Source organism: Carcharhinus amblyrhynchos, unplaced genomic scaffold (genome assembly GCF_965287045.1).
Source record: "Carcharhinus amblyrhynchos unplaced genomic scaffold, sCarAmb.v2.hapA scaffold_47, whole genome shotgun sequence".
NCBI lineage: Eukaryota > Metazoa > Chordata > Chondrichthyes > Carcharhiniformes > Carcharhinidae > Carcharhinus > Carcharhinus amblyrhynchos.
In genome coordinates this window covers 3545263-3617351 of record NW_027649788.1, presented here as the reverse complement: position 1 = coordinate 3617351, position 72089 = coordinate 3545263, and the positions used below count along the sequence as shown (strand labels likewise).

General features: G+C 44.5%; 1 protein-coding gene across 1 annotated transcript; it reads left to right on the top strand.

Moving 5' to 3' along the window:
* Positions 1-24797: 24797 nt before the first annotated feature.
* On the top strand, positions 24798-51354 carry LOC145337372 (cytolytic toxin-beta-like). Its single transcript, XM_080182163.1, has 4 exons — positions 24798-25191; positions 25942-26007; positions 36516-36632; positions 48362-51354. Exons 3-4 carry the CDS (start codon positions 36533-36535, stop codon positions 51352-51354), a joined length of 3093 nt encoding a protein of 1030 aa, XP_080038289.1. The 5' UTR covers positions 24798-25191; positions 25942-26007; positions 36516-36532.
* Positions 51355-72089: the final 20735 nt, after the last annotated feature.

The window sequence follows — 72089 nt, the reverse complement described above, 5'->3', positions numbered from 1 at the left end:
GGTCCCTGAGGAAGCAGGGGCAAAACATTAACCAACCGGGCAAAACATCAACCAGTGGGATTGGGGCTCTGGATGGATGGGCAAAACATAAACCAACCGTGGGGAAAACATGAATCAACTGGGGAAAACATTAACCAGTGGGCCTTGGGCTCTGGCTGAATGGGAACACATTAACCAACCGTGGGGAAAACATTAACCAGTCGGGCAAAACATTAACCAACTGGGGAAAACATTAACCAGGGGGCCTTAGTCTCCGGCTGGATGGGCAAAACATTAAGCAACCGTGGGGAAAACATTAACCAACTGGGGAAAACATTATCCAGTGGGAGTTGGAACCTGGAGAAGCAGGGGGGAAAACATTAACCAGTCGGGGAAAACTTTCACCTCTCCCTCTGTATCTCTGTGTCATAGAACATAGAACATAGAACATTACAGCGCAGAACAGGCCCTTCGGCCCACGATGTTGCGCCGACCAGTTACAAAAACAATGACCCACTAGCCTATACCAATCCCTTTTCGTCCATAAACCTATCCAGAGATCTCTTAAACGCCCCCAAACTAGACGCATTTACAACTGCAGCAGGCAGGGCATTCCAATCCCTCACCACCCGCTGGGTAAAGAACCTACCCCTGACATCCGTCCTGTAGCTACCCCCCCTTAATTTAAAGCCATGCCCCCTCGTGCTAGCTTTCTCCATCCGAGGAAAAAGGCTATCACTATCCACCCTATCTAAACCTCTAATCATCTTATATGTTTCAATAAGATCCCCTCTTAGCCGCCTTCTTTCCAACGAAAACAACCCTAAATCCCTCAGTCTCTCCTCATAGGAGAGTGTCCTAGTAAGCTGATTCAGTGTGAATGTAGGCCTTGCTTGTCAGTACGAACCATTCAAGGTGACACCTTTAAATATCGATCCCCCCTCTGTCTGTCTGTCTCTCTCTCACTGTCTCTCTCTCTCTCTCTCAGTAACTTCACTGCAGTGTTAATGTCAGCCTGACTTCGGACACTTAATAAACTTTAAAAACTCACTCTCTGCCTCTCTCAGTTCAGGCACAGGTTGAGTGTTCGAGTGAGAGCGGGGGAGAGGTGAGTATTGAAGCCGGTGCAGGCAGCTGTCAACAAAGCTTTGAAGAAATGGCAGGCAGTGTTTGTAAACATGCTGAGGGAATGGGAAAGTCAGTGTGTCAGCCAGATGGGGGAAGGGAGGCTTCCACTTGCCAGGGGAAAACATTAACCAGCTGCTGCTGCTGCGGTGTGGGCAATGGCAGTCCCCCTTTTATTGTACCCTCTGGACAAGCAGGGGCAAAACATGAACCAGGTGTACTGAATCCCTGGAGAAGCGAGGGGAAAACATTAACCAGTTGGACTTCGTCCCTGTAGAAGCAGAGGCAAAACATTATCCAGTCGGGCAAAACATTAACCAGTCGGGGAAAACATTAATCAGAAAGCCAAAGCCACTGGAGCATTGTGGAAGTCATTAACCAGTTGGACAAAGTCCCTGGAGAAGCGAGGGGAAAACATTAACCAGTTGGATCTGCTCCCTGGAGTAGAAGGGAAAACATTAACCAGTTGCACTTAGTCTCCAGAGAAGCAGGGGCAAAGCATTAACCAGTCGGGGAAAACATTAACCAGCTGGACTTCGTGCCTGGAGAAGTGAGGGGAAAACATTAACCAGTCGGGCACAGTCCCTGGAGAAGCAGGGGCACAACATTAACCAACCGAGGGGAAAACATTGACCAGTCGGGGAAAACATTAACCAGTCAAAGAACAAAGAACAAAATCAGGCTGGGAAACAGGTCCTTCGGCCCAACGAGCCCACGCTGCCACCTCAACTCCACCTTTCTACCCATGACCCCTATCTAATGTTTTATGGCCATCCAGATTGAGGAAAAACTGATTTCGGGACAATTTATTCCTGCCAATCAGCCTAACACCACATCTTTGGGGTGTGGGAGGAAACCGGAGCACCCGGAGAAAACCCACGCAAGCACGGGGAGAATGCGCCAACTCCCACAGACACTGGCCCAAATCCATGTGTCTGCACAGCAATCAGCGATAGTCATTGAGCTGTCGTCTTGCCCAGTATCTTGTCCAGTTTAGGCACACACTAACGACATGAAGCACTAGGCCAATCTCGAACAACCAAGAGCAGCCCCAGTACGACCCATCGCATGTATGCCCCTCGTTGGACACGAGGTGGACCGACTTCAAACCTGTGAATGAAAACAGAGAAAAACATTATTATCATACTATACCCATTTACATTTCTAGGGACACCCCAATGCTAATGACCCTTAATTAAAGGTTCTCCTATATCCACCCATCTCCAGCTCAGTCATGTGCATGTCTAAGTTACTCTTAAAGGACTGTAGCGTGTTTGCCTCCACCACCTTACTTGGCAGAGCATTCCATACCCCCACTACCCTCTGAGTGAAAAACCTCCCTCTAATATCTGTGTTGTATCTCTCCCCCCTCACCTTAAGTCCATGGCCCCTTGTCCTACATGACTCTATTATAGGAAATAGCCTACCTCTGTTTACTCTATCTATACCCTTCATAATCTTATATACCTCTATTAGATCCCCCCCTCAGTCGGCGTCGTTCATGGGAAAAGCGCCCCAATTTCTTCAATCTTTCCTCATACCCCAGTCCTTCCATACCAGGCAACATCCTGGTAAATCTCCTCTGCACTCTCTCCAGAGTCTCCACGTCCTTCTGGTAGTAAGGCGACCAGAACTGTACGCAGTACTCCAAATGCAGCCTAACCAACGTTCTATACATCTGCAACATTAGACTCCAGCTCTTATATTCTATACCCCTTCCTATAAACGCTAACATACCATAGGCTTTCTTCACCACACTCTCCACTTGCACTGCCACCTTCAAAGGCTTGTGCACTTGCACCCCCAGGTCTCGCTTCGACTCTATACTCCTTACAGCCTTACCCTTTTTCATATAACTTCCCCCTACATTATTCCGGCCAAAATGCATCGCCTCACATTTATCCGGATTAAACTCCATTTGCCACGTATCTGCCCAATCAACCAGCCTATCAATATCCCGCTGTGTTGCCAGACACTGCTCCTCACTGCCCGCCAATCCAGCCATCTTGGTGTCATCAGGAAATTTGCTGATCACACCACCAACTCCCCCTTCCAAATCATTTATATACACTACAAAGAGAAGGGGTCCCAGTAGCGAGCCCTACGGCACACCATTAGTGACAGACCTCCACCTAGAAAAAGACCCCTCCACAATTCCTCTCTGACTCCTCTTTGCAAGCCAGTTCTCTACCCATCTAGATACCTGACCACATATCCCATGAGCTTTAATCTTCTGTACCAACCTACCATGAGGGACTTTGTCAAACGCCTTACTGAAATCCATATAGACGACATCAACAGCTCGTTCTTCGTCAACCGTTTTTGTCATCTCCTCAAAGAATTCTACCAGATTTGTAAGGCAAGACTTCCCCTTGACAAAGCCATGCTGCGTATCCTTAATCAGATCGCAATGCTCCAAGTGCGCATACATCCTATCCCTAAGAATCCTCTCCATCAACTTACCTACCACTGATGTTAAGCTCACTGGCCTATAGTTACCTGGGTATCCCTCCTACCCTTTTTAAACAACAGTACCACGTTCGCTATCCTCCAGTCCTCTGGGACCTCACCTGTGTCCAAAGAAGAGACAAAGATTTGCGCCAGAGGCCCAGCAATCTCATCCCTCGCCTCTCTAAGCAGCCTAGGATAAATGCAATCAGGCCCCGGAGATTTATTGGTTTTAATGCCCTCTAAAAGCCCTAACACTTCTCCCCTTGTTTGAAGGAACGAATGAGTGAAATGCTAGATTCCTTTCTGGGCGCCAACGAATGAAGACATTATTTTGGGAAATGCAGCAAAACGGCATAATTTTTTCAAACTATAGTGCGGGTAGTCAACTTCTGAAGTTGAGAAAACAATGTCAGATGCTCAGATGTTGCATCATCCAAACAAATACACAGGTTAAGGGAACATTATTCAAAGGCTCAGAGGAAGTACGGTCAATCTCACTCTGGAATTCTGGTTTATTGTAAGTGTTCATCCGTGTCTATTCGCTGATATTCAGATGGAGAATTCCAGAAAAGGAAGGGAAGTGTCACACATGAAAAGTGCAAATGTAGCTGGGGAAAATCAATTTGATGAAAAATAAATGACTAAAAATGGAGTTGGGGGTAAGGTGTTAGTGTGGATAGAAGATTGGTTGTCCAATAGGAGGCAGAGAGTTGGTATTGATGGGTGCTATTCTGATTGGCGGTTGGTGACTTGTGGAGTGCCACAGGGATCAGTGCTGGGGCCTCAGCTATTTACCATTTATACAGATGATCTGGAGGAGGGGGCTGAGTTTAGGCTGACGACATTTGCTGGTGACACGAAGATGAGTGGAAAAGCAAATTGTGTGGAGGGTGTGGAAAGTCTGCAGAGGGATCTGGATAGGCTGAGCGAGTGGGCGAGGACCTGGCAGATGGAGTACAATGTTAGCAAGTGTGAGGTTATCCACTTTGGCAGAAATAATAGTAGGAGGGATTACTATTTAAAGGGCGAAAAGCTGCACCATGCTACGGTGCAGAGGGACCTGGAGGTCCTTGTGCATGAGTCGCTAAAACCCAGTCTGCAGGTGCAGCAGGTGATCAAGAAGGCGAATGGGATGCTGGCCTTTATAGCGAGGGGGATAGAATATAAAAGTAGGGAGGTCTTGCTGCAACTGTACAGGGCATTGGTGAGGCTGCAGCTGGAGTACTGTGTGAAGTTTTGGTTGCCGTACTTGCGCAAGGATATTTTGGCCTTGGAGGGAGTGCAGAGGAGGTTCACTGCTGATACTGGAGATGAGGGGGTTAGACTATGAAGGGAGACTAAATAGACTGGGTCTGTACTCGTTGGAGTTTAGAACGATGAGGGGGGATCTTATAGAGATGTACAAGATAATGAAAGGGATGGATAGGGTAAGAAGTAGAGAGATTCTTCCTGCTCAGAAAGGACAGCAGGACTAGAGGGCACAGCCTCAACATGGGGGGGGTGGTTTAGTATGGAGTTGAGGAGGAACTTCTTCACTCAAAGGGTGGTGAATCTCTGGAATTCTCTGCCCGTTGAAGTGGTTGAGTCTACCTCGCTAAATACTTTTAAAACACGGGTAGATAGATTTCTGATAGACAAGGGAATTAAGTGTTATGGGGAGAAAGCGGGAAAGTGGAACTGAGCCACTTCAGATCAGCCATGATCTTATTGAATGGCGGGGCAGGCTGGAAGGGCTAGATGGCCTACTCCTGCTCCTATTTCTTATGTTCTTATGGCCTACCCGTTAGCATCACCCTCCATCCTCCCCAGGCTACACACTGCGGCCATCCCTTCCGGGTTACACACCGTCTGATCTCACTGGCTCCATGCCCCCGAACTCAGTTTCCATCCTTCGTGGGTTACGCACTGTCTGAACTCGCTGCCTCCGTTTTCTCCAGTTTACACACTGTCTGATCGCCAAGTCTCCATCCTGCCTGGATTGGACACTGTCTGTTCATATTGGTACCATCCTCTTGAGTTTACAGACAGATCTCACTGCCTCCATTGCCACCCTCCCCCCATTACACATTATCTGATCTCACTATCTCTATCTCCCTGGGATTACACTGTCTGATTTCGCTAGCTCTATCTCCCTGGGATTACGCTGTCTGATTTCGCTAGCTCTATCTCCCTGGGATTACGCTGTCTGATTTCGCTATCTCTATCTCCCTGGGATTACACTGTCGGATCTCACTATCTCTATCTCCCTGGGATTACACTGTCGGATCTCACTATCTCTATCTCCCTGGGATTACACTGTCGGATCTCACTATCTCTATCTCCCTGGGATTACACTGTCTGATTTCACTGCTCCATCTCCCTGGGATTACACTGTCGGATCTCACTATCTCTATCTCCCTGGGATTACACTGTCTGATCTCACTATCTCTATCTCCCTGGGATTACTCTCTCTGATCTCACTATCTCTATCTCCCTGGGATTACTCTCTCTGATTTCACTATCTCTATCTCCCTGGGATTACACTCTCTGATTTCACTATCTCTATCTCCCTGGGATTACACTCTCTGATTTCACTATCTCTATCTCCCTGGGATTACACTCTCTGATTTCACTATCTCTATCTCCCTGGGATTACACTCTCTGATCTCACTATCTCTATCTCCCTGGGATTACTCTCTCTGATTTCACTATCTCTATCTCCCTGGGATTGCTCTCTCTGATTTCACTATCTCTATCTCCCTGGGATTACTCTCTCTGATCTCACTATCTCTATCTCCCTGGGATTACTCTCTCTGATTTCACTATCTCTATCTCCCTGGGATTACTCTCTCTGATTTCACTATCTCTATCTCCCTGGGATTACTCTCTCTGATTTCACTATTGTGAGAAACACAGCTCACAGTTAAACAATTTAGTCAAGTCAAGTTCTGAAGGAGCAAGATTTTATTTGTCGTTCTTGCAAGACCGGGTGTCTAGTCAAAATAGGCACACCTTACATAGATTTGCAGCACATTTTATACTGTTTTTCAAACATTGTGATGGCTTGTATTGTGTTATTCCCCCTTATTTGGCTGTTAACCTTGTTAACTTTAAACACTGTAAATGGCTTGTATTGTGTCATTCCTTCAATTAACACTCTCTCAACTCCCATTTTGCGCTTAATCTCATCACTGTGGTTATCTGTTTCGTGTAACCTAGTTAACTGTCTGTCATGTGCCTCCCCCTTTCTGTATGCTGCTGAACTCGTCCATCACTGTTGATTGTACTGTTGGCTCTTGCAGCCTTAAAAATTACACTACTTCTCACAATCCCCCCTTTTCTTTTTTTACTGTCTGTAATTTTTCACTAGCATCCCTTTTTCCAGGTTTAGTCCAGATATGCGCGAGTAGGTTGTTCCAGTTTGGCTAACATACTATTCACTTGCTCGTCCCAATCTTATATAATTTATCCAATCTACGTTCTTATTTATTGTTACCCACCAAAACAAGGATTCAAACCCAGCTGTAATCTGATTTCGAGCTTTAAATTCATCTGGAACTCCCCGAGGCACTCCTATGGGATCTAGATATATCTTTTCATCAAAAGAAATTCCTATCACTGATCTCTTGTTTTTCCTGATCCTTTTGATTTTTCAAATGCCAGGGTAAATGGTATAGCCAATTGGACAATTGCACATGTACCTTTCCACTGAGGGGGTAGAGTTGGCCTCAGTACCCTTCCTCCACAATACCACCATATATCTGCTCTGGGGATTTTCAATGATGAATAGTTCCCTCCCATTCCGTTCTCTGTAATGCTCCTGACCTCTGAGCATGATTCTAACTCCCCCATTTTATGAGTTAACTCTGCCCTTTGTCGGTTCACACATGAAGTGTGATTCCCAACGGCAGTGAGAAACTGAGGGGGAGTTTTTAAGTTCTTTGCTTCCACAGGAGGGAACATCAGGGATAGGGATGTGCAGTTCGGGTTGCCCCATGCTTCCTTTTCTTGATACAGGGCTAACATGCACTCCATACCTCTTCTGTCGCGTTTCCATCCCAGAGGGAAGGGTACTATTTGGGCCACTGGCTTCCCAGACGCACAGGCATAGCAATTGCTTTTATTTAAGCTTTTTACAGTGTATTTGACCCATTCTACCCAGGCATTAGTCTCCTCATACCCAGTCTCTATTTCAAGGATTTGTTTTAGGTTGTTTACTTCGACCACTCTTACTGCCCTTGGGTCGTTTTGGGGAACCTTATCATTCTAGTCAGGTGTTTTCAAATTTTTATCTACATAGATTCGGAAACAACATTTCAATTTGCTATCTTTTCCTCCCTCCTTTACCCTAATTCCAAATACTGCCTGGTGCAATTGTTGGTCCCTGGTCCAGTTACCTGTAAAGAAGGGCCCACCAGCTATGGAGTACCGGGAGAGGTTCTTAGGATCTAAGACTGGACTGCTTATTTTTTTTTTTCAGTCCATTTGGTCCCTATAAGATTGTATTCCTTATCTAGGCATTCTGATCTTGGCTGCATATGTTTCTGATGAAGGGATATTATGGAAGGGAGTTTACCCCAAGGATACTTTCCGTCGGCATAAAATTGTAAGGATTCTACCGAATATTTTTGCTGGCTCACCAGATCCCCACATATTACCAAAGAACACAGGTCTGTCTCTACTACCTGTGTTGTAGTGAGATCCAGAACCGTAACTGAGCTCATAGTGTTTCCCTTGTCCTCTTCTAACTTATCTGAATTATATCCCATACTTGTAAGTACTCTCTTGGACAAGAGGAAGGAAAGCATTATCCAGGTTACCCCTTCCATTCTATCCCTTTCTCGTTACCTTTTAGGAGAGAACTTAATTCAAAACAGTTCCTTTCCCGCGCTCACGCCGCAACTAAAAATTGATTATTTAGAGTCTTTTAAATTTCAGCTTCAAAGGTTCTTCAGTCAGTTTGACCATCCACGTGTTGGAATTATCTGGAGGTTTTACCAGTCCCTTGATTATAGTATGATGTGTCCACCCCTTTTCAGCAGTCCTGATTACTGTCTCAGTTGTTAGGAGTGCTTGATATGGTTCCTCCCATTCCGGTTGCAGCTTAGTTTCTTTCCATGACTTTACCAGGACCCAATCTCCTGGTTGAATTGTATGTACCGTGAAGTCGAGGGCTGGAGTCTGCGACAATAATCCTTGTTTCCTAAGGGAAGATATCGAGGAGGACAGGCCCAGTATATATTTCTTTACAAATTGATCATTCATTTCAGGAACCGGTAACTCCCCGACTGCTCCCATATAAGGTAGTCCAAATAGCATTTCATAGGGGGATAAACCCAAATCCTTTCGAGGAGCTGTACAAATACGCAAAAGTGCTTTTGGTAAGCACTTAGTCCAAGGGAGTTTTGTTTCTATTATCAGCTTAGATCCTCTGTCCACTTTAAAACATTAGGTTCTTCTTCTAACAGTTTCAAATATAGTTGTTTAGTTTTCTGTGCGTACCCTTTGATCCACAATCTACAGTATCCTACTAATCCCAAGAACCTAAGTTCCTTTTTAGTCCATAGTATATTTAGATCTAGGATTCCTTGTATTCTTTCTGGATCTATTCTTCTCCTTCCCTCACTGATTAGGTGTCCAAGGTATTTAACTTCCTTCTCTACGTACTGCAGCTTTTTCTTTGGCACCCTGAATCCCTGTTGTCCCAGATAATTCAATAAGCTATTTGTGGCTTCTATTACCTTTTCCTTTCCTCCTCCTGTTACTAGTAGGTCATCTACATATTGTAGTAACGTGATTTCATCAGGCTTTTTAAATCTTTCTAACACCTGCTCTAAGACTTGACCGAAAAGATTTGGGGACTCTGTGAACCCCTGTGGGAGCACTGTCCACCTGAACTGCTGTTTCCGTCCTGTGATAGGATTTTCCCACTCAAAAGCAAATAAGTCTCGACTTTCTTCCACCAGTGGGCATGTCCAAAATGCATCTTTTAGGTCCACTACACTGAACCATCCGTGATCAGGAGGAATCTTGCTTAATAAAATATAAGGATTAGGGTCAACGGGGTGTCGCATCGTCACTATCTGGTTCAGGGCCCTTAGGTCCTGTACCAGGCGGTACGTTCCCTCAGGCTTCTTTACAGGCAATATAGGGGTATTATAAGGGGACATGCAGGGTTCTAACAGTCCATCTCTAACCAATCCTTCAATTACTGGCTGTAATCCTTTTTTTCCTTGCAAAGGTATAGGGTATTGCTTAACACACACCGTCTCTCCTTTTTTTAAATTTATTTGCAGAGGAGGAGCGTCTAATCCCCCTCGGTTTCCTTCCCCTGCCCAGACTATCGGGTCTATTTGCTGTTCCTGTCCGTCTGTTAATACTGCCGGGGTAGGGAGGTGATGTCCCTCTGCAGTAGTCTTCTAACACTTGGTTTTGTTTCTCCAGTTCCCTTACTCTGAATTCTAATTCCTTAATCTTTTTTATCCCCACTCCACTTCTTAGTGGAAGTGACTACTTGTTCAATTAGTCCAGCTAACTGATGTATTAACAATACTGCTATTTTCTTTGTTTGGTTTCTCTTTTCTAACTCTCTAATCTGTGATTCTGACGTTTTAATTTTCTCCTTGTCGTCAGCCCAATATTTTTTTACCCAAGACTGAGATGTGTTCAATTAATCTGGTTTAAACCTGTTCAATTAATTCGAACTAAGAGAATTCCAATTTTCTTAGTTCTGTCCTTTTTTTTTTCAATCATTTCCATTGTTGATCTAGTGGGTGAAATGGATCCCACCCCTAGGTCGCTCTTATCACAGTCCGGTGATACCTATCAGGGGTGATCAGTCCCCTCCGTACCACCGCTTACACTCGTGAGCTTACACCTTTAAGCTCACACTATTAAGCCGGCTTTCTTTCTTACTCACGTCTGAACACCACATCCCAGGCATCCTTCTCTAGCCTTTACACCCACTTCAAACTCCTGAGCTTTGCGTAGGGGGCTACCCCTCTTAACAACTGGTCTAGGGCTAGGTGTAAAGACAGATGCCTCCTTGTCTGTACGTGCTCAGCTCAGACCTCTCACACACACTCACACTTTTTCATCACAGATGAGCACCTACTGTACTTTGATTCACTCCCTTAAATTTGGTAATCTGTTCCGGAGCTCCAGTTGTGGCCATTCAACCGGACCCGTAAACAGATCCCAGGTTTCGGCACCAATCCTTGTAGGTAAAGATACCTCTGAGACTAATTGTGAGTCAAAGTACAGCAGTTTAATTAACTAAAGCCTGATTCAGAAAATCCAAAATAAGATTTATTTTTATCACCATTAAATATCCTCACTAAATCAAGACCCTTGCACCTTCTTACAATTCTGGTACAATAAAACAAAACATCACTTGGAGCACAGATGCACGAAGAAATACTGAAAGCATTCTAATGTGCAATCTACATGTTTAATTATTTCTACAGCTCTGCCTTTGTAACCAACACAGGCAAGTACAAAATCAAATCTACTGTGTGCCTAAATGGTTATCTCTCCTCACAACTTTAAGATGCAATATAATGCCACCTTTCCCACTTGGCAGAATTCAAATTTCTGTCCGATCCCTACATAATTTAGTAAACTTAAAAACTTAAAGCAATTCACTTTGATTGGCTATATTTATTACATCACATGAGGGTCTCAATTACACAGTTACACCCTCTCTCTCTCTCTCTCTCTCTGTACCATACAGAGTCAGCCTGCTTGTCTCTTTTTAACCCTTTACTGATGGGAGCTCACTGGCCTCTAATAAATTTGACCATGTTTGATTCGGGTGCCTCATGTCGTGACAAATCCCTTTCTCTCTCAAACAGTCATATAGTCATGCACAATTCCAAATACATAACCACTATTAGCGTTCTCCCCGCACCTCAGTAAAAGCCCATGTCAGGGTTCCCAGTTCCACTGACATACTTCTCTCTACCTCTTTCTGCTCAGACCAATTGTAGGTCCATCCCATTCATGCTGATCCATCTATATACTTCGTGACCCATCCACAAACTCCAGTGCCTCTAGGGGCACCTCCCTTATTCGACTTTCCTCTGCTCCCTCATCACATAACCTCCCCCGCAGCCCCTAAATTAACATTATCCAGCAACTTGCATGATCAATTCCTTCCTGGGACGCCGGCTGCTTCTGTCTCACATATTTATTAAGAATCTGACAAACCCAATCCTCAACCGAACCGTACTTTGGCCAGAAGACGGACGGACTCCTGATTGGTTCCTTCACCCAAACAAAGCACAATATTTCATCATTGTCGTCTTGTTTTTATCCCTAGTACTAGTGCCCAAACCTTCCAACATCCTTCCCAACGGACTTTCTGGAGGGATGTTCCCTGGGGCCCCACCCTTCTTCCAACATCCGTCCCAAAGGACTTTCTGGAGGGATGTTCCCTGGGGCCCCACCCTTTCTCCGCGGATTCCCAGCACCTTTCCCGGGGGACTTTGTCCTACTACCCCCACTTCCCATGGTTTACCTACCACGACCCGGTCGCCAAGGCAATACTTAAAAGTCACTTTTCTTACCTTGGTCTGTGCACAGCGTTGCCCGACCACACGACGGTGCCTATCGTTTCCCACTTACTCGTTCAGAACAACTTTCCTAGGATTCTCAACAGTCAGTGGCAGAGAAGTCCACCGATGAACACCTGGGACCATTCAATTTGGAACGGGACGCGTCTTCCCAGTTGTCACCGGCAACCTCCCTACCAGGGATGTTAGGATCCCGGACGAGCCCCCAATTGTGAGAAACACAGCTCACAGTTAAACAATTTCGTCAAGTCAAGTTCTGAAGGAGCAAGATTTTATTTGTCGTTCTTGCAAGACCGGGTGTCTAGTCAAAATAGGCACACCTTACATAGATTTGCAGCACATTTTATACTGTTTTTCAAACATTGTGATGGCTTGTATTGTGTTATTCCCCCTTATTTGGCTGTTAACCTTGTTAACTTTAAACACTGTAAATGGCTTGTATTGTGTCATTCCTTCAATTAACACTCTCTCAACTCCCATTTTGCGCTTAATCTCATCACTGTGGTTATCTGTTTCGTGTAACCTAGTTAACTGTCTGTCATGTGCCTCCCCCTTTCTGTATGCTGCTGAACTCGTCCATCACTGTTGATTGTACTGTTGGCTCTTGCAGCCTTAAAAATTACACTACTTCTCACACTATCTCTATCTCCCTGGGATTACTCTCTCTGATCTCACTATCTCTATCTCCCTGGGATTACTCTCTCTGATCTCACTATCTCTATCTCCCTGGGATTACTCTCTCTGATTTCACTATCTCTATCTCCCTGGGATTACACTCTCTGATTTCACTATCTCTATCTCCCTGGGATTACTCTCTCTGATTTCACTATCTCTATCTCCCTGGGATTACTCTCTCTGATTTCACTATCTCTATCTCCCTGGGATTACTCTCTCTGATCTCACTATCTCTATCTCCCTGGGATTACTCTCTCTGATTTCACTATCTCTATCTCCCTGGGATTACTCTCTCTGATCTCACTATCTCTATCTCCCTGGGATTACTCTCTCTGATTTCACTATCTCTATCTCCCTGGGATTACACTCTCTGATCTCACTATCTCTATCTCCCTGGGATTACTCTCTCTGATTTCACTATCTCTATCTCCCTGGGATTACTCTCTCTGATTTCACTATCTCTATCTCCCTGGGATTACACTCTCTGATTTCACTATCTCTATCTCCCTGGGATTACTCTCTCTGATTTCACTATCTCTATCTCCCGGGATTACTCTCTCTGATTTCACTATCTCTATCTCCCTGGGATTACTCTCTCTGATCTCACTATCTCTATCTCCCTGGGATTACTCTCTCTGATTTCACTATCTCTATCTCCCTGGGATTACTCTCTCTGATCTCACTATCTCTATCTCCCTGGGATTACTCTCTCTGATTTCACTATCTCTATCTCCCTGGGATTACTCTCTCTGATTTCACTATCTCTATCTCCCTGGGATTACTCTCTCTGATTTCACTATCTCTATCTCCCTGGGATTACTCTCTCTGATCTCACTATCTCTATCTCCCTGGGATTACTCTCTCTGATCTCACTATCTCTATCTCCCTGGGATTACTCTCTCTGATTTCACTATCTCTATCTCCCTGGGATTACACTCTCTGATTTCACTATCTCTATCTCCCTGGGATTACTCTCTCTGATCTCACTATCTCTATCTCCCTGGGATTACTCTCTCTGATTTCACTATCTCTATCTCCCTGGGATTACTCTCTCTGATCTCACTATCTCTATCTCCCTGGGATTACTCTCTCTGATTTCACTATCTCTATCTCCCTGGGATTACTCTCTCTGATCTCACTATCTCTATCTCCCTGGGATTACTCTCTCTGATTTCACTATCTCTATCTCCCTGGGATTACTCTCTCTGATCTCACTATCTCTATCTCCCTGGGATTACTCTCTCTGATTTCACTATCTCTATCTCCCTGGGATTACTCTCTCTGATTTCACTATCTCTATCTCCCTGGGATTACTCTCTCTGATTTCACTATCTCTATCTCCCTGGGATTACTCTCTCTGATCTCACTATCTCTATCTCCCTGGGATTACTCTCTCTGATCTCACTATCTCTATCTCCCTGGGATTACTCTCTCTGATTTCACTATCTCTATCTCCCTGGGATTACACTCTCTGATTTCACTATCTCTATCTCCCTGGGATTACTCTCTCTGATTTCACTATCTCTATCTCCCTGGGATTACTCTCTCTGATTTCACTATCTCTATCTCCCTGGGATTACTCTCTCTGATCTCACTATCTCTATCTCCCTGGGATTACTCTCTCTGATTTCACTATCTCTATCTCCCTGGGATTACTCTCTCTGATCTCACTATCTCTATCTCCCTGGGATTACTCTCTCTGATTTCACTATCTCTATCTCCCTGGGATTACACTCTCTGATCTCACTATCTCTATCTCCCTGGGATTACTCTCTCTGATTTCACTATCTCTATCTCCCTGGGATTACTCTCTCTGATTTCACTATCTCTATCTCCCTGGGATTACACTCTCTGATTTCACTATCTCTATCTCCCTGGGATTACTCTCTCTGATCTCACTATCTCTATCTCCCTGGGATTACTCTCTCTGATTTCACTATCTCTATCTCCCTGGGATTACACTCTCTGATCTCACTATCTCTATCTCCCTGGGATTACTCTCTCTGATCTCACTATCTCTATCTCCCTGGGATTACTCTCTCTGATTTCACTATCTCTATCTCTCTGGGATTACTCTCTCTGATTTCACTATCTCTATCTCCCTGGGATTACTCTCTCTGATTTCACTATCTCTATCTCCCTGGGATTACTCTCTCTGATCTCACTATCTCTATCTCCCTGGGATTACTCTCTCTGATCTCACTATCTCTATCTCCCTGGGATTACTCTCTCTGATCTCACTATCTCTATCTCCCTGGGATTACTCTCTCTGATCTCACTATCTCTATCTCCCTGGGATTACTCTCTCTGATCTCACTATCTCTATCTCCCTGGGATTACTCTCTCTGATCTCACTATCTCTATCTCCCTGGGATTACTCTCTCTGATCTCACTATCTCTATCTCCCTGGGATTACTCTCTCTGATCTCACTATCTCTATCTCCCTGGGATTACTCTCTCTGATCTCACTATCTCTATCTCCCTGGGATTACTCTCTCTGATTTCACTATCTCTATCTCCCTGGGATTACTCTCTCTGATCTCACTATCTCTATCTCCCTGGGATTACTCTCTCTGATCTCACTATCTCTATCTCCCTGGGATTACACTCTCTGATTTCACTATCTCTATCTCCCTGGGATTACTCTCTCTGATTTCACTATCTCTATCTCCCTGGGATTACTCTCTCTGATTTCACTATCTCTATCTCCCTGGGATTACTCTCTCTGATTTCACTATCTCCACCTTCACTCTCTTTGCTTTCTGGGAAAGTCGGAATTCGCCATTTTCTCCCCAGAATTGGTCCAGGAACCAGGCCGCTTCTTAAACACGATTAAAAAAGCTGAAAATCCTCCCTGCTCAGAACCGAGTATAAATATTTGCATCGCTTTCTCACCCGGACTTTCTACCGCCGAAACTTCTGGAAAGAAGCAACTCTGCGACTGCGCGTCGTTGTTTGTGAAGTCAAACTGCACGCGCTCAAAGTGCCCGGCGCATGCGCATACGGAGAACTGCGTCTTCCTTCCCCCTCTCCCCCCTTCCCCAGATCACAACTCACAAAGGGCCTGCGCAGTGCGCGAGTCTTGGAGTTCCTTCCGTGCTGTCCGTCTCGCGCATAGACGGTTACAACCCGAGCGCGCCGCTGCCTGGAGAATGAAGAGGGCGGGGCTGCAATCTACACCCTCTCCCCATTTGTTGTAGCGGCTATCAATCACCTGCTCCCAGCCAATAGGAAGGTCCTTCTCATCAGTGTGCTGTCTTGACCCCAGTGAAAGGTTCTCATCAGTGTGGATGGAGCAGACTTTAAACAAGGAAGAATTAGCAATTGGTGCTCAGCTCCTAATAACACTCACATTGGCTGAAAAATGGCTTTCAAAAGAACTGGGGATACAATTCCTTTCCTTTACTGAACGCTGCTGTACATCCTGGCAGGTTAAATCTGTTTGTCACAGTCAAGAGTTTTTTTCTTTCCTCAACCATTGAATTGCTGTCCAGATGTTTCACGGTACTTCTGGGTGACAAAACCAGATCCTTCACAGAATATTTACCTTGGATTTACCCCACACATCTTCACTTGTACATCACATTACGACTTTCAACTTGGTCCTGGTAGATTGATCAACACAGATGTCATCATCTACATTAGCATGCAGGCTTAGATATTGAAGAGCTGCCTGCCAGTCACGAGACATGTCTTCACATATAGGAACCCAGGAAAGCAGTCAACAATATATTTCACCTTCACGCTACCAGCGCCAAGATGGAATTGGATATCACCCTGGTGGTCACAACAGCGTCAAGGCCCCAAACTTGTTCACCCAGATGTATTTCTTGATAGAACCCTCGGCTAAAAGCATCACCTCCTCAGGACTGCAGAGGAAACCTCCAAAACACTCCTCTGTAAACTCGTTCCTTCCTCATTGGGATCACATGCCAACATCCTCAGGTCCTCTGTTTTTGCAAGCACATGTAATTGTTGGAGGTCAGCCATCTCCGTTCCATGCCACTACTGCTGGAGTTTCTCATGTGTGTTTCTGAGGCCTACCTGCCTTTAGCTATTCTTCCAAAATACTGTCAGAAGTGGGGACATTCACTAATAATTGAACAATGCACAACACCATTCGCAAACCCACAGATACTGAAGTCGACCATGTTCAAATGTAGTAAGAAATAGACAATATCCACTTTTGGGTTGACAAATGACAAGTAGTGTTAGCGCCACACAAGTGTCAGGCAATGACCATCTCCAATAAGAGAAAATCTGATCATTCCTCCTTTGATATTCAATTGCATTACCATCGCCGAATTGTCCGTTACCGACACCCTGTGGTTTACTGTTGGCCTGAAACTGAACTGGATTACTCATATGCATACTATTGCTCCAACAGCAAGTCAGATGGGAGGGGAGGTAGTATACAGTCGTATCGTCATCAGTGCAATAATCCAAAGACATAGGGCCAGGCTGTTGAACTGAAGACCTGTGTTCAAACCCTATGAAACCGTTGTCAATTGTTGTGAAAACCCATCTGGTTCACTGATGTCCTTTACTCAAGTAAATCTATGATCCTTGCCTGGGCTGGCCTTTATGTAACCTCAGACTAAAAACAATATTGTTGTCTCTGAAAATGCCTTCTGAAATAACCTAACAAGCCATTCAGTTCAATGGAAATGGGAGAGGAACAATAAATGCTGGCCCAGCCAACGATGCTCAGATCCCATGATTAGAAATAATTGATGGCAAAATCTCATCTCCTGACTTTCGAAAGCCAAGGAATCGGGCATTTGATGGAGTACTCTGTTATTTATTTTGGGATGAGTACAGCTTCAACAATGCTCACGTTATGCCGTCCAGGACATAGTAACCCATTTGATTGGCATCTCATCAAAAAATATCCACTCCCTCCATCATCATTGCGCATTGGTAGCTGAGGACACTGGTACGAGACCGCAGGAGACCGGACCGCCCTACGGTCAACGAGTCTTTAAACCTCGCACCAATCAAGCCTTCTGAAGTAGCAAATTCCAAACCCACAACCACTGTCATCTAGAAAGAAAAAGGCAGTTGACACATGGGAAAATCACCGCCTGGAAATTTTCCTTGAAGCCACTCAACATACTGATCGGGAAATACATTGCCATTCCTTCATTGCCATTAGAGAGGAATCCTGGAACTGTTTCCCAAACAACACAGTGTGTTTACATATATTACATGGACTGCAGCAGTTCAAAAAGGAAGATCACCACCGCCATCTCATGGAATTGGACAATAAATGCTGGCTAAGGCAGCAAGCACTACATCTTATGAATTAATAATAAAAAAAAGTGGATGGTGCCCAGCTGCCCAAATCAAATGGATCAACATGCAACTCAATTGAACAATGTCGATCTTCACAGGGTTCCTGGCCATTCAGCACCAACCAGAACCCCACCCAGGCCTATCCCCATATCCCTACATATTTACCCTCCGGGTTACACACCATCTGATCTCACTGGCTCCATGCCCCCGAATTACACACTCTCCGAACTCAGTCTCTCTAACCTATGCATCACAGGGCACACTAAGGGACAATTTAGAATGGCCAACCAACCTAGCCCATACATCTCTGGACTGTGGGAGGAAACTGGAGAACCCTGAGGAAACCCACGCAGACACAGGGAGAATGTGCAATCTCCACACAGACAGTGTCCCAAGCCAGGATTCGAACCCAGGTCCCTAGAGCTGTGCAGCAGCAGTGCTAACCACTGTGCTACCGTGCTGCCCAATTTGAATCCAGTGACAGGCTGTGAAGAAAAAGATTGCATAATAGTGGGAGAAACGTTAACAGACTGAAAATGAACAAACTGGGAACAAAAACATGCCCCTTATTCGCATAACCTATTTTCTAGTTCAGTTCCAGGAAGTGGAACCAAGAAACAACACAATTGCAAAATGCTGCAGACGTTGCAAATTGCTGACTTGAATATTTCCAGCATTTTCTAATTCCATTAGATTTCTATACTTTTTCAACTAGTTCATTGATGCGAACATTCTAGTTCAGCCCAGGCAGCTAAACACTAACTAAGGATTAATCAAGGAGACTATAATCAGTGATCTCCTGCCAATTGGAAAATAACCAATGATGGAAGTTATCCAAATTCAAGGCACAGGAATCTGGCTCCTGAGATGAATAAACAAATGTTCAAAACTATTATGTTAGCACAGAGTTAATATTAAGAAAGGTGAGAACAGGTAGTGATCCAAGTTCAAAGACATCTCTCTCTGAACTCAGAACTCACTACTGTTTCTGATTATGTCTGAACCCAACAAACAAACATTGATCTTTGCAATCAAAAAAAAGTGCTGAGTAGGTCAAGCAGCTTCTTTGGAGAGTGGAGTTAATGCTTCGGGTGGATGATTTTTCATCAAAATTCATTGTGTTCCCTCTTTACAGATGCTGCCTGACCTGTTGTCAGTATTTACAATATTCTCCGTTTCTATTTCAGGTTTCCATTATCTGCATTATTTTTGCTTTTGATTGGTAATCGTTACCTCCTGGTGTCTTTTTTTATTTTGATATAAATCAGATTACTTTAAAACTAAACTGAGGTTACACAACCACACTTGCCCACTAGACTTGATTTCTCTATTGGGTCCTCTGAACTGCAAATTGAAGGGAAAGATGTAATATCACTGGTACCACATACAGGACTAATGTGTTTTTTTTCTGAAAATATCATTAATGTATCCAAACAGTTCAGAATAAACAATACTTGCAATACAGATCGAGCTTTACACCAGAGAACAAGGTGAAAACGATTGTACTCCACAATTGAAAGTTATCTGTATGATTATGACGTTTAGTTGATTTTTCCCAGGGTACTACAGAATCCATAACACTACCCATTTTCTCAGAATCAGAAGAAACAGCGTAACGTAGGGAGCTAGAAAATTGTGACCAGTATTACCATTTTTAGTATTTCAAACAGATCCGTTATGGTTTTGCTGTATTAGTTAGGGAATATTTTCCAATTTTCGAATACTGGAATGTTTCCAGAGAGAGAAAAAAAAACAGCCACTCGGCTTATCAAATCTGTGCTGGCTTTCTAAGACAACAATGCTCATACTTCCATTCCTACTCCCATTCGTCATAACACAGTTACTTCCTTTCCTTTGTTATCCAATTTGAAGATAACAAACCAGTTTCCAACAGAATCATGGCAGCATAGTCCAAAATCTAACCTCTCATTGCAGTTCAGATTAAATAGTTCAACCTGCAATGCATGGTTAATCATAAATGGATGTTCTTATTTTTGGAGCCAGACCAAGACCAAAAAACCAATGAACCTCCTTTCCCAAGAGCAGGTCCATGGAGGATTGAAGTAGTCAGGGTGGAAGCCAATGTGGATTGAGCCAGTAAGATTAGATAGTATGTAACCCAGGGAAATTGGAGCTAGATATTGCTTATCCTGGGGAGGATAGAGCCTTTGATTTCAAACAGTGTATGACCCAGGTAGAATTGAGCCAGTGATCTAGACTGTGTAACCCTGGGAGAATGGTGCCAGTGAGATCATACAGCGTGTAAACTGGTGTTGATGGATCTACTGAGATCAGACTGTGTGTAATCCGGGGCAGATTGAGCCAGTAAGATCATACAGTGTGTAACCCAGGAACGATGGAGCCAGTGTGATGCTGCCGGTTACGCTGATTGACCATGCTAAATTGCCCTTTAGTGTCAGGGGGATTAGCAGGGTAAATAGCAGGAGTTACAGGACAGGACCTGGGTGGGATTGTGGACTGTGCAGACTCAATGAGCAAAATCGCCCCCTTCTGCACCGTAGATTCTATGATTTTCCTCTTATCTGTAAGATAATAATATTTATGGCATTTATTAGTAAGTTTATTAGTAAGATCTGAATTTGTTAACTGGAAACAATGGCTAATTTTCTATTAGTTCATGGAAACTTTTCCACAGATGGAATTCTGAGCCCACGTTAGACATTAGCTTAAAAATGAGAAAGCTGCAAAATCTGAATCAGGGAACAGAATGCTCACCGGCGAGATCCCATTTCACAATTTTCCGTGCCCCTCAGCTGTGACATACCAAGTTTCCCACCCAAAAACATCAGGAATGTTAAAGTTTTTATATGTTATTAACTGCGTTAGCTTCTGATTTGTGAAGCATTCCATTGGCTTACTGTCCCCTCAGTAAATTATGGGCCAACACTGATTTACAAAATGAGACCCCAGTGACCTCAGGGGTTAGGCTGAGTGCTCTTTTCATCATCACCTTCCAGGTGTCCAATGATGAGTGGGCACCAAGAACGCAGGAAATGTCCCCTCTCTTAGGCGGAAGACAGTCTAAAGACATGGGAGACTGGGACAGCCAGGAGGCTGCCAGTAACCAACTGACCCCTTCCTAGAAGGAAACACTGACACTATAAACACTTGGGGTGGAGGGGCGGGAGACTTGAGCAGACTGCCTACAGGGCACAACAGGCTCTGTGTGTCTCCGGCTGCAAGATTTCCGGAGTCATCAGCTCTGCACCAGAAATCAGCACAAAGCTGAATAAATTATTTAAATTAGTGTTTCCATTGCATTAGCAGGCCCCGAACTGGAGTAAAGATGTGCCCCGTGGGCATTGCCAGCCTGACCCCTGGCACTGCAAAATGGGCATTCCGAACAGGATCAGAATCTATAGCGGTCAGGGCCTCTGGGCAAGAAGGGGAAATCGCTGGCGGTGGAGGGAGATCCAGCTGCCATTCTGCACCGGGATCAGTGATAATGGCAAACAAGATTAAGTATATTGTTCTGTAAGATTCCAAAGCAGCATTTGAGTTCAAATGGACATGAAAATCTAATGAGAACCCAATATAAACAATGGAATATAAAATGAGGGTTTAATAGCCAATAGAACTGTATAAATTTTCAGGAATTTGTAACATTTGCATATCATGGCTTCCACCTTATGAGGAGGGTAATGATAAGAAGGGCACAGAAAATCAATAAACCTCGCTGCACTGTGATGTTGTGAAATATTGGGAGAATGATAGACGATAGACATAGAAACATCAATTTTCATTACAGCAGTGGATATTAACGTGCTTCTGATTGGCATGTACTAGAATACGAGTGAATAGGGCCATACAGATAGACTTTGAGCGACCAAATCGCCAATGTTTCATGCTCAGAATTTCTTTCTTTCAATAACTTGAATCTACTGACAAACTGTGAAGGGAAAGGTTACACTGCAAGATGAAATGCTTTAGCAGGACAGAAAGTTAACAAATTAGAAACAAGCCAGTTCCTTCTTTCATAACCTATTTTCTAATTCAATTCCAGGAATTGAAACCTGGACACAACGAACAGAAGACTGTCGCAGAAGTTACATGTTGCTGAGTTAAGTATTTTCAACATTTTCTAATTTCATTAACTTTCTCAATTTTGCAACTTTTTAAGGGTGAGTACATTCTAGTGCAGACTAGATTGATACTCATTCACTAAACATCAATGTCGGAGATTATCAATGTTCTGTTACCAACGGGGAAATAACTAATGATGCAAATTATCCAAATTTAAGGCAAAGTAATCAAGAAACTGAAACTAATAGAGTTATGCCCGAAAGCTGTAAAGTCATCACAGAGTTAGAATTAAGACACCAAAAAAAACAGCTGATGATCAAGATCGAAGACTTTTGAACTCAGAGTTCATTGTACTCTTCCGCTTTCTATCTGAACACAATATTTCCTTTTGTATCTGAACCCAATAAACAAGTACTGTTCTTGGCAATGAAAACAAAATGCTGGAAATGCTGAGCAGGTCAAGCAGCTTCTGCAGAAAGTGAAGTTGGTGTTTCAGGCTATTGCTTGGCTATTATTTTAAACACCTCCAAGCATTCCAGTTTAAGTAGATAAACAAGAACACCCTAAATTTGCTCAGTAATCTCTGTTTTTTTCAACACTTTAGTCATCAATTCAAACAGCTTCAATACGTTTGACTGTCTTACTAAACTTTAACATTTAAGTGAATATTAACTCTAATAACTAAACTGAACATAGATTCTACCAGTTTTAGGTTTATAACATATATTGGTCAAGGCCATTTCTGATATAGAAAACTTATCTTCGTAGTCTTCTCTAAAGAAGTTCCTTTAGGGCACATTTCTTATGATGGTGATCGTCATGGAGATATTGCTGAAGACAGAGGCTGCACAAGTTATTTATCTACAGATTATTTCACATGCATTCAACCAACTGTGTAAGCGGAAACTGATTATATGACTTGGACAGACAATCAAATTACTTGAAATGACACTATTATGCTTGGTTCAGATTACATGTAAACCCATAAAACTCCCTGTCACCAGTCTACCCTAAAATACACAACTTTCCATACTAGGTCAACACAGGATCACAGTTCCCAGGCCAAATCATACTTCACAGCAAATTTACAAACTGCAATTGGTCTTAACTTTAATTTCACCAAAAATTTCAGTGAGCTCAGTCCTCGCCAGAATAGCCCTTTTAAAGCCAATATGGCCATTATTGTTGTTAAAATCATTCTGGCATTCGTTCTTTCTCTGTCAACAACCTCGATCATCTTTCATCAGAACTCATTATGCCCTTTCACCGCAGATACTGCCGAACACGTTGTGAGCATTTCCAGCCTCCTCTGTTTTCAGTTTCTAGCATCTGTGATAGTTTGTTATCGATTGTTGATATCATGATATCTGTTTTTTTTTGTATTTAGATAATAATCAGGTTACATAGTTACATTTAGTGTAACTAAGGTATTATAGCCATACCTGAACACAGGACATGATTTCTCTACAAGGTCCACTGAACCACAGGTTGAAGAAAAGGGGATGTACCACACATGGGATTAATTGGTGGTGTCAAAAAAATCAACAATCTATCAGAAACGTTCAACATAAATAATGCTGTATCTCAATCAGATTAACCTTTGTACCAAGGAATAGGGTTGAGAGCATTGTACTGTTCAATTAAAAGGTCACACGGGGTTTGTTCCATAAACTACAGAATCTACAACATGATCCGTTCTCTCAGAATTTGGTGCATAGGAATAAGGTAAGACCTACAAAATAGTGACCACTGTTACCATGTTTTAATATTGTAAACAGACCAGTCTTAGATTGTATGTAGTAGTTAAGTAATATTGAAAGAAATATATCATTGAACATTTGCAGGAATAAAGACAGCCATTCAGCTTGTCAAATCTTTGCTGAGTCTCCATGAGAGCAATCTTATTTCATCTCTCCCTCACTTCTACTATATGCAATTATTTCCCTTTCCTGTATCTTTCCAATTCTCTTTTGAAAACATTATTTAAATAAACTTCTAGCAGGCTCATATTCAATGAAATCCAAAGCTACACATTCATTGCAGTTTGGTTTAAAATCTTAATCCGTAATTTTATTTCACCATAAATATATGTCCTCGTTTTTGAGGACAGATCCAGATCCAAAGCCAAACAAGAATGCACTAATGTGTAAGCCAATGTGTATGGAGGCTATAAGATTACATATTGTGCAATGCAGGGAGGTTGGAGCTATTGAAATGATCATAGTGCGTATCCCAGGGAGATTGTGCCAATGAGACCAACCAGTGTTTAACCCAGGGAGCATGGAGCCTGTGAGACCAGACAGTCTATCCCCAAAATGAAGGAACCAGTGAGATCAAATAGCGTATCATCAGGGAGGATGGAGCCAGAAAAGTCAGGAAATGTTCCTTAAAATGGTGACGCTGTATAGGCAATTGCTAACAGTCAAGGTTCATGGTTGAACTGCAAGAATTATTTATTCCTGTCTTATGCAAGAATATCAAAACCATGGCTTCCAAGGGAAATTTTATAAAATATTAGATCCAAGGGACAGGCATAAACAATGCACACTGAAAAAAAAATCACGATTGGGAACAGTTTCGAATTCAGCAAAAGAGGGACAGGGAACTGCTTAGTAAGGGGAAAAGAGAGTACGTGAGTAAGTTTGGGAGGGGGGGGAAACATAAAAACTGATTATTTCTTTTCACATACACATAGAAACAGTCTGCTGAAAACAAATGAAGGACACTTACTGTCAGAAAAAGGGTAATTTTTAATTAACAACAAAGAAATGTGCTGACCAACTGATTACACGTGTTGGTTCCATCTTCACAGCGGGGGACACAAATAGCATATCAGAATTGTGGGCCAGCACAGGGCTTAGAGAAAGGGAAGAGCTGAAGGAGATCAGTATCAGTAGAGAAGTGTTTTTGGGGAACCTCTTGAGTTTGCAGATTGACTTTTTTTTTAGGGAAGGATAACTTACATCCCGAGTATTTAAGGAAGCAGCCCGAGCCACTGAGATCATCACTGGTCATTTCTGGTCATCTTGCAAGATTCTACGAGGTCTGGGACAGTTCCTACAGATTGGAGGTGAGGTTATCTAAACCCATTAATTAAAAAGGGTGGTAGAGAGAAAGAAGGGGAATATAATCTAGTAAACCTGATATTGAAAATTCAGTGGTGCAGAAAATTCTAGAGCACATTATCAAAAATTTTAGAGCAAAACATTTTGAAAACAGTGGTTGGTTTGAACTCAGTCTGCATAGGTTTATGGAAGGGAAATCATGCTTCACGTATGAACTGAAATTCTTCGAAGATGTAACTAGCAGAATTAATAAGGATGAGGCAATGAATGAGACATATTAGACTTTTTTTTTGTATTTCCTATTGTATCTGAACCCAATAAGCAAGTACTGTCCTTGGCAATGAAAATAAAATGCTGGAATTACTCAACAGGTCAGACAGCTTCTGTGGAGAGTGAACAGTTGGTGTTTCAGGTTATTGCTTGGCTATTAATTTAAACACCCTCCAAGCATTCCAGTTTAATGAGATAACCAAGAACATAGTTACATTCAATGAAACTAAGGTTTTAGGCCATACCTGCACACAGGGCATGATTTCTCTACAAGGCCTACTGAACCAGAATTTGAAGAGAAGGAGATTTACTGCACACGGGATTAATTGGTGTGTCAAAAATATCAGCAATCAGAAAATTTCAACATAAAGAATGCTATGTCTCATTCGCATCAACCTCTGTACCAGAGAATAGGGTTGAGCGAGTTGTACTGTTCAATTAAAGGTCACCATAATGATTCTGATGTGTAATTGAACTTTACATAGGGTGTGTTCCATAAACTACAGAATCAACACTATCCCTTCTCTCGGAATCTGGTGCACAAATATAAGGTAGGACCTAGAAGATAGTGACCACTGTTACCATGTTTTAATACTGCTAACAGACCAGTCTTAGATTGTATGTAGTAAAGTAATATTGAAAGAATTATATCGTAGAATTATATCTATTACTTACATGGCGAAAAACTGCAGCAGGCGACGGTGCAGAGGGACCTCGGGGTCCTTGTGCATGAGTCACAAAAACCCAGCCTGCAGGTGCAGCAGGTGGTCAGGAAGGCGAATGGGATGCTGGCCTTCAGAATGAGGGGGATTGAATATAAAAGTAGGGAGGTCTTGCTGCGGCTGTATAGGGCACTGGTGAGGCTGCAGCTGGAGTACTGTGTGCAGTTTTGGTCGCCGCATTTACGCAAGGATATTTTGGCCTTGGAGGGAGTGCAGAGGAGGTTTACTAGGCTGATACCAGAGTTGAGGGGGTTGAGCTATGAGGAGAGGCTGAATAAACTAGGCTTGTACTCGTTAGAGTATAGAAGAATGAGGGGAGATCTCATTGAGACATATAAGATGATGAATGGGATGGATAGGATAAAGGTGGAGAGGCTCTTCCCGCTCAGAAAGGACGGTAGGACAAGGGGGCACAGCCTCAAAATAAAGGTTTAGAACAGAGTTGAGGAGGAACTTCTTCACTCAAAGGGTGGTGAATCTCTGGAATTCTCTGCCCGTTGAAGTGGTGGAGGCTGCCTCGCTAAATATTTTTAAGACGCGGTTTGATGGGTTTTTGATAAGAGAGGGGATTAAGGGTTATGGGGAGAGGGCAGGAATGTGGAACTGAGATACGACAGATCAGCCATGATCTTATTGAATGGCGGGGCAGGCTCGAGGGGCTAGATGGCCTACTCCTGCTCCTATTTCTTATGTTCTATGTTCTTAGAACATTTGCAGGAATAAAGGCGGGCATTCAGCTTGTCAAATCTTTGCTGGGTCGCTATGAGAGCAATCTTAGTTCATCCTTTCCTCACTTCTACCATATGCAACTATTTCACTTTACTGTATTTGTCCAATTGTCCTTTGAAAATATTATTTAAATAATCTTCTCGCATGCATATATTCAATGCAATCCAAAGCTAAACATTCATTGCAGTTTGGTTTAAAATTGCAATCTGTAATTGTGTTTCACCATAAATGCATGTGCTCAGTTTTGGGGACAGATCCAGACACAAAGCACACCAACAGGGCACTAGTATGTCAGCCAGTGAGTAGGGAGGCTGTAAGATTACATAGTGTGCAATGCAGGGAGGTTGGAGCTATTGAAATCATCACAGTGCATATCCCAGGGAGGATGGAGCCAATGAGACCAACCAGTGTTTAACCCAGTGAGCATGGAGCCTGTGAGATCAGACAGTCTATCCCCAGAATGATGGAACCAGTGAGATTGGACAGCTATAACCAGGGAGGATGGAGCCAGAAAAGTCAGGAAACGTTGCTTAAAAGGATGGTGCTGTATAGGCAGTTGCTAACAGTCAAGGCTAGTGGTTGAACTGCAAGAATTATTTATTCCTGTCTTATGCATGGATATCAAAACCATGGTTTCCAAGGGAAATTTTATAAAATATTAAATCCAAGGAAGAGGCATACACAATGCATACTTAAAAAAAAAATCACGATTGGGAACAGCTTTGAATTCAGCAAAAGAGGGCCAAGGAACTGCTTAGTAAGGGGGATAGAGAGTACGTGAGTAAGTTTGGGGGGACCATAGAAACTGATTATTCTTCTCACATATGTATAGAAACAAAGTCTGCTGAAAACAAATGAAGGACCCTTATTGTCAGATAAGGGGGGGATTTTTAATTGACAACAAAGAGACGTGCTGATCAGCTGAATACACACGTTGGTTCTGTCTTCACAGCGGAGGACAAATAATATATCAGAATTGTGGCCAGCACAGAGCTTAGGGAGAGGGAACAGCTGAAGGAGATCAGTAATAGTGGAGAAAAGTTTTTGGGGAACTTTATGTTTTTGCAGATTTTTTTTTTTAGGGACAGATAACTTACATCCCTGAGTACTTGAAGTAGACTGAGCCACTGAGACCATCATTGGTCATTTCTGGTCATTATCCCATTATCAAATTTTGAGCAAAACATTTTGAAAACAAGGGTTCGTTTGAACACAGCATAGGTTTACGAAAGGGAAATCATGCTTCATGTATGAACTGAAATCCTTCGAAGATGTAACTAGAAGAGTTAATAAGGATGAGGCAATAATGTGGTTTATTATACTTTCAGAAGGCTTTCAACAAAATCCCACATAAGCGTGTAAAATTAAAGTGCATGGAATTGGAGGTAGTGTTTTGAGATGGATAAAACTGAGAGGGTGAGTTATGTCAAGGGTGCAATACAATTTGGACAAGTTAAATTATTGGGCAAATTAATGAGCGATGCAGTACAATTTGGATACATGTGAAGTGATCTCGTTTCAAAGCAAAAACGGAAAGGCAGAATGGGCATTAGGAAAGGGGATCATACAATGAAACTTGTATGTCCTTGTCCAGCAGTCACTAAAGGTAAGCATGTAAGTGCGGCAGGCTGTAAAAAAAGACAAATGTTACGTTGACTTTCATTACGAAAAGGATTCGAGCACAGAAGAAGGGTGTCTTGCTGCAATTATAGAGTGCCTTGGTGAGGGCACATCTGGAATAATGTGTCCATTAGTCTCCATATCTGAGGAAGAATGTCCTTACTATGGGGAGGGGTGGGGGGGGGGGCGGGTGTGGTGGGGTAGAGAAGGTTAACCAGATTGATTGCTGGGATGGCAGGTCTGACATATGCCTGGAGATTGTGTCAGTGCGGTTATGTTGAGTCAAATCATAAGAATGAGGAGGAATCTCAAAAGAAAACTATGCAATTCTAACAGGACGAGGCAGGGAAAAGACAAGAATGATGTTCCCGCTGAGGGGGACGCATAAAACAGGGGCCACAGTCTGAGGATACAGGTTACACCATTCAGGATAGAGATGAAGAGAAAAGTCTTCACCCAGGGAGTGGTCAGCATGTGGAATTTGCTACCAAATGTAGTAGTTAAGGCCAAAACATTATGTTTTCAAGAAGCAGTTAGATATTGCTCTTGGGGCACAGGGGGTTAAAGGATAATGGGGGGAAGGTGGGATCCGGCTATTGAAGTGGTTGATCAGCCATGATCATAATGAATGGCGGAGCAGGCTCTGAAGAGCCTCCTTCTCTTTATATTTTCTTCTTTGCTGTCCTGGGAAGGATAGAGCCAGTGAGATCAGTATAGCCCGGCAGGATGGTGCCAGTGGGATCGGACTACGCATATCCCGGGAAGAATGGAGCCATTGAAAGTAGGTGTGTGTAAGCAACTAAGGTAGAACCAATGAAATGGACACTGTATCCCGGGGAAAATGGATTCTGTGAGAGCAGAAAGCATACCACTCATTTTGACCAGATCAGTCAGAATAAAATTAGGGAATTATCTGCCAAGGAACATTTAGGGAGATTGTGGGGGTAAAGGAGATAGCTTGGAGCTGGAGCTTCGAGGGAACAACATCCAATATCAACCAGGTCATGCAACCTCAGATTAAACACTATGTCCAGCTGCATTTAAAATTGTTTACTTTCAACATTTTGCCTCCTCGATCCTATGATGTCCATCGCTGGAATGTACTGCTGGTCCTCATTGCTCCCTATCACTCCCTTTCCCCAATAATCACCGTTCCTCAAATCCCCTTCATATATGACGTAAATGATTTAAATAGACCACTACAATTTCTATATTCCCCTGCCCAAACTAGACATAAACCGTCTGTCTAATTCACAGACTCCAGGCACAGCAGAAGGAGGCCAGTCAAAGAACAAAAAAACAAAGAAAATTACAGCAAAGGAATAGGCCCTTTGGCTCTCCAAACCTCCACCGACCATGTTGCCCGACTAACTAAAACCCTCTACCCTTCCAGGGACCATATCTCTCTATTCCCATCCTATTCATGTATTCATCCAGACAACCCTGATAACTCACTGGTGTATCTGCTTCCACTACCTCCCCATGCCTCCACCACCCTCGGTGTAAAAAGTTCCCTCGTACATCTGCTTTATAACTCATGCCTCCTAGAATTTGATTCTTCCACCCTGGGAAAAGAAAAATCTTCTGACTATCCACTCTGTCAATGCTCCTCATAATTTTGTAGACTTCTATCAGGTTACACCTCAACCTCCATCATTCGAGTGACAACATACCAAGTGTCCCCAACACTCTTCATAGCTAATGACTTCCACACCAGACAATATCCTGGTAAATCATTGTTGTACCCTGCCCAAAGCCTCCACATCTTCCTGGTATGTGGCGACCAGAATTGAACACTATATTCCAAGTGCTACCTAACTAAATGCCGTAAATCTGGAACATGACTTGCCGATTTTTGAACTCAGTGCTCCGGCCAAGGAAGACAAGCATGTCGTATGTCTTCTTGACTACCCTCTCCACCTGCATTACCACTTTCATTGACCTATGTACCTGCACCCATAGATTCCTCTGCCTATCAATACTCTTGTGTTCTGCCATTTACTGTATATTTCCTATCTGTATTAGACCTTCCAAAATGCATTACGTCACAATTGTCTGGATTAAACGCCATCTGCCATCTCTCCGCCCAAACGTCCAACTGATCTATATATCCTGCTGTATCCTTTGATGGTCCTCATCGCTATCAGCAAATCCACCAAAGGCTGTGTCATCTGCAAACTTACTAATCAGACCTGTTACATTTTCTTCTAGTATTTATATACAGCAAAGGTCCTAGCACTGATTCCTGAGGAACGCCACCTGTCACATCCTCCATTCAGAAACACACCCTTCCATTGCTACCCCATGTCTTTGAAGACTGAGCCAGTTCTGTATTCACCGTGCCAGCTCACCTCTAAACCCATGTAACGTCACCTGCTGCAAAAGTCTTCCATGAAGGACCTTATCAAAGGTCTTACTAAAGTCCATGTAGACAATATCCACTGTCCTACCCTCAATCATATTTGTCACTTCCTCAGTCAGCCCTTTAATTCTGCACTGTTGCTCTGACAAAAATCTTACCAAAGCCCTCTCCCCCACCCTATCTCCATAACGCCACACACTGAGCGTGGCTAATCCAGCTAACCTAGCCATCTTGAGACACTAATAGACAATTTACCATGGCTGGTGATCCCAACCTGCACATGGTTGGACTGTGGGAGGAAACCAGCACACCCAAAGGAAACCAACACAGACATGGGGAGAATGTGCAAACTCAGAGGCTAGAAGCGAACCCAGGTCCCTTGCGCTGTGATGCTAGCCACTGTGCCACCCAATTAGTTGTATGCCAGCTTATAACACCAAAATGTATCATTTTAGATCCATCTGACTGTACTGATCTTGAAAATCAGCTGCTCTTTCTGCAAATTTGTTAATGTCCTCCTGCCAATTGTTGCAGACCGCTTTACTCTAGATCTGCCCCTCCTCCAGCCGCACAATTTGGCATTAGCAATAAATTTAGAAAGTGTGGGCAGAACTTTCCCTCGTAAATGCAAGTGTCAAACGGCCATGAACACTTAGAAGGTTCAGTCAGCCTTTTTTTCCAGCGAGTTCAGCGAGCAATGCAGTGTAAAGCAATTGCCGTGAATGGGGATTTTCAATTGGGAGTGTCAGTGTCCCCTTTTGTTTTGGATGCACCATTCAGCTATGCGAACACCGAACTTCTCCCCCCTCACCCTCTACCCTCCTCATGGTAATCAGTGTTGTAGTTGCCACTGGCAAGTTCCCCCCTTGTGGGTAAGCAGATCGAGTGTTGTGGGGGAAGTGGGGGCGGCGGTGCAAACTGCGGCTGCACAATTGTATCATGGCCTTGAAGCTGGGGCAATACCTCAGTGCACGTCCTTCCTCTTTACAGGCACTGCAATCTGTACGCGCACCAAAGACGTTTGCACGGCCATGACCTTTACAGACTCAATGGTCATGATGGGGGTTAGTGTAGAACATCACCATAGAATCATAGAACCCTACAGTGCAGAATGATGCACTGAGTCTGCACCGAGCACAATCCCACCCAGGCCCTACCCCCAAATATTATACCCATTAATCCCTCTGACCTACACATCCCTGGACACTAAGGGGCAATTTTTTAAGCATGGCCAATCAACCTAACCCACACACCTTTGGACTGTGGGAGGAAACCAGAGTACCCGGAGGAAACTCACACAGACACGAGGGGAATGTGCAGACTCCACACAGACAGTAACCGGAGCCGGGAATCGAACCCAGGACCCTGGAGCTGTGAAGCAGCAGTGCTAACCACTGTGCTACAGTGCCGCCCACAGGAGGCGCTTGGTTAATAGCCATGAAAGGTAGCAATACTGTGGGAGTCGCGGACATTAAAGATGCCGCCAATCCCACATAGGCAGCCTTGGGGTGCCCTGCGACTGGCAAAAAAATGTTGTCTTCACCATTGGGTTGTGCTGCACCCACCCCAAGTTTTCCCTTGTACGTGTTTTAGGGAAATAGGGAGTAAATGGAGCGGAGGTGCTATAGCCTGGTGGAAGCTCGTTGTGGCGAAGAAAGAGAGAGAAGCACAAGAGAAAATGAGGAATGGGGCACCTCCGTGGGTGACTGCTCCAGATCAGGAGGCGAGGTGGGTTGGGGTGACCTGGACCGTGTTCTTTCATCAACGGATAGTGGGTAATTTGGAAATTTGCGGCCCAGGAGGTGCCTGGCTACAAGTCCAGTTATGTTTTCCACCTCCCTCCTCTGTAGTTGTTGTTACACAAGCAGGCTCCAGACCCCCGCTCCCCAGCCCCGTACACCGCAGCAACTGAGACCAACCTTTATTCGATGGGGAGGCAAACACAACACACAGTCCAAAGTCTCTGTTCTTTCCTCCCTCCTGTAGGTATTTCAATCCTTTTAGCCTCCACAACCTTGGCCTGTGCTATCCACCCCCACCCCTCCCCTGTACCTCCCTCTCTTCCACTCTCCATCTCCAATATTTATTGAATGGAAAACTCCAGCAACAGCAAAATACTCCAAACTCCCACAGCAGCAGTTGCAAAGGCAAACAAACAATCTCACAGCAACAGGACACAGCAGCAGAACAGCTGCAAACAAAAACAGCAAACTACTCAAGTTTCAGTCGCAAACTGCAGCGATCAACAGGGTTCAGGTATTTCCAATTTCCTCATGCAGCAAGACGGCATTTCTTTTTGCCGACCGAAGAAACTATATTAAATAAGCTCATCGAAAAATCAAGAAGGGCACCGCCAAAAAGGGAACCGCCCAAAGCAAAAGACAAAATAAAAAACAAACTTAAAACACTCACTCAACATATGATTAAGGGCGTCGACAGCACAGCCCAGTCCCTGAAGTGCCCACCCAGCACCGCAGACCTGAAATTGTGCCTTCAGACCATACAGGCTCCCTCTTCAATGACACTCGGCCGTGAATATAGATAGCCGGGTCGGACGACTACCCATATTCCCCCTTCGGTCGCCCACTGATGGATCTGTTTGTAGTTCGTTTGAACTACTGGATCCAGGAGCAGATTCACAAATTGGTCCTCTGCCTTTCCCGTCCCATTCCTCACCAAGTACCCATTAATAAGGAGCATTGGACTGAAGTCCAAACAGAACATGGAAAAGGGTTTTGAGATAACAAAAAAAGGAGCGCAGCCTATTACATTGTACATAGACATGGCCCACAGACTCCGTGAAATCATAAAGCGGCCAATTTTCTGGGGAGCCCATGAACTGGTGCCATTTACGGCTATTGCTACATGCCCAGCAGCACAAGGTGGGTTTTGTAAGTTATCAGTTTGAAAATTGTCACTTCTTAAATTTTGTTGCACTCCACAGCTCTGTTGTTGATTCCGCCGCACAGTGATGCTGGAGACTGGCATAGGGCTGTATTTGAGAGCACCTAGAGAGTTCCAGGAACCCTATCTTCAGAAGCCTGACGCACTGCTCCATGATGGACTGGGTGGCAACGTGGGTATTATTGCAGTGGGTCTCTGCTTCGGACTCTGGCCTCCGCACAGGTGTCATCAGCCAAGCCCTCAGTGGGTATCCCTCATCCCCCCACCTAACAGCCTGGGCTGGTTCCCAAAGACCACAAGTAAATATGAACTCGGAGAATACGCACCCCGACCCCCCTCCCCTCGCACTCCCACCCCCGGCCCCCACCCCGGATGGTGTACACACACGTGCAAAGTGTGCAGTCGCACACAATCGGCACAGAGAGTGGAACACTTTCCTATTAATAATCTACATCCCCTGACTGGGCAGCAACACAGGGTGAGGTGTGTGCCATCTATAACAGCCTGCACATAGGGCAAGTCAACAATAGCGCCAAAGCCTGTAGCCAGGCCTTCCAGTTAGGACTGGGCCATGTCAGACTGTCTGTAATGGCCGACCTGGCCATAAAGGGCATCCGTAACCTGACAGATACATCTGTGCGTAGGTACTTGCGATATGCCACGGATTTCCTCACTACATGTTTTGTAAGAGCCGGTAGCCTTCACCTTCAACTCCACTGGGAGCGTTTGTCCAACAGTACTCGAGGTGCCAGGTCTGGGAGGGCTGGCACGGGTGTGTCGTTGTCTCCTTACTTACCCAGAGCCTACGCTGGCACATAGCTTCTGTCATGCATCCAATAATCTTGTATTCTGTAGACCATTAGTCTCTGCCTCTTACTTCCCCTGCCTCTCACCACTTGGAAGGATTCACTGCCACGATCTCACCTTGATCCTTGCTGTCAGTTCCCTACCCTTCTGATTTGGCATTGAGCACTGCCCTGCCTTGCAGTGGCCGGATGACTCCCTCCTCCTCAGTGACCTCCACAACGACGGCTGTCACATTGACTAACAATCCTAAATCCATATCACCAGTGGGGGGAAGGGGGTGGGGATGGCAGGGTTAGGGAAGTGGAGAGAAACATTTCCTATGGCTGAACATCCCAGGCTGTCCACACACTTCCAAAGTCGAGCGGATGCTGCCAACCCAACGCCATCGTGAATGCCATGCATCATCTGAATGGTTTCTCTATTGTTGACATACTGGCCACCACACGCAGAGACAGCGTATGTGTAACTATGCAGGGATGCTCAATGCGGACACTTGAGGCATGGGTATGGTGCAAACATCGCATTGCCTTGCAGGTACGAGTTGTAGTTCAGACTCAGGAGAAGGGTAAGCTCTTGACTGTCAGGAGACAGGTACCCAACAAAGGCAGCACCGTAGGGTCAATGCAGTAAGAGGATCTGTTTTTACACCTGGTGAACTCATTTGATTATGCAACACTGCTGCTGCACATTGCAGTCAATGGGGGCTGGGATCTAATGCCTGGAGTCAGCCACTGTATAGTTCCAGAAGACGGTAACACAGAAGTTCATCATTTGTCATGAGGTTATTGATGGAACTCAGTCGCACTCTCAGCGTCCTATCTGCTGCCAGGACTGTGCACTCACCATGAATCTGGTGCGAGTGGCAACCACCACCCACAGAGTCTGAGAGCAACATGGCCCCTCCTCCTGCCCCCAGCCCAAAAAAAAATGCAGTGTCCATGCAAGTCCACCAACTCACCCGGCAACTTTCAGTGTTTAGATATCTCCAGTTTTCCCATTCTCCCCTTCCCGCACTCCATGGACTGAAGCTCGATGGAAATTCGTTCCTCAGTCCATTTCACTACTGGCACGTCAAGGGCAGACTTTTATGTAGCAGCTTTAAACGACATCTCCGTGGGAATTGGTGGGGGTGGTGGGGAGCGGTGGAAATTTAAGGGAGGAGTAAACTGCTTGCTGAATTCACTACTGATATGGCGTGGTATGTAAAGACATTTAAATTGATGTTGTGCCCAGTCCCTGCCCATTGTCCTGCCCTTTAATATTCTTGCTTAGTCCATGATGGCCAACTCCTGCCTCAGAGCTGTACCTTTGCCCCATGCTAAAGTTCTAGCATGCGTCGCTATCTTCACTCTTTCTATCACAGATTGAAACTCTGGGATGTAATGATCACTCTTTCCAAGAGGAACATTGTCTACCAGAGTATTTATCAATCCTTCCACGCCGCGTAATGCTAAATCTAAAATAGCCAATTCTGTGGTTGGCTTCATGGCATGTTGCTCAAAGAAACAAGCCTTCATACACTCAAAAGAAGCAAATGTGGTGGGAGAAAAGAAAACCATTTTCACACAATGTGTGGACCTTTTCTGGAGTACACGGCCTGGACGACTGTGTGAAGCAGGTGCCATCGAGATATTCAAGAGCGCATGAGATGATTATTTGAAACAATGTGCACAGGTAGTGTGAAAGGCAGGGGATCACATGAAGTCATGCTGTTCGTTTAGAGGACCAGTGAAGGCACAACAGGCCAAATGGTCTCCTTTGCAGCGTAACAGTTTTGTGTGTCTGTGATGGTTCAACAGCATGATAATATTTGTTTTAGTTAATTCAGAGCAATCATACACCTCACAACTGATGTTTTTTTTTATACAGTCATTGAATTGTAAGGATGAGAGTCAATATTTTTTCTTCATTTCAGTGAACAGCTCTGCTACAATGGCTGAAGGAAGCAATGACATATTCGAAATGCCAACTCTTGGAAGGCCCCTTCGCATAGGGATGTTATATGATCGACGGAGTGACACTTTCATCCCAGGTAATGCTAAGGTCAAACAGGAAATAACCTCAACATAATTCAGCAAATAATCCCAATACCACTGAAGATATAACACAAAACGTCTTTGTGTTATATCTTAAATATTGCCCAAAATATAAAGCCAATGTCATCCACTAGTAAATGTTACTTCCGTACATGTCATAACGACAATAATTGCCCAAGATGCAAAACAAATATAATTCCAGATGACGCCATCCATCCAAGAAATGATACCAACATCAGACATGATTTAACTCCAATGAAGTCCAGAACATACTGGGATATCCCATCGTTACTTCTGGCTTCAGGGCAGCTTCGGAGGATTTGTGAATAATTGGTAATGTTGTTATTATGTAAAAGAACAGGAGCTGAGGTTTTCTGGAGAATGGATGGAAATGAGAGACAGAGCAGGGAACTCAAAAGAATGGAAATTGACATTAAGGGTGGAAATGCGAAGATGAGAAGAGATGAGGGCGTAAGTGCAACCAACAGCCAATGAGAATTAGATCAGTGGCTTGTGAGAATCAGAAGAGAAAATTGGAATTCAGCGCTGGTTGGCAAGGAAATCACTAGATAGCGGAGCACTCACCCACTCGCAAATGCAGTGAGTGCTGTGCCAGTGCGAGTGCCGACCCCACTGCTCCTGACAATAACACGATGTGGGTATGCCGGCGTTGGACTGGGGTAAACACAGTAAAAAGTCTGACAACACCAGGTTTCAGTCCAACCGATTTATTTGATAGTAAACTCACCAGCTTTTGGGTTAGCCCCTTCGTCAGGTGAATGGAGAGTTCCATGTAGAAAGTTTTAAAGTTTATTATTAGTGTAGGTTTACATTAACACAACAATGAAGTTTCTGTAAGAATCTGCGAGTCGCCACACTTGGTGCCTGTTCGGGTACACGACGGAGAATTTAGTATGGACAAAACACCTAGCAACACGTCTGTCAGAGTCTGGGAGCAAACCGGAGCATCTGGAGGAAACCCACACAGGCACGTGTAAACTGTGCAGACTCCGCACAGACAGTGGTCTAAGCCAGGAACTCAACTTGGTCCATGGAGAGTTCCATTCACCTGACGAAGGGGCTAACCCGAAAGCTAGTGAGTTTACTATCAAATAAATCGGCTGGACTTAAACCTGGTGTTGTCAGACTTTTTACTGTGTTTACCCCAGTCCAACGCCGTCACATCCACATCGTGTTATTGTCAGGACCAGGTTTCAGTCCAACCGATTTATTTGATAGTAAACTCACTAGCTTTCGGGTTAGCCCCTTCGTCAGGTGAATGGAACTCTCCATGGACCAAGTTGAGTTCCTGGCTTAGACCACTGTCTGTGCGGAGTCTGCACAGTTTACACGTGCCTGTGTGGGTTTCCTCCAGATGCTCCGGTTTGCTCCCAGACTCTGACAGACGTGTTGCCAGGTGTTTTGTCCACACTAAATTCTCCGTCATGTACCCGAACAGGCACCAAGTGTGGCGACTCGCAGATTCTTACAGAAACTTCACTGTTGTGTTAATGTAAACCTACACTAATAATAAACTTTAAAACTTTCTACATTGCTACTTCCCTCCCCACCGCCCCCCCTCACCTTCACCCCACATGTTCCCATAACCGTAGCTCCCAGTTCATCCGCCCCTTTTAGCCTAACACTCCCTCATTTCATCTATCGTCTTCCCCAAACTGTCCTCTTTGCACACCCACCATGAACTTTTCTCCGTAATTTCCCTTATCCATCCCTGCTACGAGCTCAAAGAATGTTGTGCTTCCAGTAAAAAATGTACTGGGTCGAACTGCTTATAACAGAGCCAACCCCGGGCTCTCGCCACATGATAGAGGTCACATGACTACGGCAAGCCGGACATGAATGTTACTACTTCTCTGTATTTCAATCCCAAACTATTTCATCACAATGTACATAAGGCATATTTAAATGCGCTATCATATGTAACCAGATTATGCTACTTACCCCCTATAGCTCCACTGGCCCCATGCTTTCCAAACTGTTTCTTATTCTCGTCAGTTCTTGCACATGCTTTGCATACAATGTCGTTAAATCCATCAATCTCTGAATGATACTTCTGTGGATTTTTATTTACTGTGTTTTTTTTAAGTTTAAAGTTGATACATTGGTGTCACAAGTAGGCTGACATTAACATTGCAATGAATTTACTGTGAAAATGCCCCAGTCGCTACACTCAGGTGTCTGTTCGGATACACTGAGGGAGAATTTAATATGGCTAATCCATCTAAGCAGCACGTCTTCGGGCTGTGGAAAGAAACTGGAACACCGGAGGAATCTCGTGCAGACATGGGGAGAATGTGCGGACTCTGCACAGAAAGTGACCCAGGCTGGGAATCAAAACTGTGTTCCTGTTGTTGTGAGGCAGCAGTACTAACCACTGTGCCCTGTGTCACCCCATTGAGTGGGTAATATTTTCTATCCGGAGAGTTCTATCCAGAGAGTATCATTCGCATGCCTCTAGTTTTTGGCTTGCATTCTTCTGTTGTTTCATTTCGATTGTTGGGAACAATTGGACCTTTTGGAGTGAAAGTCGTTCTGTATTATGTGCAACTGATGAGATCCATTGTCCTGTTCAGCCGCCCATTGAGAGAGAACAGTTTTTTTTTCATTATCTGTAGATACCGAGTGTTATGCCAGTGTATTTGCTTGTAGAACTGTAGAAATGGGATGACAGTTCTTCCATGAAAGTCCCAGATTGCCACATGGGCAGATTTAGGTGAGAGCATAAAGGTTGTATCGTTTCTCGCTTTGCAATGCTTACCACTGGAAATAGTTTGCCAGTCTCATCAGAGTGAAATGTTAGCTTTCTGGTCTTTTACCTTGAGATATGCAATCGCATTTATAGTTACCTCATGCTTCACGTTCGTTTTTTGCTATTGGGAGAGAAGTTTGGGCGCAGGGTGATCCTAAGTTGTGGCCTGGCCTACTTCCCGTTCCTTCAGTCGGTGTATTTCTCTCCTCGGGGATCAGTCTGTGTATGTCCATACGGTCTTTGTTCGATTTGTTATTGCCAGACCTGCTTTCCATTAGATTTTGAATAGAGCTGAAATGAAGTGCTGGTGGATTTCCCACTCTGTTAATTGGTTGAATATGTAAATAGTGGGCGATGATCACTCATGGCAATGTCTTGGTGAGTTCCTGCTGTGTATATTTAAATAGTACACCCTGCTGTCAGAGATGGAAGGACTGAATGTTGAAACTAGTAGGCGGGCTGCTGATCAAACGGGCTGCATTGTCTTGAATAGTGCCAAACTTTCTTGAATTTAGATGGAGCTGAAGTCATCTAGAGAACGGAAGAGCATCACATTATACTCTTAACTTGTGCCTTGTTGATTGTGGACACTCTTTGGGAATGGGTGTGGGGTGTTTTGGAAAGGGTCAGGAGATAAGTTACCAAGCCTCCTTTGACAGTTGGATGTAAAATTCAATCATATTATTATCACTTCTATGTCGACGACGTATTTTTCTATGAGGTCGTTAATTAACTCTGTCTCATTGCACAGATCTAAAATAGATTGTTCTCCAATTGAGTTGATAATGTGTTGTTCTAAGGTGAAACGATCATAGACGCATTTAATAAATTCATCCTTCAAGCTAACTTTCTCAATGAGACTTATCTATGGTACATGAATGTTTGAATTCATTGTGATTATACAGCACATTTCTTTCAAGATCACATCATTCCATTATATTCTGTACTGCAGTGCAGTTACTGCCAAGGGGACCAGAAACTGTTACCATCAGTGAGCATTCTCCCTCATTATTTCTTATCTCCACCCAAACTATTTCTACATTCGTAGCAGTTCTACACCCTTTGAGCTATGACCACTTCTCATGATGATACTGATTTAATTTGTGATATAGTAGCTATACCGCTTCATTTTACTTTCTGCCTACTGAGCAGAAATGTTAAATATCCTTGAATATTCAAGTTCTAGGCATGGTTACTTTTCAACCAAAGTCCCTCATGGTAGGTTGGTAGAAAAGATTAAGGCTCATGGGATACGTGGCCAGGTATCTAGATGGGTAGAGAACTGGCTTGCTAAGAGGAGACAGAGAGTAGTAGTGGAGGTGTCCTTTTCTAGCTGGAGGTCTGTCACTAGTGGTGTGCCGCAGGGCTCAGTACTGGGACCTCTTCTCTTTGTAGTGTATATAAATGACTTGAAAGAGGGAGTAAGTGGTGTGATCAGCAAATTTGCTGATGACACCAAGATGGCTGGATTGGCAGTCAGTGAGGAGCAGTGTCTGGCAATACAACGGAATATAGATAGGCTGGTATATTGGACAGATATATGGCAAATGGAGTTTAATCCGGATAAATGTGAGGTGATGCATTTTGGCCGGAATAATGTAGGGGGAAGTTATATGTTAAAGGGTAAGCCCATAAGGAGTATAAAATCGCAGCAAGACCTGGGGATGCAAGTGCACAAGTCTTTGAAGGTGGCAGTACAAGTGGTGAAGGTTGTGAAGAAAGCCTATGGTATGTTAGCCTTTATAGGACGGGGTATAGAATATAAGAGCTGGAGTCTAATGTTGCAGTTGTATAGAATGTTAGTTAGGCTGCATTTAGAGTACTGCGTACAGTTCTGGTCGCCTTACTACCAGAATGTCGTGGAGACTCTGGAGAGAGTGCAGAGGAGGTTTACCAGGATGTTGCCTGGTATGGAAGGACTGGGTTATGAGGAAAGATTGAACAAATTGGGGCTGTTTTCCCTTGAAAGACAGCGACTGAGGGGGGATCTAATAGAGGTATATAAGATTATGAAGGGTATAGATAGAGTAAACAGAGGTAAGCTATTTCCTATGTTAGAGACACACAGTACGAGGGGCCATGGGCTTAAGGTGAGGGGGGAGAGGAATAACACAGATATTAGAGGGAGGTTTTTCACACAGAGGGTAGTGGGGATATGGAATGCTCTGCCAAGTAAGGTGGTGGAGGCAAGCACGCTAGAGTTGTTTAGGAGTGACTTAGACAGGCACATGAGTGGGTTGGAGATGGGTGGATATAGGAGATTGTTTTAAATAAGGTTCATTAGCATTGGGGCATCCCTGGTAAGGTAAATGGATATGGTATGATAATAATGTTTTTCCTCTTTTCATTCACAGGTTTGAAGTCGGTCCACCTCGTGTCCAACGAGGGGCATACACGCGATGGGTCGTACTGGGGCTGCTCTTGATTGTTCGAGATTAGCCTAGTGCTTCATGTCGTTAGTGTGTGCCTAAACTGGACAAGATACTGGACAAGACGACAGCTCAGTGACTATCACTGTTTGCTGTGCAGACACATGGATTTGGGCCGGTGTCTGTGGGAGTTTGCGCATTCTCCCCGTGCTTGCGTGGGTTTTCTCTGGGTGCTCTGGTTCCCTCCCACACCCCAAAGATGTGCTGTTAGGCTGATTGGAAGTAATAAATTGTCCCTAAATTAGTTTGCCCCAGTGTGGTTTCCCATAAAACAATAGATAAGGGTCATGGGTGGAGGGGGGGACTGGTAGTGTTAAAATGGTGGCGCGGGCTCATTGGGCCGAAGGGCCTGTTTCCTGGGCTGTTTTAGTTCTTTGTTCTTTGTTCATGGTTATTCATTCTTATTAATTTGTTTCTATTTGTCTATCAACTCATCAACGTTGTTAAAAATGGTGTATGCATTACAAAAAAAACTTTATTCTGTTTCATTTTATCACCTAATAACGTTCTGAAATTATGTGCTTGTATATTGTCAATGTCTTAAAATCTTCACACCTTCCCTTGCTTTTAAGAACATAAGAACATAAGAAATAGGAGCAGGAGTAGGCCATCTGGCCCTTCGAGCCTGCCCCGCCATTCAATAAGATCATGGCTGATCTGTCGTGCAGAAGGATCTAGATAGGCTGGGCGAATGGGCCAGGAAATGGCAAATGGAATTTAATGTTGGCAAGTGTGAGGTGGTCCACTTTGGTAGGAAGAATGGTAGGAAGGACTATTACTTACGTGGCGAAAAACTGCAGCAGGCGACGGTGCAGAGGGACCTCGGGGTCCTTGTGCATGAGTCGCAAAAACCCAGCCTGCAGGTGCAGCAGGTGGTCAGGAAGGCGAATGGGATGCTGGCCTTCATAGCGAGGGGGATTGAATATAAAAGTAGGGAGGTCTTGCTGCAGCTGTATAGGGCATTGGTGAGGCCGCAGCTGGAGTACTGTGTGCAGTTTTGGGCGCCGCACCTGCGCAAGGATATTTTGGCCTTGGAGGGAGTGCAGAGGAGGTTTACTAGGCTGATACCGGAGTTGAGGGGGTTGAGCTATGAGGAGAGGCTGAATAAACTAGGCTTGTACTCGTTAGAGTTTAGAAGAATGAGGGGAGATCTCATTGAGACGTATAAGATGATGAATGGGATGGATAGGATAGAGGTGGAAAGACTCTTCCCGCTCAAAAAAGACAGTAGGACTAGGGGGCACAGCCTCAAGATAAAGGGGGGGCAGTTCAGAACGGAGTTGAGGAGGAACTTCTTCACTCAAAGGGTGGTGAATCTCTGGAATTCTCTGCCCGTTGAAGTGGTGGAGGCTGCCTCGCTAAATATTTTTAAGAAGCGGGTTGATGGGTTTTTGATAAGAGAGGGGATTAAGGGTTATGGGTAGAAGGCGGGAAAGTGGAACATCCTATCTCAGTCCTGCCCTATGGTTTCTCCTTGTTCTCTAAACTTTCAAACTTTCCTTTGTAAAAACCTACTCCTATTTTACCATTTAGTTTATAATTCTCTATGGTGTCCATGGCATTATTTGCAAGGTCGTTGTTCTGAGCATGGTTTGGATGAAGGTTGATATAACTGGACAGATTCTTCAGTCAGCAATATTTGTGCCAGTGCACTCGGAATCAAAATCCATTTCTCCCACAACAAGGATTGGGCCTTGGGTTGCATTCTTTAATCCTATGGCAATTTGCTTTTGGATAAGGTTGTAATCCAGAGATTTTACCTTCATGAGTGTGACTTCTAATTTATTCCCAAGCTGCCCATATTCGAGCAGTAGTATCCCTTGATTAGTTATACTTATGTTATTGGTGGTCACGTGGACCCCAAAAACTGGATGAGTCTTTTCCCATCCCAGCTTCGTTTCCAGCCTTTAACGCTGACACCGGACAAACACAGCCAACTCATTGGTTCTTGCAGAGAACAATAGCAATCCCCCCAATTACACTCCTGTGCCCGAACACAGCTACATTTAATGTAACTTCCATACTTGAATAGAGCCCTGCCAATGGTACTGAGGTCAGTTTGCCTCTCCCTATGGGTCCTTCTCTCATCCCGTAAACTGCAAGACATCTAATCGTCTCCAACAATTGCAAGGCCTGGAGATTATCGATTTCTAATTTTTGAATGAGGTGGCATGGTAGCACAGTGGTTAGCACTGCTGCTTCACAGCTCCAGGGACTTGGGTTCGATTCCCGGCTTGGGTCACTGTCTGTGTGGAGTTTGCACATTCTCCTTGTGTCCGCGTGGGTTTCCTCCGGGTGCTCCGGTTTCCTCCCACAGTCCAAAGATGTGCGGGTTAGGTTGATTGGCCATGCTAAAACGTTGCCCTTAGTGTCTAGGGGAGTGTAGGTTAGAGGATTAATGGGTGTTGTATGTAGGGGTATGGGGGTAGGGCCTGGGTGGGATTGTGTTTGGTGCAGACTTGATGGGCCGAAGGGCCTCTTTCTGCACTGTAGGGTTCTATGATCTATGAATCTAGATATATGATTCTAGGAAGCCACACTCTCCAGTACCACAGAATAATCTGATTTACATTACATAAGGGTTGTAACTGCTCCAGGAACGAAGTATTCAGGTAGCTTTGCCACTCCATGATGCATCGCACTGTCTACTATTCGTTCTACATTCCATCAGTTCTGAGTTGAGTTGCAAAATCATACAGCACTGAATAACACTCTCTCAATCTGCAAGCTGTGGCTGCAACGCATCAGCTGCCAGTCATCTTTAATATGTTCACTTAATTAAATATGTTCTTATTTTAGAAATTTCACTCAAGGATTTCCCATGTTCATATTGTGGCGTTTTAAGTAACCATGTCATAAATTTAATACAACGCTTCAACCACTCCAGCACCGGTTTGAAATAATGCCTAAGGTTTCAGAGAAGATAAATATTAATCTCACTAAGCAGATAGTGCACTAGAAAGCTTTAGATTGGCTAGGAGGGAGTTGAAGAGTGAGTTGAGAAGGGCTAAAAGAGGACATGAGAAGACTTTGGCTGATAGGATTAAGGAGAATCCTAAGGCGTTCTATAAGTATGTCAAGAACAGAAGGTTGGTCAGGGCAAGATTAGGGCCAGTTACAGACAGCAGGGGGAAGTTGTGTGTGGAACCGGAGGAGATTGGAGAAGTATTGAACCAATATTTCTCTTCGGTGTTCACGCAGGGGGACATGAATATAGCTGAGGAGGACATTGGGTTGCAGGGGTGTAAAATAGACAGTATTACGGTTGATAAAGAGGATGTGCTGGAAATTCTTGAGGGGCTGAAAATAGATAAGTCCCCTGGTCCGGATGGGATCTACCCTAGGATTCTCTGGGAGGCTAGAGAGGTGATTGCAGAGCCTCTGGCTCAGATCTTCAGGTCGTCATTGGTCTCTGGTGTAGTCCCGGAGGATTGGAGGATAGCGAATGTTGTCCCATTGTTTAAGAAGGGGAACAGAGACTTTGCCGGGAATTATAGACCGGTGAGTCTTACTTCTGTTGTGGGCAAGGTTTTAGAAAAAATTATTAGGGATAGGATTTATAGTTATTTGGAGTGTAATGAATTGATTAGAAATAGTCAGCATGGTTTTGTAGCAGGTAGGTCGTGCCTTACTAACCTTATTGAGTTTTTTGAGAAGGTGACCAAAGAGGTGGATGGGGGTAAGGCAGTTGACGTGGTATACATGGATTTTAGTAAGGCGTTCGATAAGGTTCACCATGGTAGGCTTCTGCAGAAAATGCAGATGTATGGGATTGTGGGTAATCTAGGAAGTTGGATCAGGAATTGGCTATCAGATAGGAGACAGAGGGTGGTGGTGGATGGTAAATATTCATCATGGAGTGCAGTTACGAGTGGTGTGCCTCAGGGATCTGTTTTGGGGCCACTGTTGTTTGTAATTTTTATTAATGATCTGGATGAGGGTATAGTTGGGTGGATTAGTAAATTTGCTGATGACACCAAAGTTGGAGGTGTGGTAGATTGTGAGGAAGGGTGTCATAGTCTGCAGGGAGACTTAGATAGGTTGCAGAGCTGGGCCGTGAGGTGGCGGATGGAATTTAATGCGGAGAAGTGTGAGGTAATTCACTTTGGTAGGAGCAACAGATGTGTCGAGTATAGGGCTAATGGGAGGACTTTGAATAGTGTGGATGAACAGAGGGATCTAGGTGTGTGTGTACATAGATCCCTGAAAGTTGGGAATCAAGTAGATAAGGTTGTCAAGAAGGCGTACGGTGTCTTGGCGTTTATTGGTAGGGGGATTGAATTTAGGAGTCGCAGTGTAATGTTGCAACTGTACACTACTCTAGTGCGGCCGCACTTGGAGTACTGTGTGCAGTTCTGGTCCCCGCATTACAAGAAGGATGTGGAGGCGTTGGAGAGGGTGCAGAGGAGGTTTACTAGGATGTTGCCTGGTATGGTGGGGAGGTCCTATGAGGAGAGACTGAGGGATCTAGGGTTGTTTTCGTTGGAAAGAAGGCGGCTAAGAGGGGATCTTATTGAAACATATAAGATGATTAGAGGTTTAGATAGGGTGGATAGTGATAGCCTTTTTCCTCGGATGGAGAAAGCTAGCACGAGGGGGCATGGCTTTAAATTAAGGGGGGGTAGCTACAGGACGGATGTCAGGGGTAGGTTCTTTACCCAGCGGGTGGTGAGGGATTGGAATGCCCTGCCTGCTGCAGTTGTAAATGCGTCTAGTTTGGGGGCGTTTAAGAGATCTCTGGATAGGTTTATGGACGATAAGGGATTGGTATAGGCTAGTGGGTCATTGTTTTTGTAACTGGTCGGCGCAACATCGTGGGCCGAAGGGCCTGTTCTGCGCTGTAATGTTCTATGTTCTATGTTCTATGTTCTAAGCCATTAATTTTCACCGAGTTATTGTCGCTGGGTTTCAGCTGTTGCTTCTAATTTGCTTTCACTCCATTTCTTGGGTCGCTTTTAATTTGCGAAATGTCATGAAGACTCCATCCCCACTGCACCTCCTGCACCACTTAGGAAATTTCTAGAGTTAGGCACTTGTTGCATGCATTATTAAACTGTCAGGTTTGTGCAATTTGTTTGTGCATCTGCTGAACCTCCTGTATTTCTAATTCCTTAAATTCCATTAAACTGAGTCAATCACTGCTCTCCGATCATTGATTGTTCACCAAGATTTGGGAAAAAAAGAACTACAATTAACTGTTGAAGTTAATTTTAATGCCAAATGCAAACTTGACTCGATTTTAAAAATAAATCAATCTTAAATCTACTTCACTTACCAATCCCCAGTCTTAAGCACTTCATTCCTCTGCAATATTTTATAAGTCTTCCTTTATGTGTCCACTTACCCGTCTGCTCTTACCCATCTAATAGCAGAAATTTCAATACTGTTATCTGGGGAGAGGAACTTCTTCACTCAAAGGGTGGTGAATCTCTGGAATTCTCTGCCCGTTGAAGTGGTGGAGGCTGCCTCGCTAAATATTTTTAAGACGCGGGTTGATGGGTTTTTGATAAGAGAGGGGATTAAGGGTTATGGGGAGAGGGCGGGAAAGTGGAACTGAGCCACGACAGATCAGCCATGATCTTATTGAATGGCGGGGCAGGCTCGAAGGGCTAGATGGCCTACTCCTGCTCCTATTTCTTATGTTCTTATGTTCTTACGTTTAGCTGTAGCTGTTTCTCGCTTTGAACATGTTTATCATTTATGAAGACATAAATAAACTAAAAAACATCAGTTATTATCATCCAGGAAATGTTATCCACAAGAATGAAAAATTGCACTCCCTCAATAATTTCACTCCAAGTGCTGCACTTCTGACTATTGACAGTAGCCAGTTCAGATCATAAGAACATAAGAACATAAAAAAAACAAGAGCAGGAGTAGGCCATCTAGCTCTTCGAGCCTGCCCCGCCATTCAATAAGATCATGGCTGATCTGTAGTGGATCAGTTCCACTTCTCCGCTTTCTCCCCATAACCCTTAATTCCCCTATCGGAAACCTATCCACCCGTGACTTAAATATATTCAGCGAGGTAGCCTCCACCACTTCAACAGGCAGAGAATTCCAGAGATTCTCCACCCTATGAGTGAAGAAGTTCCTCCTCAGCTCTGATCTAAACTGCCCACCCTTATTTTGAGGTTGTGCCCTTTAGACCTGCTATCCTTTCTAAGAGGGAAGAATCTCTCTACCTCTACCCTATCTATCTACCTATACCCTACCATCCAAGTATTACTCCCTGACATTTTAATAATCCAGTGTACAACCTCGCAACATTGCAACACAATACTATTGTGGTCTGACAGTGTATATCTTTGCTAGTAGTGACCAGTCGGACGTGCATGACACCCTCAACGCTGTTCCTTCATCAATCCCTCAGAAGGGGCCTACTTTCAAGACACAATTCTCTCAATGTCATCTGTCGGCTAGTTTAGTACTCACTCAGTACAATCCATTCAATAGTACCGTCCATTAGTAATGCTTCTTAGCCAATGTAAGATTTCTATTGTTATTTTCTCTTCTATTGTTTCAGGCGTCACCTTGTGGGATTTGGATGAGCTCCAGAAGAACCTCGACATTCAGCCGAAACCTAACACAAACTTTAACATAATCTGTTCAGATGCCATGGACGAGAAAGCGTCCTGTTTAGATGTAGAAGCCTCACTGAAGGCCAGTTTTCTAGGGGGTCTGGTGGAAGTGAGCGGCTCTGCCAAATATCTGAATGATAGCAAGAAATCGAAGCAGCAAGCGCGAGTCACCCTCAACTATCGAGCAACAACTCGTTTCGAGCAGTTAACCATGAGTCAACTGGGACCCAGTAATATTACTTACCCCTATGTCTTTGATCAGGGCTCAGCAACTCACGTTGTCACGGCCGTGATGTACGGCGCACAGGCTTTCTTCATTTTCGACCGAGAATTTTCTTCCAGCGACAATAAGCAGGAAATTGAAGGCAATCTGGAGGTGATGATTAAAAAAATCCCACTCATCAGCATCAAGGGAAAGGGTTCTTTGAAACTATCGGATAATGAAAAGAAAATTGTCGAGAAGTTCAATTGTACATTTCATGGGGATTTTCTACTCGACAGTAATCCGGTGAGCTATGAAGATGCTTTCCGTGTTTACACATCACTCCCCAAATTATTGGGCGAAAACGGGGAGAATGCTGTGCCCCTCAGGGTATGGTTGTATCCTCTTAAGAAGCTAGATTCAAAAGCTGCCCAACTAGTGCGGGAGATCAGCATCGGCCTGGTCAATCGTTCCCAGCTGCTTCTGGACCAGCTCCATGACATAGAAATAAGATGCAATGATCTAATTAAGAGCACAGCCGCCAAAGAATTCCCCGAGTTAGAAACAAAAATTCAAGCTTTCAAGGCGATGTGTACGGAATATAGAATTGTATTTCAGAAAGATCTGGGAAAGATTCTGCCAGCCATCCGTGGAACAGGACAGGAGGAAAGCAGTCTGGCCGATCTATTGGCAAAGAAAGAGCGATCTCCATTCAACAACCATTCACTGACGACTTGGATTGGGAAGAGAGAGAAGGAGATTAACACAGTGAACGCATATCTGGCTATGTTGGGAGGAGTGGATATTCTAACAAGGAGCCAGCTGGACAGTTTCCTGGTGAATCCAATGGTTGAAAACGTTGTCTGTTTTACCTTCACTTCACTGCATGATAAAGATACATATCTACAGGTTTTAAGCAATTATTTGAAAGATGCACTAACTTCAAAAGAGCCAGGTCACACAACGCAAGATGACACATGTCAGCCCAATGAGGATTGGTTCGATGTCATTTCAGTCTCCCAACAAATGAGGAAACTGGCGAGATTGTTCCTGAAATTCGCCAAACCTAACATGTCTGGTGGAAGAAATATGCGCACTGAGAGCTGCAAGATCGCAATAACTTCAATAGATGATAAAAATTGCACTGGGGCATCAATTTTCCTGTATGAACAGGGAATGTTGGTAAATAAGGCGTTTAAACCACAAAAATCTGAGATTCCACAGATTATCGGGACAAGCGATTCAACTGTCACGCTACATCTCAAGGCCCCTGTAGGTAATGCTGAGCCAGTGCTAATGTTTAGGGTAGAATACAGGTGTGAACAAGATGAGGATTGGTCTGTGGAGAACACGGCGGATTGTAGTGAGACCTTTACCGTGTCTGGTTTGCAACCAAACCATCGGTACCAGTTCAGGTCGGCCTATATTTATAAGGCATGGGTAGGTTTGCTCAGTGATCCCACTGCCTGTACCCTCACTCTTCCTGCTGCTCCGCCGACTGACATTTCCGTATCCAAAGTTCAACCAACATCACTAACCATTACCTGGGCCCCTCCAGTGTGGGTCGATGATGGTGTGAATATTGAATGTTACTTAATCAAATTTCAGAAACAGAATTGTCAGCAGGACTCATGGACGGAGCAAAGAAACGAAGGCCCGGTTTGTAGATGTACATTGAGCAACCTTGACGCTGATACTTCCTACAGGGTCCAGGTGTCCGCTCTTTGTGGAAAAGCTGGCATAGGTGCTTCAAGTCAGGAGAAGGTGATTGTAACTTCTAGAGAAAGGGTCCCAACTCAATTGATAGAACGTGTTCGCAAAATGAGCAAAGTGATAAATGATGGGTGTCCAGAAGTCTACCAGCTCCCCTTGACAGAGAAAATGGAGAATGAGTATTATCTCCCATTCTATTCACCCGACTCTTCGTGTAGCCATGGGATTGTTAATCTGGTCTTGTCGCCGAGATTGAAATGCTGGAGAAAGTGTATATTTGGTGAAGCCAGGAACTCGGCCAATTCTCGGACCATCATTGTCACTGGGAAAAGGGATTCAGGGAAATATGACCTCATCAATGGACTGATCAATTACATCCTGGGTGTGGAGTGGATGGACCAGATCAGGTTCAAAGTCGCTGGCAGTTCTGAGGATCAGAGTGCAGGCAGCAATAATGAGTATTCAATGATTCAATATGAAATCAATCACCAAGAGGGTTTCCGAGTTCCATATTCTCTCACCATTGTGGAATTCAATGAAGAATTACTGTACTACTCCGATGTACTTTTCGAAAGTCACACCAGTATTAAACAATGTAATTGTCTGTGTGTAACAGCAAAATCGTCAGCAGTTTCTTTGCTGGAGAATGTGAACCTCAATTATATTAAACCCTATTTTAAGGATAGCAGATTCATTCCCCAGCTCATGGTCACGTCGTGTGATGGTCAAACACCAGCTGTACTTCAGGCACTTCAGAACTCGGAAATTAACTTCCGCAGAGATGCTGCGGGTGTTCCCATTCACTTCAAATTTAACTTTTCAAGCTTGTTCTCTTCCAGCTCCTTTTCTAGTAATCAAGGGGAAGGGAGTGGATCGGAGCAGAACCAGCCAGGTCCCGGGAAGTCTGCGACAGATGACAGTGAGGTTGGGAAAAGAGAATGGCATGAAAATCTGAAGCGCCTCCTGTGGAACATGACAAACGACAGCCTCCAACAATTCCTTGTGGAATTAAATGCCCCATAGGCATTGGCTGAATATAGTTGGAACATGGTTAGAGCTGGTGCTAAAGGAGTTCAATTATGGGGACATGTCAGTTGACTATATTGATATTTTGTTCAACGTAAGAGATGTGGGTGTAATGGATGAATGTGTTATTGCCAATCAGAATAAGTAATGAGACTAGCCCCGTAAAGAGAGAGGCAGTAGCGTTGTGATGTTGTCACCGCACTTGTAATCTAGAGACCCAGGAGAAGATCCAGGGACCTGGGTTTGAATCTCACCATGATAGATGGTGGAATTTGCCTCCAGTAACTACTACTCCAGTTTTAAAAGTCTAATGTTGACCATAAAACTGTTGCCGATTATTTTAAAAAACCATTTGGTTAATTTTATGGATTAATTATCTTCCTTATGTGGCCTGGCCTATATGTGACTCCAGATGCATAGCTGTGTGATTGGTTCTCAAATGTGCTCTGGAATGGAGGGTAGTTAGGAATCAGCAACTCTCATATCCACAGAATGAATTAAACAAAAATAAAATATATTGTTTGCTATTAAGTTGTAAATTAGTCATGATTTAAATGAACTTTGCAATCCGTACAATGAAACTGGGTGCACGCAAGGCGCTGATTTCACTGTCTATCTTGAAAAGTAAAGAAAAGGACTGAATAGCCTTCTTCCGTTTTTTGTTTAGCACGTTTTAGAAAATAATTACTTCCTGCTGTCGCGTGTAACTGGATGGATGGTGATATGGCTGCCCGCCTGTTCTTTTCTCCCAGTCAAGCGGTTGAATGACTTACTTGTTCTTCCAAAACAGAAGTCCTCTGAAGTTCAATGAACCTCTACATCATGATCAACGGCTCAATGGTTTTCCAGAAAGGATTTTATGTAGTCCCTTCAAGTTCTTAATCAGGATTTTTGTTTTAAATAAGTAAATTGTGTGTGTTAACTCACCCTCACTGCATTATCCTCTAGAATACAAAATGACCATAAAAGTTATTATCACACACACACGTGCCCCGAATGTTTCCAAGGCAAAGCCTCATTCACTCAACTCACTTGCCAATCACACACACACACACACACACACACACACACACAAACAAAGATTAGACACCAATGAAGTTGAAATTGTAATTACAAAACTAAAACATGTGACTCGGGTTCTATATAAATGTAGGCCCGATGATGTCTTGGCTGAGGTCATTCTTCAATCCTAGTGTAGAAACGAAAGTTCTCATGACTCTTTAAAGCCCCTTCAAGACGAGTAGCCTGGAAGTTGGATCTCTGGTAAACTTGAAAGCTGGAACAATGTGAACATTTCGTCCGCATTTGTAGACTTTCAGCAACAATGGTTCAACTGCTCCAGGTGTTTTCTTTTGGTCAAATGTGTTTCGCACACATGATTTGCTTTATTCAGTTTGCATCATGCTGCTGTTCCGGATTATTATGTTTGAATCTATGAATACAGGGTTAACATGCTGGTTGTAGATCAGCACAGTAAAATAGCAGTTGACAAAATTATTTCAGTTTTATCTTAGCCCCCAGTTTTAAACCAGTCAGAAGTCTCAAACCACCATTTCAATCCAACAGGTTTACTTGGAATCAAGAGCTTTCAAAGCCCTGCTCCTTTACCACCTGATCACATGTCCTTCAAGCACTGAATCATTATTCCAAGATGGTAAAATATCATAGGTGACTATGAACTTCTTTATTCGGACCCATGTTGAACAAACTTTCGCCACACTATCAAAAACTCTGCACGCTTAATTATCTGCACGCTTAATTATCAACCAGCACTTACTGTAGACATGGTCATTGGGAAGGACCTTGGGGTCCACCAGCTCCCACATCATACAGAAACAGCACATCACATGCCCCTCCATCCCAGTCTCTGAGTGATTTCTAAACACAGTTAAGAATTTAAACTTCCCCTGCCCTTTTCTGCCAAGCCCTGTGATCCAAAGCCCTTCCCACTCACAAGATGGATTAATCCATCTTGAGGCCATTTTCAGAAAGTATAATCTTACATCCACAATATGCAATGACCTCATATTAGTACTGAGCAGGACATGTTTTCCATTTGGGAAATATATATTTGATGGCATATTATCCTGTAAAACAGGGGGGGAAAAAACATACAATCATGCTGTGCGTACCATCTGACTTTCATACAGCAATTTACTATTTTTAGAGTGTCCCCTGCTGGTTGCAAGTATACATTCTGGCCAACAATTCAGTCAACACATTTTTTTTTTAAATTTCCTGGAATGCGTACAAAATTTATTTTAAAGAGGCTGTAAGATTAAGATTATTGAAACAATCTATCATGTTTAACTTGAAATTTTTCAAGAAAGTTCAACTTGTTATCGTGCTTGAATGTTAGGACATTACAAGCATCAACTCTGAAATTCCGGAGAAACAATGAAAGTCCTAATGACCTGATGCTTAGGTGGAGAATGACGAGATAAGCCATGGAAGTGCAGCTGGGTAATATAATGTTTGATTTGATTTGAATTGATTTATTATTGCTACATCAATTAGTATACAGGAAAAAAAAGGTGATTTTCCTGCGCACTAAACAGACAAAGCATACCATGCATAGAGAAGGAAAGGACAGAATGAAGAATGTATTGTTGCAGGCATAGCTAGGTTGTAGATAAAGATCAACTAAATCTGAGGTATGTCTCTGCCACGGCATGCAGACATAATGGTTATGAAAGGTAACCAGGGATATTCAAGATATAATGAGAAAGAAAAGTTTTGTTTTAATAAGTATGAGGAGTAAGTCTGCGGAAGCAATAGTAGAATATAGAAAGTGCAGGATGGAGCTTAAGAAATCAATGTGATTAGCACTGCGATCTCACAGCGCCAGGGTCACAGTTTCAATCCGAGCGTTGGGTCACTGTCTGTGTGGAGTTTGTACAATCTCCCCCTGTCTGCGTGAGTTTCCTCCGGGTGCTCCAGTTTCCTCCCATAGGCCAAAGATCTGTGGGTTACATTGATTGGGCACAAAAAATTAACCCTAATGTCAGGGGGATTAGCAGAGTAAATGTGTGGGGTTATGAGAATAAGCCTGGGTGGGACCGTGGTCAGTACAGAATCGATGGGCCGAATGACCTCCTTCTGTGCTGTAGAGATGCAATGATTCTTTGAATCAGGAGAGCAAAGAGGGAATTCGAGAAAATACTAGTTGGTAAAAGTAGGCAAAATACTAAGATATTCTATAACTACATTTTTGGGAAGGAGAAACCAGGGAAAGACTAGAGCCCATTAATCACAAAAGGGAAAATCTGAGGTGGGCACAAAGGAGATTGGTACGGTGTTAAACAAATATTTCACATATATCTTCACCCATGACAATGAGGACGTAGTTTTGGAATTCAAGGAGAGAGACTGAAAGGCTCTAGAAAAAAAATCATAGGGAGGGGCGGGCATTAAAAGTGGACAAATATCCAGGGTTCGGATGAGATGTGGACCAGGCTGTTGTGGAAAGCAAGGGAGGAAATTGCAGGGGCTCTGACCCAAATTTTTAATTCCTCCTTGGCACTGGGGAGGTGTCAGAGAACTGGAGCACACCTAATGTGGTCCTACCGTTTATGAAAGATTGTAGAAACAAGCAAGGGAGCTACAGACCAGTGAGTCTCATGTCTGTGATTGGAAAACTATTGGAGAAAATTCTGAAGGCGAGAATCTATCTTTATTTGTAAAAGCAAGGTTTTATCAGGGATAGCTAGCATGGTTTTGCCAGAGACAGGACATACATAACAAATTTAATTGACGTTTTGAGCATGGAACCAAGTGAACGAATGAGGGTAGAGCAGTTGATGTAATTTTTGTGAATTTTCGCAAAGCCTTTTGCAAATTCTCATGTGCAAGACTCATTAAGAAGGCATTTGCATCATATTACCTTTGTAAAGATTTTCGCGGGCTTTTTAACGGTATTTCTGTTTTAAAAGTTAGACAGGAAGTGGGCCGCTGGGCTTTGTGGGAAGGGATTTTATTTTACCGCGCAAAGTATAAAAGGAGGATTGCTGTAGCCAGCGGACAGCGTCGGGAGCGGGCAGCAGAGTGAGCGGGAAGGGCTTTGGATCACAGGGCTTGGCAGAAAAAGGCAGGGGAAGTTTAAATTCTTAACTGTGTTTAGAAATCACTCAGAGACTGGGATGGAGGGGCATGTGATGTGCTGTTTCTGTCTGATGTGGGAGCTGGTGGACCCCAAGGTCCTTCCCAATGACCATGTCTACAGTAAGTGCTGGTTGCTTGAAGAGCTCCAGCTCAAAGTAGACGGACTGAATTCTGAGCTTCAGCCACTGAGGCTTATCAGGGAGAGGGAGTGTAAACTGGATAATGGGGTACAAGAGAGATTCACACCCCCTAGACTGGCTAACTCTGAGGGTCAGGAACAAGGTGGTGCTGCTGAGGGGAATAATGGTGAGAGGAAGGAGACGGAGGGGGGAGTAGGGAGGACAGAGAGCGGTGGGGGGGGAAGACCCAAAGGCCTCATACCCTGAATCTGCACAACAGGTTTAAGGTTCTTGCTCCCAGTGTGGACAAGAATGAGGGCTGTAAGGTTGATGAGCAAACTGCCCACCGTACAGTGGTGCAGACACATGACAAAGAGGAAGAAGTAAAGAGGAATGGAGTTTAATGCAGAGAAATGTGAGGCAATTCACTTTGGTAGGAATAACAGATGTGTTGAGTATAGGGCTAACGGGAAGACTTTGAATAGTGTGGAGGAGCAGAGGGATCTAGGTGTATGTGTACATAGATCCCTGAAAGTTGGGAGTCAAGTAGATAAGGTTGTTAAGAAGGCATACGGTGTCTTGGCGTTTATTGGTAGGGGGATTGAATTTAGGAGTCGTAGCGTTATGTTGCAACTGTACACAACTCTGGTGCGGCCGCACTTGGAGTATTGTGTGCAGTTCTGGTCCCCACATTACAGGAAGGATGTGGAGGCTTTGGAGAGGGTGCAGAGGAGGTTTACCAGGATGTTGCCTGGTATGGAGGGGAGATCCTCGGAGGAGAGGCTGAAGAATTTGGGGTTGTTTTCGCTGGAAAGAAGGCGGCTAAGAGGGGATCTTATTGAAACATATAAGATGATTAGAGGTTTAGATAGGGTGGATAGTGATAGCCTTTTTCCTCTGATGGAAAAATCTAGCACGAGGGGGCATGGCTTTAAACTAAGGGGGGGTAGTTATAGGACAGATGTCAGGGGTAGGTTCTTTACCCAGAGGGTGGTGAGGGATTGGAATGCCCTGCCTGCTGCAGTTGTAAATGCGCCTAGTTTGGGGGCGTTTAAGAGGTCTGTGGACAGGTTTATGGACGAAAAGGGATTGGTTTAGGTTAGTGGGTCATTGTTGTTTTTTTTTTTAACTGGTCGGCGCAACATCGTGGGCCGAAGGGCCTGTTCTGCGCTGTAATGTTCTATGTTCTATGTTGTTCTATGTAGTGGTAATTGGGGATAGTGTAGTTAGGGGTATAGGCACTGTCCTTTGTGACAATGATAAAGAATACAGAAGGGTGTGTTGTCTGCCTGGTGCTCGGGTCCAGGATGTCTCATCTGGGCTGCAGAGGAACCTGGAGTGGGAGGGTGAGAATCTGGTCATTGTGGTACATGTGGGTGCCAACGACATAGGCCAAATGGAAACTAAGGATCTGCGGAGGGAGTTTGCAAACCTGGCAATCAAACTAAAAAGCAGAACCAACAAGGTGGTTATCTCTGGATTACTACCTGAACCACATGCAGATGGGCGCAGGGTAAATAGGATTAAAGAGATGAATGGGTGGGTCAGGGATTGGTGTGGGAGGAATGGGTTTGAATTTATGGGGCATTGGCACCAGTATTGGGGCAGATGGGACCTGTTCAGATGGGATGGTCTTAGTCTGAACTGTGCTGGGACCAGAGTCCTGGCAAATCGTATAACTAGGACTGTAGATAGGGCGTTAAACTAATTGTGTGTGTGTGTGTGTGTGGGGCGGGAGATTGTGGGGGGGGGAGGTGGGTGAAGGGGTGGGAGAAATTACAATATCTAAAGTAAAAGAGAGAGGGTATGGGCATGGGAAAATGTTGACGATGTCCCAATAATAAAAGGAGTAGGGGGCATGAGAAAGGTTAGTAGTGTTCCTTCAAATAAGGTCCAGATAAAGGCTGGTATAAACACACTTTGACTGAATGCACGAAGCATTCGGAACAAAGAGAATGAGCTGATGGCACAGATCAGCACAAATGTATATGATCTGATGGCCATTACGGAAATGTGGTTGCAGGGTGACAGGGACTGGGAGCTGAAAGTCCAGGGGTATCAGGTGTTTAGGAAGGATAGATGGAAGGAAAAAGGGGGTGGGGTAGCTCTGATAATTAAGGATAATATCAGGGCGGTAGTTAGGGAAGATATAGGCTCCAAAGAGCAAAACGTTGAATCGTTGTGGGTGCAGATAAGGAATAGTAAGGGGAGGAAGACGCTGGTGGGTGTGGTCTATAGGCCCCCAAACAATAACTTAGAGGTGGGGCGGGCTATAAACAAGCAAATAAATGATGCGTGCAGAAATGGAATGGCGATAATTATGGGGGATTTTAATCTGCATATTGATTGGTTGACCCAAGTCGGACAAGGTGGGCTCGAGGAAGAGTTCTTGGAATGCTGTCGGGATAGTTTCCTTGAACAGTGTGTGATGGAACCTACAAGGGAGCAAGCTATCTTAGATCTGGTGTTGTGTAATGAGGCAGGTAGAATTAGGGATCTTCTTGTGAGGGATCCTCTTGGGACGAGCAGTCATTGTATGGTTGAGTTTTTGATGCAGATGGAGGATGAGAAAGGAGGGTCCCGAACCTGTGTCCTCTGTTTGAACAGAGGGGAGTATGGTAGGATGAGAGAGGAATTGGCAAATATAGACTGGGGGCACAGATTGGTTGGTCGGACGGCTGAGGAACAGTGGAGGATTTTTAAGGAGATCTCTTTCGGTACTCAGCAGAAATATAAAGAAGGAATGTAGGAGAAGGGATAACCAGCCGTGTTATCGAAGGGCATAAAGGAGAGTATTAAATTAAAAGCTGATGTGTTCAGAGTGGCTAAAAGTAGTGGGAGATTAGAAGATTGGGAAAAGGTTTAAAAATCAACAAAGAATGACTAAGAAGTTGATAAAGAAAGGAAGGATAGACTATGAAGCTAACCTAGCACTAATTATGAAAAAGGACAGTAAGAGTTTTTACAAATACAGAAAGAAGACGAGGCTGGCTGGAGCGAATGTTGGACCCTTAGAGGATGAGAGGGGGGATTTAGTGGTGGGAGATGAGGAAATGGCTGAGGCCTTAAACAAGTTTTTTTGCCTCGGTCTTCACGGAGGAGGACATGAATAGTTTGCCGGATATTAAAGATAGAAGGATGGTAGGAGTTGAGAGCCTGAATGCGATTACTGTCACTAGAGAGGTAGTGCTTGATAGACGAATGGGACTGAAGGTGGACAAGTCCCCAGGACCGGATGGAATGCATCCCAGGGTTCTGAAGGAAATGGCAGAGGTGATAGCGGATACCTTAGTAATTATTAATCAAAATTCACTGGATTCCGGGGAAATGCCGGAAGATTGGAAAACGGCTAATGTTACGCCACTGTTTGAAAAAGGTAGCAGACAAAAGGCAGGGAATTATAGGCCGGTTAGTTTAACGTCTGTAGTTGGAAAAATGCTCGAATCCATCATCAGAGAAGAAATAGCGAGGCACCTAGAAAGGAATGATTTGATAGAGCAGACGCAGCACGGATTTGTTAAGGGGAAGTCGTGTTTGTTGAATTTATTGGATTTCTATGAGGATGCGACTAGTGCGGTAGACAGAGGGGAACCGGTGGATGTGGTGTTTTTAGATTTTTAGAAGGCGTTTGATCAGGTGCCTCATAAAAGGTTGCTACAGAAGGTTAGGGTGCACAGAGTTGGGGATAAGGTGTTAGCGTGGATAGAGGATTGGTTGTCTAATAGGAAGCAGAGAGCAGGTATCAATGGGTGCTATTCTGATTGGCAGTTGGTGGCTAGTGGAGTGCCGCAGGGATTGGTGCTGGGGCCTCAGCTATTTACCATTTATATAGATGATCTGGAGGAGGGGGCTGAGTTTAGGGTGACGAAATTTGCTGATGACACGAAGATGAGTGGAAAAGCAAATTGCGTGGAGGGTGTGGAAAGTCTGCAGAGGGATCTGGATAGGCGAGCGAGTGGGCGAGGACTTGGCAGATGGAGTACAATGTTAGCAAGTGTGAGGTTATCCACTTTGGCAGAAATAATAGTCGGAGGGATTACTATTTAAAGGACGAAAAGCTGCAGCATGCTTCGGTGCAGAGGGACCTGGGGGTCCTTGTGCATGAGTCGCAAAAACCCAGTCTGCAGGTGCAACAGGTGATCAAGAAGGCGAATGGGATGCTGGCCTTTATAGTGAGGGGGCAGGGCACTGGTGAGGCTGCAGCTGGAGTACTCTGTGCAGTTTCGGTCGTTGCACTTGCACAAGGATATTTTGGCCTTGCGGGGAGTGCAGAGGAGGTTCACTCGGCTGATACCGGAGATGAGGAGGTTGGACTATGAAGAGAGACTGAATAGACTGGGTCTGTACTCGTTGGAGTTCAGAAGGATGAGGGGGAATCTTATAGAGATGTATAAGATAATGAAAGGGATGGATAGGCTAGAAGCAGAGAGATCTTTCCCGCTTAGTAAGGACAGCAGGACTATAGGGCACAGCCTCAAGATTGGTGGGGCGGGGGGGAGGTGCGGGAGGGGGGTCAGTTTAGATTGGAGTTGAGGAGGAACTTCTTCACACAAATGGTGGTGAATCTCTGGAATTCTCTGCCCGTTGAAGTGGTGGAGGCTACCTCGCTGAATATATTTAAATCACGGGTAGATAGGTTTCTGACTGACAAGGGAATTAAGGGTTATGGGGAGAGGGCGGGAAAGTGGAACTGAGCCACGACAGATCAGCCATGATCTTATTGAATGGCGGGGCAGGCTCGAAGGGCTAGATGGCCTACTCCTGCTCCTATTTCTTATGTTCTTGTGTTCTTAGCCAATTAAACAATATTTAGTTAATCACTTTGCTAGAGCAAAATAATATATTCTATTGCAAGAAATTTGGAAACGTTGACAATTTGGAAATTGTTCGGTGAAATGTCATGTTGCAGCTGCTGGCACCATCTGTTAAGTTAAACATTAACATGGTATCAAAGTTTTGTGTTTATAACATATTGGCTAATAAATGTGTTGCATTAAACATTACAAAATTCTGAAATGTTTCATTGTTCCGTGGGAGCACTGAAGAGAGGCTGCGATTTGCGAGTGGAGAGCTTGTGGGTGAGTACAGTGACTTTTTTCTTTTTTTAAAACTAACTTTGTATTAGTTTTTTTTTGCTGCTTTCTTTAAGTTTTGCACTGGAATCAGTCGCTAGGGCACTCGGGTCGAGTTTTTTTTACCTTACTATAAATTAGAGCGGTGAGGAATCCCGATACTCTACATAGGTAGAGTATCCCAGCCCTCCCCCCTCCTCTAACCTCAAAAAGAGAGAGAGAGAGAGGGGCTCTGACTGAGAGCAGGTAAGTTTGTTTTTGTTTTTGAGTGTGCAGTAAGGGCTTTGGTTCACAGGGCCAAAGAGATAAGGGTGAGGCAAGGGAAGTTATAAGTTTTTTTTGACTTTTTCCTCTGGGTCACTAAAAAGGGGCAAGTATGGGTGTGAGGCCAGTATGTTGTTGCCAGTGCAACATGTGGGAGGTCTTGGAGGCTCCTGGTCTACCAGACATCCACACCTGTGCTCGGTGTGTGGAGCTGCAGTCCCTACGGAACCAGGTTAAGGAGCTGCAAATGCAGCTCGAGGACCTTCGGCTCATTAGAGAGAGTGAGGAGATAATTGATAGGAGCTATCAGCAAGTAGCCACACCAGAGCAACGGGGAGAAGGCACGTGGGTAACTATTAGGAAGGGGAAACCTCAGGTGATGGAGAGCACGCTGGTGGATGTCCCCCTTCAAAATAAATCCTCCTGCCTGAGTACTACTGGGGGGGACAGCTCATCTGAGGGAGGCAGCAGTGGCCAGGTCTCTGGAGCTGAGCCAGTATGTCAAAAAATTAAAAAAGAGAGCAGAAAGGTAGTATTAATAGGGGTCTCCACAGTGAGGGGGGAGCGGACAGGCGTTTTTGTGGACGTAGACGTGAGTCGCGGATGGTGGTTCGTCTCCCTGGAGCTGGGATCCGGGATGTCTCTGGGCATGTCCCAGACATCCTGAAGGGGGTGGGTGAGGAACCAGAGGTTGTAGTGCTTATAGGTACTACTGACGTAGGCAAGAAGAGGGAGGCAGTGGTGAAAAGGGATTATAGGGAACTGGGTAGGCAGCTGAGGAAGAGAAAAGCGAAGGTAGTAATCTCAGGATTGCTGCCTGTGCCACGGGAGAATGAGGGCAGGAATGGAATGAGGTGGAGGCTGAATGCGTGGCTGAGGGACTGGAGCAGGGGGCAGGGATTTCGGTTCCTAGATCATTGGGACCTCTTTAGGGGCAGGTGTGACCTGTACAGTAAAGACGGGTGGCACTTAAATCCCAGGGGGACTAATATCTTGGTGGGAAGACTGGCTAAGGCTACTGGGGGGACTTTAAACTAGAAAGGATGGGGGGAGGGAATAGTGATGGGGAGACTGGGACCGAGGAGGTTAGCTCCCAGGTAGGGAAGGACTGCAGGCAGTATGAGAGGGAGGTTAGACAGGGGGTGGAGAAGGGAAATGCCCAGACTGAGGGGCTGAAGTGTATCTATTTTAACGCCAGGAGTGTAGTAAATAAGGTAGATGAGCTTAGGGCGTGGATTGCTGCTTGGGAATGTGATGTGGTGGCCATTACGGAGACTTGGATGTCTCAGGGACAGGACTGGGTACTTCAGGTGCCAGGATTCAGATGTTTCAGGAAGGACAGGGAGGGAGGCAAAAGAGGTGGTGGAGTGGCTCTGTTGATCAGGGACAGTGTCATGGCTGCAGAGAAGGAGGATGCCGTGGAGGGACTGTCTACAGAGTCTCTGTGGGTGAAAGTTAGGAACAGCAAAGGGTCGATAACTTTGCTGGGTGTATTCTATAGGCCGCCCAATAGTGACAGGGAAGTTGAGGTGCAGATAGGGAAACAGATTCTAGAGAGATGTAGTAATAACAGAGTTGTTGTGATGGGAGACTTCAATTTCCCAAACATCGATTGGAATATCCCAAGGGTAAGGGGTTTGGATGGGGAGGAGTTTGTTAGGTGTGTTCAGGAAGGTTTCCTGACACAGTACGTGGATAAGCCTACGAGAGGAGAGGCTGTACATGACCTGGTGCTGGCGAATGAACCAGCGCAGGTGATGGATCTCTCGGTAGGAGAGAATCTTGGGAATGGTGATCATAATTCTATCTCCTTCACAATTGCATTGGAACGAGATAGGATCAGGCAGGCTAGAACAAAGAACAAAGAGCAAAGAACAACCCAGCACGGGAAACAGGCCCTTCGGCCCAACGAGCCTGCGCCGCCGCATCCTCCTACACCTATTCTATCCTGCGCGTCTACGAGTGGAACCCCTAACTTAGCCAGATTCAGGGGAGAATAGTGTCAATTTGGTAAACCAATCAGCCTAAGAGCACATTTTTGGGGTGTGGGAGGAAACCGGAGCGCCCGGAGGAAACCCACGCAACCACAGGGAGAATGCACAAACTCCCACAGACACAGGCCCAAATCCATGTATCTGCACAGCTAGCAGTGCTCGTCACCGAGCTGTTGCGGCGCCCGTCTACTGGTCCAGGATCAAGCACACACACCGACACAAAGTACTAGGCCACTCCCGGAACCTCCAAGAGCAGCCCACGCACGACCCACCATGTGCATGCCCCTCGTTTGACAACAAGGTGGACCTCCACCTGCGGAATAAAAGACAAAAACGTTAACATATAAGTCTGCATTTCCGGTGTCTCCCGAGGCTCTGACCCTATTTAATACCCCCTACTATAACCCTCCATCCTCGTTTCGCTCATGTGTCTATCTAAGTAAACCTTAAACGAGTCCAACGTTCCTGCCTCCACCACCCTACTCGGTAGTGCGTTCCACACACCCTCTGCGTGAAGAACCTTCCTCTCATATCCAAATTATACTTCTCCCCCCTCACCCTTAGATCATGACCTGTCGTAATTGTACCCAGTCTAGGTAGCAGCCTCTCACTATTGACTCTATCTATTCCCTTCAGTATCTTAAATACCTCTATCATGTCTCCCCTCAATCTCCGTCTTTCCAAGGAGAAAAGTCCCAGTTTCTCCAACCTTTCCTCGTAACTCAGTCCCTCCATGCCAGGCAACATCCTGGTAAACCTCCTCTGCACCCTCTCCAGAGTCTCCACGTCCTTCCGGTAGTAAGGTGACCAGAACTGGACGCAGTACTCCAAATGCGGTCTAATCAACGTTCTGTACCACTGAAGCATTAGACGGCAGCTCCTATACTCTATACCCCTTCCTATAAAGGCTAGCATTCCATAAGCTTTCCTCACAGCCTTCTCCACTTGTGTCACAACCTTCACAGACTTGTGAACCTGCACTCCCAGGTCCCTCTGTATTTCTATACTCCTAATCGGTCTACTTTTTATCACGTAGTTCCTCTCTGCATTATTCCTTCCAAAATGAATCACCTCGCATTTGTCAGGATTAAATTCCATCTGCCACCTATCTGCCCAATGTACCAGCCTATTTATATTCTGCTGTATCACCTGACATTCCACCTCAGTATCCGCCAACCCTGCCATCTTGGTGTCATCCGCAAACTTGCTGATCACACCACTTTATGCTCTCTTCCAAGTCGTTTATATATACTACAAAGAGGAGAGGTCCCAGTACTGAGCCCTGCGACACACCACCGGTCACTGGCCTCCAGCCCGAAAAGGTCCCCTCAACAACTACCCTCTGTCTCCTATTGCCCAGCCAGTTCTCAATCCACCGAGCTACCTGTCCTTGTATCCCACGCGCCTTAACCTTTTCTACCAGCCTACCATGAGGGACTTTGTCAAACGCCTTACTGAAATCCATATAGATGACATCAACGGCTCTCCCATCGTCAACCGTTTTTGTCACCTCCTTAAAGAATTCTACCAGATTCGTAAGGCAAGACCTCCCTCTAACAAAGCCATGTTGCGTATCCCTAATCAGATCGCAACGCTCCAAATGCTCATACATCCTACCCCTAAGTATTTTTCCCATTAATTTCCCTACCACCGATGTCAAACTCACCGGTCTATAATTTCCAGGGTTATCCCTACTACCTTTTTTAAACAGCAGTACCACATTTGCTACCCTCCAGTCTTCTGGGACCTCACCTGTGTCCAAAGAAGAGACAAAGATTTGCGCCAGAGGCCCAGCAATTTCATCTTTCACCTCCCTAAGCAGCCTGGGATAAATACCATCAGGCCCCAGAGCTTCATCCGTCCTTACGCTACCTAAAAGCCCTAGTACTTCCTCCCTCGGAATAGGTATTTCCTGCCACTGATCCACAGCTCCCTCCAAGACACCACACGACACCGAACCCCTCTCCTTCGTGAATACCGACGCAAAGTATTCATTCCGGAGCTCCCCCATTCCCTCTGACTCAATACATAGCTCCCCACTTTTGTCCCTAAGAGGACCAATTTTCCCTCTAACTACTCTCTTGCTCCTAATATAGGAATAAAATGCCTTTGGATTTTCCTTAATCCTATCAGCAAAAGCCATTTTATGCCCTCTCTTCGCCCTTCTAACTCCCCTTTTTAGCTCCCTCCTACTCTCTCTATATTCCTCCAGCGCACTCTCCGTACCCAGTTGTTTCGACCTAACATACGCATCCCTCTTCTTCCTCACCAAGTCTTCGATGCCCCCTGTAATCCACGGGTCTCTAATCCTACCTTTCCCATCCTTCCGCTTAACCGGAACATGCCTCTCCTGCAACATTTTCAGTTTGCCCTTAAAAGCTTCCCACTTGCCAACCGTGGACTTGCCAGCTAACAGTCCCTCCCAATCAGTGTCCTTCAGCTCGCTCCTAATCCGGCTATAGCTCTCCTTTCCCCAGTTCAGCACCCTCCCGTTTGGCCGGCACTCATTCCTTTCCATTTTTATCCTAAAGTAGACCGACTTGTGGTCACTGTTAGCCACATGTTCGCCTACCTCAACCTCAACCACCTGCCCCGGCTCATTACCCAACACTAAATCCGGTATAGCCCCTTCCCTACTCGGGCTAGTTACATACTGCTCTAGGGACCCTTCCAAAACACATTTTACAAACTCCTCTCCCTCCGTACCCCCAACTCTAGGCCCCTTCCAAGCCACTCCAGGAAGATTAAAGTCACCCACTACAACCACCCTATTCTTCCTGCACCTATCCAAAATGCCCCTGCAAATGCCTTCCTCCACTGACCTCGGGCTGTTGGGTGGCCTATAGTATACCCCTAGCATCGTAATCTCTCCCTTTTTATTTCTCAACTCCACCCACAGCGACTCAATCCCTAACTCCTCCATATTGTCCTCCCTCTGCACTACTGTGATGTTTTCCTTTACTAACAGTGCCACCCCTCCACCTCTCTTTAACCCTCCTCTGTCACACCTATAACACTTATACTAGGAAGGTGTTTGTCTGGAGTAAGGGGAAATACGAAGAAGTCAGGAAGTGACTTGGACAAATAAACTGGAAGGAGGCGTTCTTAGGGAAAAGCACCGAAGGAAGGTGGCGGATATTCAAGGAATGTTTGTCTGGAGCTCTGCATGACAACGTTCCGATGAGACAAGGGGGTTTTGGTAGGTCGCGGGAACCGTGGTGCACGAAGGCTGTGGTGAACCTAGTCAGGAGGAAAAGGAAGGTGTACAAAAGGTTCAGGGAGCTAGGAGATGTTAAGGATCTTGAGGAGTATAAGGATTGTAGAAAGGAGCTTAAAAGGGAAATTAGGAGAGCCAGAAGGGGTCATGAGAAGACCTTGGTGGGTAAGATTAAGGAGAATCCCAAGGCCTTCTATAAATATGTGAAAAGTAAAAGGATGAGAAGAGAAGGGATAGGACCTATAAAAGGTGAAGGGGGAAAGGTCTGTGTGGAACCAGAAGAAATGGCAGAGGTACTTAATGAGTACTTTGCCTCAGTATTCACAGTGGAAACTGATCTGGGAGATTTTGCTACGGATTTGCAGCAGATGGAAAAGATTGAGTATGTGGATATTAAGGAGGAGGATGTGTTAGAACTTTTGAATGCTACCAAGATAGATAAGTCGCCGGGACCAGATGGGATGAACCCCAGGATACTGTGGGAGGTGAGGGAAGTGATTGCAGAGCCCCTGGCGATGACCTTTGCGTCGTCAATGGAGACGGGAGAGGTTCCGGAGGATTGGAGGATTGCGGATGTGGTTCCTATTTTCAAGAAAGGGAACAGAGATAGCCTGGGAAATTACCGACCGGTGTGTCTGACCTCAGTGGTTGGTAAGCTGATGGAGAGGCTTCTGAGGGACAAGATTTACGAGCATTTGGAGAGGTTTAGCATGATCAGAAATAGTCAGCATGGTTTTGTTAAGGGCAGGTCGTGCCTTACGAGCCTAGTTGAGTTCTTCGAAAATGTGACTGAACACATTGACGAAGGAAGTGCAGTGGACGTGGTGTACATGGACTTCAGCAAGGCGTTTGATAAGGTCCCCCATGCAAGACTTCTTGAGAAGGTGAGAGGGCATGGGATCCAAGGGGCTTTGGCCTTGTGGATCCAGAACTGGCTTGCCTGCAGAAGGCAGAGAGTGATTGTGGATGGGTCTTTTTCTGCATGGAGGTCAGTCACCAGTGGAGTGCCCCAGGGATCTGTTCTAGGACCCTTGCTGTTTGTCATTTTCATAAATGACCTAGATGAGGAAGTGGAGGGATGGGTTTGTAAGTTCGCCGATGACACGAGGGTCGGTGGTGTTGTGGATGGTCTGGAAGGATGTCAGAAGTTGCAGCAGGACATAAATAGGATGCAGGACTGGGCGGAGAAGTGGCAGATGGACTTCAACGCGGACAAATGTGTAGTCGTCCATTTTGGCAGAACCAATGGGATGAACGAGTACACTATCAAGGGCAGGAGTCTTAGTAGTGTTGAACAGCAGAAGGATCTTGGGGTCCGGGTCCACAGGACTCACAGGTGGAGGATGTGGTCAAGAAGGCGTATGGTGTACTGGCCTTCATTAATCGAGGGATTGAGTTTACGAATCGGGAGGTAATGCTGCAACTTTATAAGACCCTTGTCAGGCCTCACTTGGAGTACTGTGCGCAGTCCTGGTCGCCTCACTATAGGAAGGACGTAGAAGCTATTGAAAGGGTACAGAGGAGATTTACAAGGATGTTGCCTGGACTGGGAGGCATGCCTTATGAAGTTAGGTTGAGGGAGCTGGGACTCTTTTCCCTGGAGAGACGAAGGTTGAGAGGCGACCTGATAGAAGTTTATAAAATGTTGAGAGGAATAGATAGGGTGGATTCTCAGAGGCTATTTCCACGGGTTGAAATGGTCGCTACGAGAGGACACAGATTTAAGGTGCGGGGAGGCAAGTACAGAAGTTATGTTTGGGGTAAGTTTTTCACTCAGAGGGTGGTGAGTGAATGGAATCGGCTGCCGTCAGTGGTGGTGGAGGCGAACTCACTGGGGTCTTTTAAAAGACTTCTGGATGAGTATATGGGATTTAATGGGACTGGGGGGTTATAGATAGGTCTATGGATTGGTAGGTGTTGATGTGATCGGTGCAACTCGTGGGCCGAAGGGCCTGTTTGTGCTGTAGTGTTCTATGTTCTATGAAATATCAGAATATATATTTAAAATATGAAATTCTGCAGAAGTCTCACTGAGACATCAAAACCATGCTTAATTGGAGAGAATAATTGAACAACATTCAATGGGCTGAATGGCCTTCTATGATTGTGCACTGTAATAATTCAATGATTAAAGTGAATTCCACAGATTTGTAACATTTGAGAGAAGTATTTTCTTCTCATCTGTTTTAAATCAGCTACCTTCCATCCTAAAGTTATGACCTCTCATTCTAAATTGCCCCAAAAGAGGAAATGTCCATTTTTCACTTATTTTATCAAAACTTTTTCTTATCTTACTTGCAAAAGGTAAATTCGTCATCGTCCCAGCTAAATATAAGTTGTGACTGATGGTGATTTAACCCAATGATCACCAACCGTCAGGAATATTTGAGAAGGTGGGACTTAATGAATAATTTTAGTCAGTACGGGAATTAAATCTACGTTTTTGGTATCATTTTTTAAAATCGCTATCCAGCAGTCCAGCCAACTGAGAAAAGTCAAATGGCTAATTCAGTAAGACATCTGATTATCCTGTAATTCGTACTATAATCAGAATATTGCAGTTTCCATTTCTGTGGCGATAATTTTACAGACAAATCAGGTCCAAATTAATTAAACCAAATATTCTTTATCATATTGTATACTTCATCTCCACTCATGATTCTCAATTCTAAAGAGTATCAGCCTAAACTTCTCAACTTATCTTCGTAAAAGAACTCCTTGTCTCTGGAATCAATGCAGTGAATTGCCTCTGAACTGACTCTAATGTCTCTGCATCCTTCTTCAAATAAGAGAAACAAAACTTTGCACAGTATTCTGACTTGGTCTCACCAATGCCCCATGTAGTAGCAGCAACACTTTGTTATTTTTATACTCAATTCTTTCAGCTATAAATGCCAAAGTTCCATTTGCTGTCCTTATTATCTTCTATACCAACATACTAGTTGCCCGCAAATTGCGCACAACGATACCCAGATCCCACTGCATTTCAATTGAGAAAGAGAAATGCTACCTTTCTACTTTTCTGGTCAAAATAGATAAGCTTACACATCTCCACGTAAAACTCTATCTGCCACATTTTGGCACACTCACCTAGCCTAGTTACACCCATCTTTTAAGTTTCATATTCCCTCACTGCAAATTAGTATCCCATCTACTTTTATGTCATCTGCAGACTTGGCTATAATACCTTCTATCCCTGTATCTAAGACATTATATATATTGCAAATAGTTTAGGTTCACTGTTTGGGAGCTCACGATATTAATCATGGGAACATGACAACATATTTTCCCATCTGAACAAATTGGTAAGTTCGATATCATGAAAGTTATTTTACCTTGACAAGAATCAGCTGAAGTAACAAACAAACTTTAATGAGTGGGATCGTCCCACAGGTAATTGATAATGTTGAGCGGTCAGGGAACAATGATGGGTCGTACGAGGGCTGCTGTTGGTTGTTTCGAGAATAGCCTAGTACTTCACGTCGTTAGTGTACGCTTAAACTGAACCAGATGATGGACAACGCGACAGATCAGTGACTATCACTGCTGTGCAGATACATGGATTTGGGCCAGTGTCTGCAGGAGTTTGCACATTCTCCCCGTGCTTGCGTCAGTTTTCTCCTGGTGCTCCGGTTTCCTCTCACACCCCAAAGATGTGCTGATTGGTGTAACAAATTGTCCCTAAATTAGTCTTCCCTCAATCTGGAATGCCATAAGCATAGACAAGGGTCATGGGTGGAGAGGGGACTCAATGTTAAAATGGCGGTGCGGGCTCGTTGGGCCGAAGGGCCTGTTTCCCGTGCTTTTTTCTTTGACTGTCATCAAAACTTGACCATCACTCTTGAGGAACCAGTTCGAACCTCGTCATGCCCACCGACCTAATCACAGACCCATAACCGTTAAGACAATTATCTTCCAATCTAATATGACCTTCCCCAGAACTAAGGACTTCAGAAAACTAAAAGCAATGCATCAATCATTTCACCAGCAACTTCATTTAAGACTCAAGAATGATGCTTCTCAGGAGGAAGCATATGCCAGCCCGTAGCTGCAACATTTTTTTCTTAAGTAGCACCTTCCTGATGCAATTTTGCTGATTTCCTCCCTGCCTTCCATTCCTAGTTCATGACTGCTTCTGATATGCTACTTGTGTCCTCTATAATGATTCATGTTGCAAAATGAATTTCAAGTTAATTCAGTTTAAGGGAAACTGCTGATGAGAATTTGAAGCCAGGTAGCTGGGTTGGAGTAGACATCCACTTTCTGGATGCAATTACCTTACTGATGTCATGGAGGGAGTTGGCAATATTGATTAGGACTGGAAGCAAAAGAAAGTGGCCAGGAACCCTGTGAAGATCGACATTGTTCAATTGAGTTGCATCTTGATCCATTTGATTTGGGCAGCTGGGCACCATCGACTTTTTTTTATTATTATTAATTCATAAGATGTAGTGCTTGTTGCCTTAGCCAGCATTTATTGTCCAATTCCGTGAGATGGCGGTGGTGATCTTCCTTTTTGAACTGCTGCAGTCCATGTAATATATGTAAACACACTGTGTTGTTTGGGAAACAGTTCCAGGATTCCTCTCTAATGGCAGTGAAGGAATGGCAATGTATTTCCCGATCAGTATGTTGAGTGACTTCGAGGAAAATTTCCAGGCGGTGATTTTCCCATGTGTCAACTGCCTTTTTCTTTCTAGATGATCAGTGGTTGTGGGTTTGAAATTTGCTGCTTCAGAAGGCTTGATAAGATTCTGTAGTGCAACTGTTAGATTGCACATACTGCTACCAATGCGCATTGATGATGGAGGGAGTGGGTATTTTTTGATGAGGTGCCAATCAAATGGGTTACTATGTCCTGGACGGCATAACGTGTCTTGAGCATTGTTGAAGCTGTACTCATCCCAAAAGAAATAACAGAGTACTCCATCAAACACCTGATTCCTTGGTTTTTGAAAGTCAGGAGATGAGATTTTGCCATTGGTTATTTCTAATCATGGGATCTGAGCATCGTTGGCTGGGCCAGCATTTATTGTTCCTCTCCCATTTCCGTTGAACTGAATGGCTTGTTAGGTTATTTCAGAAGGCATTTTCAGAGACAACAATATTGTTTTTAGTCTGAGGTTACATAAAGGCCAGCCCAGGCAAGGATCATAGATTTACTTGAGTAAAGGACATCAGTGAACCAGATGGGTTTTCACAACAATTGACAACGGTTTCATAGGGTTTGAACACGGGTCTTCAGTTCAACAGCCTGGCCCTATGTCTTTGGATTATTGCACTGATTACAATACGACTGCATACTATCTCCCCTCCCATCTGACCTGCTGTTGGAGCAATAGTATGCATATGAGTAATCCAGTTCAGTTTCAGGCCAACAGTAAACCCCAGGGTGTCGGTAACGGACAATTCGGCGATGGTAATGCAATTGAATATCAAAGGAGGAATGATCAGATTTTCTCTTATTGGAGATAGTCATTGCCTGACACTTGTGTGGCGCGAACACTACTTGTCATTTGTCAACCCAAAAGTGGATATTGTCTATTTCTTACTACATTTGAACATGGTCGACTTCAGTATCTGTGGGTTTGCGAATGGTGTTGTGCATTGTTCAGTTATTAGTGAATGTCCCCACTTCTGACAGTATTTTGGAAGAATAGCTAAAGGCAGGTAGGCCTGAGAAACGCACATGAGAAACTCCAGCTGTAGTGCCATGGAACGGATTTCGCTGACCTCCAACAATTACAGTGCTCGCAAAAACAGAGGTCCTGAGGATGTTGGCATGTGATCCCAATGAGGAAGGAACGAGTTTACAGAGGAGTGTTTTGGAGGTTTCTTCTGCAGTCCTGAGGAGGTGATGCTTTTAGCCGAGGGTTCTATCAAGAAATACATCTGGGTGAACAAGTTTGGGGCCTTGATAGTGTTGTGACCACCAGGGTGATATCCAATTCCATCTTGGCACTGG

Coding starts and splice junctions, on each gene's coding strand:
- LOC145337372 (XM_080182163.1), top strand. CDS start 36,533: ATGGCTGAAGGAAGCAATGACATATTCGAAATGCCAACTCTTGGAAGG. Junction 36,633..48,361: donor GAGTGACACTTTCATCCCAG/GTAATGCTAAGG, acceptor CTATTGTTTCAG/GCGTCACCTTGTGGGATTTG.